Source organism: Notechis scutatus, chromosome 6 (genome assembly GCF_049901735.1).
Source record: "Notechis scutatus isolate UNSWTSFEM ecotype Mainland chromosome 6, rNotScu1.2, whole genome shotgun sequence".
NCBI classification, from domain to species: domain Eukaryota; kingdom Metazoa; phylum Chordata; class Lepidosauria; order Squamata; family Elapidae; genus Notechis; species Notechis scutatus.
Genome location: NC_142014.1, coordinates 50,793,808 through 50,854,755, shown reverse-complemented (window position 1 = coordinate 50,854,755; position 60,948 = coordinate 50,793,808). Strand labels below are relative to the sequence as shown.

Here is a 60,948-nt window from a genome sequence, read left to right as displayed (position 1 = left end):
TTGAAAACTTTAGTCAACCAGCACATTTATCACCCGTTTTTAATTCATCTCATCAAAATATGTAACTTAACATATTTTATCTCAGAGGCTGATAATTTCACAACATTTGTATGGCATTTAACTTTTATTGTTGGATTAGATGCTGCACTCCTCTCATGCAACGGGATGAGCATGTACATAAGCAGCAGCCTGAAATCTTTAAATTTAACTACATGCATTTGATAAGTCTTCTGTCACCATCTTGAGGTAATAGTAGAAATTGCAATTTGTACTGTGTGTATGTGAGAGAGAGACAGAAAGATGGCAATCTACATTTATTTTTTTAAATCACTTTATTTATTCTAGATGTTCAAAATGGCATGTCCTCATCACACATTATATGAATAAATATATGAATAAAGTTGAACCTGGATGATCTTACCCTCCTAATACAATATATGAAGCTTTCGCTACCATGGTGCCAATGGGCATCTTCTGAGCTTTCAGACCCCCCCCCCTTCAATGCCAATTTAGAAAAAACAAACAAAAATCCTTATTATAATCATAGGCCAGAATAGGCCTGAGGAAGGAATATAGTCAATAAAAGAAGACATAGGTGTGTAAAAGGTATTAAGAGGCATAGGAAAGGATAGAGAGACATAAAAAGTTACAAAATATACAATGTTGAGTAGAAATAGGATAAATTAAAGAGAGTGCACTGTGGTAGCAAACTAGGAGTATGTACATCTAAATGAGGCTAAGAAGTCATCAACCAGCAGATTTTGTGTATTGTTGTGTACTACCAACACTGTATGTTGTAGCACAGTTGATGCCCAGAAGTAGCAGAGAAATATACAATTGTCACAGGTACCCTGGATACTTGTTGAGGATGAAGTTGATGTACTTTTTAAATGTGAGCACTGGAGAAAATGCTAGTGTTCCTCTATGCCCAGGATTATCATTCTGACAAGTTTCTGCATTGTGCATGGCTGAGGGAGAACAATGACATCGTGAAAAAAATAAAGGCTTTTCAATTTGTCAAGGGTGAAGGAAAATACCTGAGACCTTCACTGATGAAGTTTGGGGTCCTAGTTAAGTTAAACTGGCATTGTTATGCACTGTTTAATTATAGTTTTAGCCTGCTCATAACCCCTATTAAGTAGAGGCACAATAGGCCACAAAGGGGAATTTAGTCACAATTATTTCTTTTCAGTTGGATTGGAAATTATCACTCATAGTTGGGGATGGAAAGATCAGGAAGAGGGTTAATCTAAGGTGACAGCTTAGTATGGCCAGCCACAATTTATCCTTCACTTTCATGAGGTTCTTCTCCAATTGCAGTGAAGCAACAGACACATGCTTAGAAAAAAAAGAAGAACTTATAGAGATAAGAAAGCTTTGAAGAATTTTTGTGCAAGCTCCAGAGGGACAAAATTGTAAAAAAAAAGAAAAGAAAAAAAGCATAAAGAAGCTGTGCTAGCTGTTCTAGTGGATATAATAGAATTTGAATAGAATAGGCCATCTTTTGTCCTAAATCATTTGAGAGTGGCAGATGAACTCTTCTGTTTACTGCTTTTAAATCTATGAAGGCAGCATAAAAAGATACCACTTTGTGGGAGGAATATAGCTAAATAGCCAATATTGATCCTGGTCACTCCTGAACTATGGATTTTAAAGACTTAAGATTGATAAAAATGATCACTGATGAACTTGACTTTCAAGATTGAGGGAGATTGGGAAATGGATTCACTATATACAACTGGAAAACAAGTGTTATGAGCTGTTCTATTACAACTTACAAGATACTTTTAAAACTACAAATGCTGTGGAGATATTCACAAGTGTCTCATGACTTTGGGAAATAAAATTCCACGGTTAGGAAAGATCTCAATTAATATTTTCAGGGAAAGTCTTATAATTAAGGATCAATCAAGAATATTTTATCCTGGATGGACCAGAGACAATGATCATACTGATCAGAAGTCATCGTGGACATTCTAAGAGGGAAATACATTGACTGTTAACAGAGATCTCTGAAGTTTACTTTGGTTGTTGGTTTTACCTGGTCAGTAGGTCAGGCTAAGTGGATCGGGTAAAGAATGTTGTAGAAATTTATAAATTGTGTGCCTGCTTTGCAAGGGGGAAAGAGTTATTATCTTTGAAATATATTTTTCAGTATTCAACTGGGGGTGGGCAATTTATGTATATGTTTGGATTTGCATGCACTTTTTTGTAGTCTTGTTTAGTTTATTTTGCTTTTGTATTATCTTCTCCCTTTCCCCCTTTTTTTGCAATGTGCATTTTAATGTTTAGTATAATAAAAAAATTATACTAAAAAGAAAGAAAAGCTACTCTTCAGAAAAAATACTTGCTTTCCATACAAAAATGACTTAAAGAAGATGCACTATTTGCAGCCCTTTTCAATGAAACTTCATCTTGATCCTAAACCCTCCAATTTTGGGAGTTGCATTGGATATGTATCTCTAATTATCCAAAAGGCCAGTTGCTCTATAATAATTAATCAAATACCTGCTTTTTTTTTTGCCCAACCTGTCACTGACATTCTGCTCAGGATAATACGTGTTCTGTGTGCTGCAGACAGCAGGGATTCCATTTTGTTTGATATATATATCTGTGAGAAACACTTTTCTTCATGAAGATCCTGAAGACACTGGAGATATTTATCTGTACGTAAATGGCATTAAGAAACTTGTTCTAGCAATTCATTCTGGAAACACCAGTTTTCATGTATTATATCTGTGCTTATATGCCAACAATTTTGATTGCCTGCTATATACTTGAGAACTAGGCTTTGAGAAGGAGGCATCATAATTACTGATAAGTCCAGGCTAATTTGGCTCCTTTAAGACACCATCCCTATCCCATATGAAAAAATAGTAGGTAAGATTTGTTTCTGATAGAGTGGTACTTATGTTCAGACCACTCAGAAACCACAGATAATAAAACTGGAAAATACAATAATGTTTTATGTCAAATAACTTGAGTCCTCACTGGAGCATTTCATTAAAGAACTGAAAGAAAGGGAAGATATCCCCGATACATGACCAGCGCATATTTGTAACATCCGGAGAAGTCTCTGAGCTGTGACAGTTCTGACTTTTTCACACTGAAAAGAGGAAAACAAAAGATCAAACAGCACTTTTAAAATATCTGTAGAATTGTTACCCGATATAACGACAGGGGAGACAGTAAAATATATCCTTGTTCTACAAAAATGGGTAAATCCAAAAGGCCACTTAATTACTATGCCCACTTTCATCATCTGCCAGAGAAAGTATATTGCCAGGTACAGGGAATTACTACCAGGTAGTTCTCAATTTACAACAATTTTTTTTGCATCTGTTGAAGTTGCTAACTTTCCTGATGACTACATTCCATCTCACCATCCTGTCAGAACCTATCCTTCCACCACCACCCCAGCATCACACCTAATGAAGCTTCTTGGATGAGAAGCGAAACTTCTTCCTTAAAGAAAAAAAACAGCCCAGTTGCCTTTGAAAAAGCCCCTTTGAGACAACTATGATCTGGATGACTGAGAGTCTCCATAGACACAGCACTGAAAAAGGTTACTTATAGTCAAGGACTATCTGCATAGAATAAATCTGTACAAAGTTTCAGGCAAGCCAGCCACTTTTCAACCATTCCTCTGTAGCAAATGGAGAGTTCCAAACCCGAATTTAGCTTGACTGAGCTCAGGAAAATATAACATCCAATTGAAAATGTGAAGTGCAAAAATGCTTATTTTTTTTCATTACAGCTGCTCCATTATAGTTAAAAGTAGAATTAAAAAATTTATTTGTGATAGATTTGCTGTCAGTATTTGGTGAGTAACAGGCCTTAGTTATATGAGCAATTGCACTATGATAGCTCTTTCCTCCCAAGCCCAAAATTTTGGAATTACTTCATTGTTACATTAATCATGATTATTTTTTATCACTCTCTTCGGGAAAAGCCACAAGAAAATTTCACCTTGATACTGAGTAGGGCAAAAGCAATTCTTCACAACCACAATATCTTTACTTAATGGGCAAGCACAAGAATTATACTTATTTGATTTATAATTATTTTTATTGATGAAATCAATTCGTTGACCATAAGCTTTCCTCACACTTGACTATTTTTATAACTCAAAAAATAACCTCAAGGGTAGGAAGTTGCAGATCAAGGCACGTGCCCCTTGGCAATATTATGTGGACTAATAGCAATAACACATATACCGCTTCACAGTGCTTTATAACCCTCTCTAAGTGTTTTACAGAGTCAGCATATTGCCCCCCAACAATCTGAGTCCTCATTTTACCCACCTCAGTAGGATGGAAGGCTGAGTCAACCTTAAGACAGCTGCATTTTCTTTTAGAAACTATCAACTTCTCCAAGGAGCCATTGGGCAAGGTGGAAAAAATTAAACCATTAGCATGCAGCTTCTCATAGATTGACAATGGGGGAAAATATGAAATAACTTTGCTCTAATTTTGCCAGATTGGTAAATGAACATTGGAAAGGCTAATAGAGACAGTGATTCAATAACTGGAAACAGAAATAAGAAGGATAGCAATAGCACTTAGACTTATAGTTGATTATTTGGCTGATTATTTAAAAACTGGCATATATTGGTATTAGACTGCAAAATGAATTTGTTACCTAAACAATACAACTGTGTATGTAGTTTAAAAAAAAACCCCAAGAGGTCTTACTTCAAGCTCACAGAACAAGACAGGGCTACAGTAACGGTCTGCTAGCTTCCAGACAGCATCCATGTCCACACTGATTTTATTCATTCTACCTACTATTTTTTTAAAAAGATAAGAAAAGAATACATTTTCAGTCTTTTTTATCAGGTATGATATTATTTTGTTTCTTTTATTTAATATCAATAATATATTATTGGTAAAAACAGAAAGCATTTATATTTAAGCCCTGAACATTAAACATAGCTGATTCTGGTATAACAAATTGCTAAATGGTAATAGATTATTAAGTAAAAGTATACAAGTATGCAAGATGGAGCACTAGTTAGCTGTCAGAATTTAAATATCAACCTGCTACATTTGATGCAAAGTGCTGGTTGTTGAATAGAATAGACTGCCTGCCAAGTAGTTAGATTTGATAGATTGTTTTAAGCAGCAAATGTATCTCATACATACCACCAGTAACCAGAAGGCACACTTTTCCAAGGAAAAAGCTTGCATCTACATGTATAAGGGAAGCTTCTATATCTTCAAAACTGGAAAAAAGCAAATAAAAGGAAACAAAATGCAGGGTTATTTTTTTTACAAATGCAAAAATATCCCTTGCTATATTCATGATCTAGTGATAACAGCTTTTAATAAATCATAAGAAAAAAAAGCCCCCTTAATGAACAAATGCTTATGTTTCAAAGGAATTTTTATTTACATTTCAGTTAGAAAATAATTGATTTCAGTTTCTACATAATCTCTTTTATGTTACTGAATTCCTCAAGGAGCAAATTTCTCTAGATAATATTCAAGTTTAGAAGAAAAAACTCTATTATTTTAATGATATTAGAAATTTATTAAATGGGATTTCATTCTAACATTAGATTTTTATCCCTATTTTTTTATAAATACTGTATATACTTGAGTATAAGCCGAGTTTTTCAGCACATTTTTTGTGCTGAAAAAAAACCCCTCGACTTATACTCGAGTGAGATTCCCCTCTGGAAAAAAAAATGGAGCTCCGGAGCTGGGCATTCGCTTCCCTGCTTCCGTGTTTCCTTTGCAACTTTTAAGCATGTGGGTAATCGGAAGCAGAAAAGTTCTTGCATGAGGATATGTTTTTTCTTTTTTTAACTGTTTTTTTTTTGGGGGGGAAAGACCCACCGCTATGTGAGAATGCTCAGACACGAAATCTATCCGCCCGAAAATAAGTGTGTGTGTGTGGGGGGGATTTTTAACAGAGGGAATATGTAGGGAGAAGGCAAAAGCGACGGAAGATCCTTCAGGGGAAACTGAGGGAGAGACTCACCCTTGGTCCAGATGAGCCCCCTTCCCCGCCCCTAAGGAAGCAGAGACAGCCAGCAAGGGCAGGCAAGCCCCACTTCACGGACTCCGTCCGTCCTGGCTCCACCCACCCAAACCACGAAGTCCCCAATCGCGAGCCCAGAATCGCCCTCCCTCAGGGGCAGCAACGCCCGGTGTTTCCCGAGACAAGAAGCTCCGCCGTGCAGGCGCCCTGGCTCTAGGCTCGGGGCTCAGAAACAGCGAGCCGAGGTCGCCCTGGCTCCGCTCAGCTCTTTCTCAGCCCCAGCTGCTTTCAGTCTGCTCGGGAGGATGGGAGGAGGTGGTGGCTCGCGTTGTTTCTGAGCTCTGGCTGGCTCGCGGGCTCAGAAAACCACGAGCGAGTCACCGGCTCAGCTTGGTTTCCTCCTCCTCCTCCCAAGCGGACTGGCAGCTGGAAAGCTGAGCCAGCCGGCACGCTTGCAGCGAGCTTGACTTAAGCGCTGGCTGCGACCAAGGACGTGTTTAAGCGCTGCCGACCAAGTGTTTCACAAATACCAGTGGGACCTCCATCCACCACCACCCCCCCTCTTTTGCCTCCTTCCTTCTGATCAATCAGGTTTTCCCAGTATTTGCTCACAGCTGCGTTTTCTCTTCTGCCGTGCTAGGCATTGAACGCGGGATTTCTGATTCCCCTTACATGTGCATGGATATGCCGCGGGCGTTTTCTTCCAAACGCCCACAGGCAGAGAACACTGACTTTCATGATAGTGAGATCATTTCCCAAATTAATTGATTCACTAACCCAAAAGAAGATGTTGATGACAGTGGGAGGCAGGAGTCACTCTCTCCCTTGCAAGAAAAAGCAAAGCCGTTCTTATGATCTCTCTCTCTCCCCTTCAGCATACAGTCCTTGCAAATGCAAAACCCCGGAGCATTTGCAAGCGCGATCCGTATTGACTGTGGAGAGAAGAGAGAGAGAGAGAGAGAGAGAGAGAGAGAGAGAGAGATCATAAGAACGGCTCTTGCTTTTTCTTGCAAGGAGAGAGTGACTCCTGCCTCCCACTGTCATCATCATCTTCTTTTGGGTTAGTGAATCAATTAAACCTTTCATGATAGTGAGATCGTTTCCCAAATTTCCCTTAAATCAGGGAAGAAATCACAAAAAAACCTTTGGACTGAGAATAAGCCTGTTCCTACGATGCCATTTTTGTTCACTGCAGTGTGAAAAGTGTGAAAAAACACACTTCTTTTTCTTCATCTTCTTGTTCCCTATTTACTGGTCTCTTTCAAAGAGGAAATTGTGAACATCAAACTTATTCTCAACTGTCCTAGTGAAAGTTTTTATTGGTATCTATTTTTATTTTTGAAATTTACCAGTAGCTGCTGCATTTCCCACCCTAGGCTTATACTCGAGTCAATAAGTTTTCCCAGTTTTTTGTAGTAAAATTAGGTGCCTCGGCTTATATTCGGGTCGACTTATACTCGAGTATATACGGTAACTTAAACCAGAGAACATACCTAATGTACCTAATTTTACATGCTTTAGAACAATATTTAAAAATGAGAGTTTATAGCTTCCAAATCTATTCAAATGCAAATAGGTAAACTTTTGTTCCCCCTTGAGTTTATTACACTTTGCCCAAATTAGCAATTAAACAAGCAAATCCCTTCTCTCCTTCTGTCAAATATATTTCTGTTCATACCTGTATTTGCTTTGAACATTAATCATAAAGACAATCAAATCGATCCTTGGTCGAATGTGGTTTCTCTCCACAGGTAAAGGAAGAGAGGCTGCCAAATGGCTACAAAAAAAAAAAAAATTCAGTCAACAGCCCCAAACCAAGTTTGTTCTAAAGAAGCTTTATCAGAAAAGAAAATATTAACACTGAAGTATTCAACTAAACTACAGCACTTCAGAAAGAAAAAAATAGTTGCAAATGTAACATAGTATGGTTACACTTAAGTACTAGCTATGTGATTTTATCTGAATATTAACTTCTGCTAGTTCCAAGTGTACTGGGCTACAATCCCATTATAACAAGCCAGAAAGTGACATAAAACTGTTATGTGCCAGATATTGGCAAGAAATATTAACACAATTGCTGAACAATGTAACAGTTCCATTAAATAGTCAAGTCTCTACTTTAGTCATCAACCAGTAAACTATTATCTAGTTAGGATTACCCCCATTTTTAATAGAAACCAGAATTAGTGCACAGCCCAGATCATTCCCAGAAATTGACAACATAATTAAAAGCAAGGGCTCTGCAGGTACAGATTGAACATATATTTCCTCATTTTTGAGCATGGTACTTTACCATAATACCATAGACCAGTGGCCGCCAACTGGTGGGCCGTGGCCCACTAGTGGGCTGTGAGAAAATTTTGATGGGCCGCAGAGAAATCTCACCCTCAGAGCACCCCCCCACCAAAGCAATTAATCCAGGCTGCGCAGAAACACAAGGCTGCGCTGCCCACATGGCCTGCGGGAACCCTCCCGGGCCACTCACTCCTTATCTGGCAAATTTGCCTGCTAAATTGCTATTTTTCCAACCATCAGCTGTTCTGCTGTGCTGGGAGATTTAGATTAGCTAGGAAGCAATGGTTCTTCCTAGATTAGCTAGGAAGAAATGGTTGGATTTCTTGCTTTCTAGCTAAGCACAGCCGAACCTCCCTTAGGACTGAAGGTTCTATTATTCAGTGCAGACTCACGGCAAGCAAATTTTATGTGACAGACTCAGCTAGCCAATGGCAGATAGATAGATCACTGAATGATTCTGTGAGCAACTCAATCTGCCTGCCTGCTTTGCCTGATTTTGGGTAAAAATTGCTCTTTTTTAAATAAAAAAATTCAATATTTACATACATGGTGTGTTGTGAGTTAATTTTGTGTTTGCTTGCAAGCAAATTTTATGTGACAGACTGAGCTAGCCGATGACAGATAGATAGATCTCTGAATGAATCTGTGAGCAACTCAATCTGCCTGCCTGCTTTGCCTGATTTTGGGTAAAAGTTGCTCTTTTTTATAAAAAATTCAATATTTATATAAATATTTATAATATTTACATACAAGCCATGCCCAGCCAGTCACATGACCACCAAGCCACACCCACAAATTAGGCCATGCCCACAGAACCAGTTAGTGTTCCCTGGGATTTAAAATTATGAGTTTGGTGGTCCCTGAGGTCCAAAAGGTTGGCGACCCCTGCCATAGACCACAATAGTCATTGTTTTAGATTAACAAGTGCTCTATAGCAGTGGTCCCCAACCTTTTTTGTACCAGGGACCGGTTTCAAGCAGAAAATTTTTGCAAGGACCGGGAGGGGGAGAGAAGAGAAGGAGGCTTCGCTCTCTCGCTGTTCCACCAGCCCAGGGGTGGGGGGCTTTTCCTGTCGCCGCAGCTATTCCGAAGCGCCCGTTTCACCCCACCGCCCGCACGCTGCGCGTGCGCTTCAATCCACAGTGTCCCGTTCTGCCTGCCTGCCTGCCTGCCTTAGTTTCTGGTTGTTTGGGAGCAGCTTCGGCTGAGAATAACTATTCGCCTCTTTTACTCAGCCGAAGCTGTTCCGATTCAACCATTAACGCAGGCAGGCAGGCAGGCAGAACGGAGCACTGGGTAAACCCCGCGCGGGCGGACGGGGTGGGGGAGAAACGGGTGCTTCGGAGGCGCTGCGGCGACAGGAAAAGCCCCCCTTCTTTGAAGCAGTTTCTTCCTGGGCTGGTGGAGGAGCGAGAGAGCGACTGAGAGAGCTGACCCAGAGAGAAGGACAGGCTTCGTTGCTTCCTCCCTCCCCTTCTTTCATTTGTGTCCTTGATCCCGATCCCAGCAGCATTCACCGAAGGTGAAGAAAGCCGCCATTTTTTAAAAAAGAAATTCTTTGCGGCCCGGTAGAGAGTGCTCCACGGCCCGGTACCGGTCCGCGGCCCGGTGGTTGGGGACCCCTGCTCTATAGAATTCCACAAAACGCAGGTGAGAACAAAAATTTGGCAATGTTTTTTAAAGTGGAGTCTTGTTTCCACTACTTACATATTTATTTTAAAATCTTGCTTTTCCTTAAGTATAGTTTCTGCTAGTTGCTGCTGGAAAACATCATTTGTTCCCACCAACTATGGGATTAATGAGGAAAAAGTTAGTTCAAACAGCTGCAAGAAAAACAGTGATCAATTCTAATCTGCTATACTTTTGTTATCCTCATTCTTCTATTATCAAATTCAATTAGACGAATTTTATCAGACTCAATAGAAAATATAGCTATTAACTGGGAGGAATTTAATAGGTGGTCTTTATTTTCAGTATAATGTGTCATTGTCACTTCCTTAGTTTACTTGGCAACATTATAGTAGTGATTTTCTTCCTGTATCCTTTTTCAACTTCCCAATCCAGCCTATGTATCTGGAAATTCCAGATGTCATCTCACCAAAGTATTAGATCCAAACCTCGGGAGCTTTTCTTGAGATAGGCTAAGGAGCTGCCGTCAACTGCTGGGACCTGGGATAATTAATAAGTGCAGAGGCTCATACTCGTAAAGATATTCATCTACTTTGCAGTCCCAAAGATGCTTTATTTCAAGAGGCAACTGGACTTTCTGGAAGTCCAGTTGTCTCTTGAAAAAACCAACTTTGAGACAACCACGACCTGGATGACTGAGAATCTCCATAGCCATCTACTTTGCAGATTTTCCCTTCGGATCGAGAGGCGTGACTATTACATAAGCAAAATCATTCCGCGGGATGTCGCTCCTTGGAAAGTTTCAGCGCAACTCCCGCGTCAAGCTGAAATGACCCAAATCAATTCAGCGGGCTAAAAAGAGACAGACCTCCCGACCACTGGCTGAAGGACGGAGTCACTTTTTTTACCCGTTTTCAGCTCGGGACCTCAGAACCGATAACCGGAGAAGGGACGGCAAGCGCAGACGTTACCCGTTTTCTCGACGGCCCGATACGTACCAAAATGGTCGCGGAATTCAGTGTTGGGAGTTTCCCAAAGGCACTCAACGCCGACATTATCACAACTAAGAAAAACGCATTCTCCTTTTCAAACTACCGCCAACAAGCGTCGCCGTGACGTCATTATATCGTCGCCTGCGGGCGGTCAGAAGACGAAGGTGGAAGACGGATTCCGTAACGAGACCTTTTTTTTACTGCGCATGTGCGCATGTTCCGGGCGTTGCACGGAACGCGATGAAAGAAATTGTGCGCATGCGCGTCACTTCAGAAGATCTGGTTTTGTTGCTGTTGTGTACCACAGCCGGCCCCGGCGTTTTAGGGCATGCGCGCTTTAGTCTCGCTGTTTTCTCTCGGGATAGTGGGGTGTAGTTACGGGGCGTTCTGTGCTCCCCTGAATGAAATGATTGTTTGTAACCACAAATGAAACTCCAAACATGCACTTTGTACAAAAGAGGAAATTTTGTCACAGGTTTAATTTCTCCTCTAAATTTTATTCTAAAATTTTATTCTCCTAAATTTTATTCTCTAAATTTTTATTGGATACCAATAAAGTAAAAACTGATGGCTTGGAATGCCGCATAAATAAAAAAAAAACTATAGCATCACTTCCCGTGCAGGCACATTCCATTTAAACGAAAGAAAGCGAAATACCTATCATTACAGAGATCCCTCCATGTGCAACTATGGCTCTTGGCTATCAATAGCACCATCTAGTTTTCGCTCAGTTATTCTGTTATCAGGACAAGCTAAAATTAGGGCTGCTCGTGAAACTTAGGCTGCAAGGAACATAATGCTGCTGCTTGTTTCATGACCTACTTAATTTTTATTTGGTATCTCAAGGGGAAAACTCAGAATGTGCTCATGTGCCCTGCCTTATTTAGAGGCTTGTAAAATTCCTCTGCTCTTATTTGTCCCGTGTTGTACTTAAAAGAGAAAATTGCTAGCCCTTGTTTAAAATTTCAAATTCAGTTCTTATAAGAATTTGATATTTTGAACACTGAATGGGCTAACAGGCTATTGAAAGAATAATGAGAAAAAATAGTGACTGTAATTCTCATACTGAGTTTTCTCTTATTTTTTTCTCTTTAAGGAAAAGTGTTAGTCCCAATACTGTTTATGTAGCAGTAATATGTGTTTTACTGTAAATTCTTTCAAGTTTTGTTAATGGATCCAAATACACAAATGTTTTAATAAAATAAAGTTTTACTGTAGTTTTTACAAAAATCATTTTGTATATTAATTTGTAAAAATAAATGTACATATTCAGGTATTGATTTTGTTACCTTGCCTGATGAACATGAGTAGAGTAATTTGTGAGTAAAGTTCCTAATTGCCAGGTAGGGCTGACAGTATCAAAGAGAAGATGGTCATGAAATATTTTCCATATGCACAGAAACTAGGACAAGAAATAATGAATATAAGTTGAAGCTATCTAGATTTCATTTGCAATAAGAGCAAACTGCAAGGCAGTAAGATCTATACAGCCACAGAACAGCCTATCTATAGAGACTATGGATTCTCTGTCTCTGGAAGTGTCGGGCTTCAAAGAGCCTACCGGTTTATCTCCTGGAGTGAAGCCCCACACATTATCTTGGTTGGGGAATGAATGTCCGATCCTGCCGTTTCCAATATGTTGACTTGATCGGAAAACGTCTCCTACTTTTGAAGATCCCATCCTGGTTCGACCCATCCATCCCGTATCGGCACGAACATATGACAAGGATGGGGTGGGAGGAGGGTTATCGCTCCGACGAAACACAAAAACTCATTGGGGAAGTTACGGCACGGCTTGAGAATTAAAACCACATTCTGTTTGGTAATTAGTTGCGTTTAGAATTGCGGGGTGGAGGCGTGTAGGACTAATGGGGAGGGCAAATGTTAGTTAGCTGCATGGGGTGGGGCTGCATGATAAATTGCGCTGAGAGACGAATGATCTCAGCGCTGACTTTATCCGGTATATCTGTTGTTGCCGTGTTTGAAGGAAAACGAGCGAAAATAAACATACCTATTCACAACAAATCCTGTGAGTAATATAGTTTATTGCTAGAATTCCTACGTGTTCAAACGGAGGCTAACAGAAAGTCAGTGCTCACCTTTTCAAAAACCTAGTTTACTGTGAGTAATGGCACAGGGCACAGATCCGGAATGGACGGTGGAGGAAGGCATAGAAGTGGTTGGAGCCGATGGTGGAGAGGGCCATGAAAAACGGACTGTGGAAATGGAGAGAGAGGATGTGCCATTGACAGTACCACCTGTAGTAAAGCCTAAAACAACTAAGGTGCGATTAAGTGACCCAGACCCTGGCTTAAAGGAGGAGAAGGGGAAAGAATATAGGCAAAAGGAGTGTATTTAGATTATATTTTAATTTATTCTAATTCTAAGCAAGAACATATTAAATTAGTCAGACAGGTGCTTAAAAAATTATTGGATGCCCAACTTTATGTAAAATTATCAAAATGTGAATTTCACACTAAACAATTAGATTATTTGGGATATCGTATTTCAGAACGAGGAGTGGAAATGGACCCAAAAAAAGTGGAAGCGGTATTAAAATGGCAAGCTCTGAAAACCAGGAAACAACTGCAAAGTTTCTTGGGGTTTGTAAATTTTTATAGACAATTTATTCCATGTTTTGCTGATGTCGCTATACCACTAATGGATTTATTACGAACTAAATCTATTGGTATTGGAAATCCAAAACCAAGTGCTATGTTAAAATGGACTGACCAATGTCAAACAGCATTTGATAACCTAAAAACTCTGTTTGCACAAGAGCCAGTATTGAAACACCCAGATGCAACTCTACCATTTATCATTCAAGCGGATGCCAGCGATGTAGCGGTAGGAGCTGTTTTGTTGCAAAGGAATAAAGAAGGTAATTTACAACCATGTGCGTATATATCTAGGAAATTTAGTCCAGCTGAACGAAATTGGGCAATTTGGGAGAAGGAAGCATTTGCTGTTCACTGGTCATTACTGAACTGGAGACATTTACTAGAAGGAAGTTCACAACCGTTTGAGGTGTGGACCGATCATAAAAATCTAGAAGCACTCCAAAATCCACGACAGTTGTCGCCAAAGCAAGTTCACTGGGCAATATTTTTTAAAAGATTTAACTTCACGTTAAAATATGTCCCATCAGGGAAAAACTTTATGGCGGATGCTTTGTCAAGACTTCCTCAGTATAATAGTGTGCGAGAGAATATAATCCAACCATTGATACCGGCTACTAATAGGATAGAATCTTTATGATCCACAATACTTACAACTGACTTACCTACAATATTAGTGGAAGATGAATGGTTAATAAATAATAAAAATAAAATAGAAATGAAAAATGGGATCGCATGGCAAGGAACTAAAATATATGTGCTGAACACGTTAAGATCAATAGTATTAAAAAAATGTCATGACGTTAAACAGATAAAGTACGTAAGCAATGGAACTCAGTTTGTATCGCTTTGAAAAAAGTGCAGGAAGCATATAAAATCCAAGCAGATAAAAAAAAGATCAGCACAAACACAATATGATGTTGGAGATTGGGTATATCTATCGACTAAATACCTACATCTCGTTTTAACTAGCAAAAAACTAGGTCCAAAATACATTGGACCATTTCACGTTATACAAGTAATAAATCCTGTGACAGTTGGTCTTCGACTTCCCTCTTGGTTCAAAAGAGTTCACCCCGTATTTCATATCAGTCTTCTAAAACCTGCAAATATGACACGACAAGAGCCTAGATTGCATACTCCAGGACCAGTCCGTGATGACCATTACGAAATCGATGAAATACTCGATTCACGTCACAGACATGGAGTATTGCAATATTTAGTCTGGTGGACAGGTTACCCATTAGCTGATGCATCGTAGATACCCCATACAGATGTATCGGCATCTCGTCTGAGACGACAGTTCCATATAAAAAACCCTACCAAGGCGAGTGGGAGGGATGAAGTACGATGTATACATGTAACTAATAATAACCTTTCTGTTACAGAAGGAACAATGGTAGAGGGGGCCACCTGTCAGGCTTCAAAGAGCCTACCGATTTATCTCCTGGAGTGAAGCCCCACACATTATCTTGGTTGGGGAATGAACGTCCGATCTTGCCGTTTCCAATATGTTGAGTTGATCGGAAAACGTGTCCTACTTTTGAAGATCCCATCTTGGTTCGACCCATCCATCCCGTATCGACACGAACATATGACAAGGATGGGGTGGGAGGAGGGTTATCGCTCCGACTCCTCTCATTAGCCGAAACGAAACACAAAAACTCATTGGGGAAGTTACGGCACGACTCGAGAATTAAAACCACATTCTGTTTGGTAATTAGTTGCGTTTAGAATTGCGGGGTGGAGGCATGTAGGACTAATGGGGAGGGCGGATGTTAGTTAGCTGCATGGGGTGGGGCTGCATGATAAATTGCACTGAGAGACGAATGATCTTAGCGCTGACTTTATCCGGTATATCCGTTGTTGCCGTGTTTGAAGGAAAACGAGCGAAAATAAACGTACCTATTCACAAGAAATCCTGTGAGTAATATGGTTTATTGCTATAATTCCTACGTATTCAAACAGAGGCTAACAGGAAGTTTTTAAGAAGACTGGATAGCCATCTCTTGAGATGGTTTAATTGATTTATCTGAACATTGCAGAGCGTTGGACTAAATCAGGGCAGTCAAGCTCTCGGCCCTGGTTTAGCGAAGGGGAAAAAAGTCCCGATACATCATGTGACGCCATGACAGTGTGAGTTTGACACCCCTGGACCAGATGATTCTTGTGATCCCTTTCAACTCCACAGTTCTTTTATTTATTTAAATTGAAATAAATAATTATTTAATTACTGCAATTCTTAGGCTATAGCAATATGCATTTTATCGGTTATTTATCAGTTATACAAAAAAAGCATCTAATTCTAATCAATAGGTAGAATTCAGATTATATGGGCTAAAAAATAGCCATTAACAATAGTTTTAAAAGACACAATTAAAATCAGGAGAAGTTAGATTTACAAACTGAGGAAGAAGATGTTGCTGAAATGCTTCACAAGCAAAAGCTGTCAAACATCTGACAATGATTGTCTTCTGAGTTTTCAATAAAAAATCAGTCTTAAAGTGATCTGGCCAGTGTGCTTTCATTTGAAAACATTATATTTCCTCTATTATCAGCAGAATGAAAGGAGTAGTTGTCCAATAACTATAAAGATTTGATGCCTGAAGGTAACTGTCCACTAGGCATTAGCTCTGAAGATTATTCCAATCTTTTCCCCATTTTGGGGAAATTATTCAAAATATTAAGGCTTTCCCCCGCTTCAGTTCAATTGTATCCAATTCTCAGAGAGTGCCTGGAAAAGTGCCTGCAGTTTTTCCAAAAGTAGCTTGCCATTGTCTCCTTTTTAAGATCAAGAGAAAGTTACTGGCCCAAGTTCACCCAGCTGGCTTCATGCCAAGGTGGGACTAGAATTCAGTCTCCTGGTTTCTAGCCTGATACCTTAACCACTACACCACACTGAATCTCAAGACCTATTGAGCAAACCTCAAGAGCAAAGATAAATCTCAACTATACTTTTGCAATATTACTGTTTCAATATTATTAAGTTGCTTTTTATTGTATACTGTGGAAGTTTGGGGTCAACCAATGGAATATGAAGAAGATAGATTTTAGCTTCTCTAAAACTACTTCCAAAAGAACAACAACACATCCATAATTGCAACAGTGCTACCACTCCAAAATTTGAAGCTGTGATGCCAATCACTGTGATGTTAAATCTCACAAACCATTATAATTAGTGTGCTTGTCTAAAACAAGCAAAAGTGTAGTACAGAAAATTAATGAGAGTTTAGGAGGATAAAAGCAATCTTTTAAAAATGTTTAACTGATTCTGGAGCAAACTTTTACAACCCACATGGAATTGTTTCTAGTTATATAGTCCATGTACTCAAAAATGTTTGGAAAGATTTAACAAAATTCAAGTGCACATTGACAGTATTGCTGCAAGATTGTTTTTCACTAAATGTCAATGTATGCTTAGGAGGCCTGTGTAGGGTGTAAAGTCAATCTCCAAAAAACATTTCCAAATGTGGATGTAGTTTAAGTACTACTCAATAGACAATATTTTAAGTACTTGTCAAATGTACAATATTCCTTGTATTAAAAGGCTGCTTTTCAAAGCTGTAGTGCCATGTTTGTAGTGCCAAGCGCTCCAAAGCACCTTTGGGAGATTGAATCCAAGACTCTGAGCAACCTTAATATTTAAAATAGATACTCAATATGATGTTTGCTTTGAATCCCTTTTCTGTGGACCTGAGTTTCAGTTCACCCTACCAACATGTTCCAACATGCATGTGAAAGGCCATTTTTGCTCTGGGAAAAAGGCTTGGCTGTTGCCTGAATGTGATGCTTGAGAGGGAGTCAGTGAGAAGTGTCATGTTTTAGCAATGCTGCTCCATTTGAAAGTGTCTATCAAATTGAAAATTATCTTCCAAAGCTTAGAGCATCTCTCTTTCTTTTCCCTTATCCTTTGTATCACATGCAGAGAAGAGCTCTCTAGGCTTGTTGCTATGACAACCGCTGATAGTCCTCATTTGCTTCGACATTTTGATTGGATGGGGACAATGTTGCCTCTTTTGTGAGAGCAGGATGGAAAGATGCCAAACTGGTCCAGAGTGTAACGTACATCTACTGGGGGTGGGGTGGGGGAATGGGGGAGTGTCCTTTGGCAACAGCAGATGATCAAGCAGCGAACTTAAGTGTATGATTCACAACTGCATGCACCAGCATGCTGCATGCAGAGCAAGTGCAGCTCCATCTGTCTTCAATCTGGACCAATCTGCTCTGGCACTTTGAGGGCTTTGGCTGCCTTGGGTGAAGAAACCCTTTGCCTTGTCATCTGACTGCACAGCAGAGAGCAACTGGCCTTCAAAAGCTGCCTGGTACTAGAATAGCTTGCTTAGCAGCTGTGATCTCCTGAAGTAAGCATGGATTGAGGTAGGTAAAATGCATCTTTTGTGGCATTTCTGTGGGGATATGTGTACACAGGTTTTACCTGGTGGCCCTTAACAAATCTTTGGTCATCTTTTAAAAAAACCTTTGTGAGTGTGCTATGCTGTGCTAATTTTGAACCTACTTCTGAATGCATAAAGATAGCATAATTAATAAGATGAAATACCTTGTTATTTTGTGGTACATGACTTCAAGTGTTTTAGAACTTCCATTGAGCTTGAATTCTGCAGATGTGACATTCTTTAGATACACCACCAGTTTGAGACATCAAAAATGAATGTAGATCCAGTTATTCATAGTAGAGTAGGGATTAGAATAATTTTATCCAATGTTTTATTTTGTGCCCATATGTTTGTGGAACACAAATATGCAGGTCAGATCTACTTTTAGATTCATAAGAGCCATTTAAATATCACCAGCCATTTCATAAAGCAGCACAAAAAAATCTCACAGTATAGATATGTTGAAATCCAGACATCATATTGGGAAAGGGATAGAAATTAGGAGGATTATGCAAGAGGCTGAAGAGTAAATACTGTAAATTGCTAAATGAATTACTCTCTTTCAGATATATTTAATGTTGATAATCCTCCTAATTTCTATGTGTCTCTGCTTTATTTTGTTTTATTTTGTTTTCTTCTATAGTGAGTATTGAAAAAACCCCTCTGTTCCCAGGTAAGTGTGTACAGAACTGAGGTCTTAATAAGTTGCAATCTCCATATTTTAGGGAATTAATACTATTTATTCAATAATATTTGTGAATACTGTATAGAGATGAGACCTAGAACTGGATATGATTTTTATATTGTAAAATATAGATCTTTAAGATTATTAGACACAATGGACAATACAATATTGTTTTGGTTTCAGGAACTATTGCAAGCAGCAGCTTCTTGTTATTGTTTGATTATTTCCATTCCAAGAATGATTTCAAAATATTTAGGGTCAATTGTGCTTGTTATGTGGAGGACTTCCTTGGGTTAGTTCTATTATTTTTGCTATGAGGTTACCAGGTGTGTTCAAGAACTTGATTTGAACTATAGATTACCTCCTTTAGGATCCATTCACTGAAGGATCTTCTAATTATAATCTATTATCAAATGATAACCTATTATCATGCATGCAGCAATTTCTTTCAATTAAATGTTTTTGTGACACACTGTACATAAAATACACAAAATTAAAGTATGCAAGTGATATTTTTAGGTAATAGTAAAATTAGACTAAATTGTAACTAATTTGGGTTGGGGAAAACAGTAATTCAGTTCAAAATACAAAACAAACTGAAATGCAAAGTCAAAATAAAAAAAGAGCAAGAGCGAACATAATTCAAGGGCATTGGCATGAAAATTTAAAGACATCTTCTCTGAAAGTAAGGTTTAAATGATTATTTTTTCCATAAAGGTCCCACAGGATTGATCTAATAAAAGGACAGAGATAATCTGGATCTAGACCACATAGTAATTTTTAAAAAGGATCAGAATGAGTTACCACAATACTGCAAAGCTTTGGAATTAAGTTCCTTTTTCTGGCATTTCTTTATAGCAATTTTTAAATTGTAGCCCTTTAAAAATTCCCCATATTTTTATCCTATTGGATTATGCAAGAAAACCTTTCAAGACAGGATTTGATTCTATCTGGGAAAAGACAAAACTGCTTTCTAATTTATCTACATTATATCTCTGGCACAACCAATAGTTTCACAAAACCAGTGGTTTGTAGGAATATACGGTAGCTTTGCTATTTTATTTCCCTGAAATCACTACAAGGGGAACACAGGTTTCTGTGAATGGGGCAAGGAACGAAAAAATAATGAAACTTGCATCACCACAAGGCACAGACTACATGATTTTTGTCATTGACACAACACCATAGTTTGTATTTGTTATTTCTGGAAGGGAAACAGAACTTTGGGACTTTGGAACATGGTTAAAAGTATGGATTTTCCCAGAATAGTTGGGCACTTGACCATAGCTGAATCATTCGGTTGGAAAACTATCGCTGACTAGACTTAGCACATAGTAAAATTCATCAGATATGTCTCCTTCAAGATAGTTTTAATATAGCAAGACATTTGTAATATACAGAGATTTAAATGAGGTCCAAGTTCATTTTTTCTTGTTCAATCTGGACATTTCTACATTTCTTTAAAACACAATTAAGATGAAGTGTCTTTACACAAAACACATTTCCTATTCCTAGGAAATTACAGATTTGTAGGATTGTGAATAATATTCCTCTATTATCAAACTTATATATTTTATTGTATTTTTAGCCCAAGATTCAAACTATTATTTTTCTCCCCAAGCCACTTACATTGATTAAAGTATTGGTTTAACCACAACATGAGTCTTGTGCCTAATTCTGAGCACTTTAAAAAAAATTCAGACAAATTGGAACAGGTTCAGAAAAGAGAATGTTCAGGAGCTTAGAAATTGTGAAGAGAAATTAACTGAACTGGAAACATTCAGCCTTGAGAAAAAGCAAACTTGAAAAGATGCTATACAGAAAATCTGTTCTCATTCCAGAATGCAGAACACCAAGTAAAAGATTTAAGAAAGACAGATTCCAGCTGAACATGAAAAACATTAGTAACAAAAACCCTTCCTAATGGTACAAGCAGTTTAACAGCAAAAATTACTCTGAAGTTGTATTTTTCCATTCATTGGCCAGAGGTTAAATATCTATTGGATATGCTTTAATTTAGATTGTTGCACTATGAGCTTTGGATCCAATGACTTTGAGGATCACTACCAGTTCTGCATTTCTATGATTCTAAAAAAAATATGCATAGATTTTGCCCTTGGGTTTACAAATTAAATAACAATGCACAAAGTATATAGAGAGTTTCAATCAATGGAGTATTAGGGTTTAAGTATTGTCTAGTACTGAGAGGCCAAGGTCCAAGTCACCTTTAATAAGGAAATATTATTAGCTGACTGGGACCAGTAGTATCTCTTAGTCCAGCCTTTCTCTCAAGGTTATCGTGGTGAGAAGACACTGGTGGAAGAAGTATCATGTTTCTGAAAAAAAGATGGCACATAAGTAAAATGAATCATCATCATCACGTGTCTGTAATTGGAGCATTAGGAGCTATAACAATGAAATGATCAAAATAGTTGACAAAATTAGAATTATTTTATTTCAAAACGTTTAGTTAAAAATTAAAATAAGCATAGTTAAAAAGTCATATAACATATAAAAAGTCATATAATAAATATTTTGGCGTAGCCAAGAGTCACAGTTGATATCTAATACCAAATAAACCAGGAAAAAATTCAGTTCCAGATGGTGCACAATCACTCTAAAAAGTTTCTCCAGTAAAATATGGCTTTCATTATCTTCCAGGAGCAGCCAGCTTTGCTTTAAGCTAATTTGTCATGACTGAAAAGCAGCACCTTCTGGCTTCAGCTTCCTCACCTCATGGAATTGGGGGCTCACAAGCAGCTTCTCCAGAGATGATTTCATCAAAAGGGTCAACACTTATTAGAAAGGGGTCCTGAAGATACAGAGGTGCCAAGCCATATAGGGTTTTATAAATCAAAATTTTCATATTCTGTGGAGAAATGAGAGAAAATCTCAGTTAGACTAGGAAGTGATTTTGGCCAAGACAGTGAGTTATAAGTAATCCCCTCCATACTCAGTTCATCACACAACTGCTCCAAGATGAACAAAACATGTAATGTATGACTACCTGCAAAAGTTGGGGCCAAAGATTGCTCGGGACAAGAATGTTGTCAGCATGTAGACCTTGAAATTCATGGCCTTGCCAACCCCAGGCACTGAGACTGAAGTGACTTAATGTCCAATACCAAAATACATGAGGATTCCAACATTAAACAAGATCAAGCAAGAGAACAAATTGTAGTTCTATATAACTGGAGCATCAGGCTGTGGAACATTGCTGTTACATTGCTGTTTTTATTTTGAATATCGTAACAAAATTGAAAGGAGGAATCAAAAAGTGCTTTAAATCATCAGTAAATCTATTTTACAATTTGTAAGGGACAAATATACATATTTGTATAATTTATTCTGATATATTATTTTTCTTCTTAGGAATAGAAAAAGTTCTAAAATAAGATCTTAGAGGGAAAAAAGACCAGCTTTTCAAGGTAAGTTGCTTGGGTTTAACAAAGAAAAAATTATTTTATGCCAAATTTAATTTCCTTGCTTCACAGAAGACAAAAAAAAGTGCCCTTTCCTGGACTGGCAGGCCTTGTCATAGTCAATCATACCTTGGTCACCTCCCATCTTCATGGGGCTGCCCTTGAAGACATACAGAAACTTCAACTAGACCAGAATGCGGCAGTGCACGCAGTAATGGGGGCCATGAGGTTTGCCCATGTAACACTCTGTTGTGCAAGCTGTGTTGGCTTCCAGTTTTTTCCAAGTGCAACTCAAGGTCATCATTTTTAAAGCCCTATATGCACTGGGCCATACTATCTGTGGGACAGCTTTCCCCTAAGGATATCTACCCTTCTTATCAGATCAGATTCCTTGTTCCTTCCCCCAAATATTGTCATCTAATGGGAACTAGAAGTGTACCTTTTCCATGATAGCCCATGTCCTGTGAAACATCTTGTCCCCTGAAGTTAATCAAGTCTGGCTTTCCCCCCAAGCATTGGGAGAAAATTGAGCGGAGGCACATTAGCTCAGATTGGGGCAGGTTTTTGTTGTTTTTAATATTCCATGTTTTAACTGGATGTGTTTTATAGTTTTTAAAATTATTTAATATGTCTTGTACTCTTTGATTGGGAGTTGCCCAGAGTTGGTGGAAAGGTGGGTAATTATATAAATGTTTTAGATTTATTTATTTATTTAGCATATGGCAATGTTTTAGATAAATAAATAAGAGTGTATTTTTTCTATTCATCATCACCAGCTCTTTTTGTTTACTTTCCTTTTGTCTAGTGGTTATGCCTCATTTCTTGGATTGGTTTGTGCCAATGTATTTGATGATCTCAATTCTCATATTGGTGGGCTTTGGAGCTTGTATATACTATTTTGAGCCAGGACTTCAGGAAGCACACAAGTGGAGAACACAAAGACCAATCATGGAGCGAGACCTTCGGAAAACATTGATGATACGAGACAATCTAGCATTTGGAGTGCCTGAAGTTTAATATTCTGCTCCCCAAGACATATGAAAATTTGGTTTATTCAGGATAATTTCTTGCTACTCATTATGTGGTCAGTTCATAACTTCATTCTTTGCCATGTGGATCTTTTTTAATGAAGTATTCTTTGCTAGTTTCTCTAAACACACCTTTTAAATAATGTCACCTTGGAGCTTCTGGTTTTAACTTTTAATAATTAAGCTCTGTACATTATACCATCATTTGAAATTTTTGGACCCTCTGTAAATAAGTTAATTTGCTGGAAATTGTTACACTTAAAGAGGAATTAGATGGTTATGTTTTACTCCAGGGGCAACCAGTATGGATTCTGGATGCTCTGAAAACACTCCTGACATAATGCCATTTTTAAAAAAATCACTTGGGTACAGTAAAAAAAGAAAGAAACATCCTAATTGATTATATACTTTTTCACTTCCAGCACTGAGATCAGATATGCTGAAGGACATATTCTGTGCAGGTTAAGGATGGAGAAAAAAATAACCTATGTTCATTATTTAAAACAGGATCTTTCACCCTTCCTTATTCCTTATTCCTAGAATTTTGAAATGCTGCACTTTTCCAGTTCTCTGCTGCTATGTCTGTTGAAGTGGACAAGAATTTTAAAACTCAAATGCCCCATCTAGCACTATTCTTTCTATGTGTATAATTGATCTTAACACTATAAAATGTAGAAGTACTCAGTCTACCTATGTATAAGAGCTACTGAACTACAGACCATGACTGCATAATTCCAATGCAGTTAGTTTTCTAGAGCTGCACTGTCCATGTAGAATGTTTGCACAGTATCCACATTTTCTTTAAAGCTGGTTTATAATTAAATTTCCACATGCAAACATAACTACATGCACACAAAGATGATTAATAATCTCTGTTTCTATGAAAATTACACAATAACAGCCTCTCTAGCCCTATGTCTTGATAAATATCCTGTTTTTGCTGAATTGCATTAAGGCATCACTGATTGCAGTTTTATTCCCTTGGTGACATAATATCTCAAACTGTGCTAACTTAATACACTGGTTCCATGTATTATATCTTAGGGGTAGGAGCGGGATATTATGCTGTAACCACCAGCTCTTCTTGTACACATTCCATGCTAGGAACACGTGCCTTTCTTTCTTCAATGTGCTTGCAGGTACACATTCCAAGTTAAGAATGTGCAAACATTGTTATTATAATATCTGTACACAGTGATACCTTGGTACTCAACACTTTGAAACTCATCAAATTTGGTACTCAATGCATTTTGATGTAAAAATTTTGTCCCAGTACTTATCATTTGTTGGTACTTAGCACACAAGCTAGAACTTGTCAGTGTCAGCTACTTCACGACTCATTACATTATTCCTTATGAGAAAAATTGTTTGGTGCTCATCATTTTTGGTACTCATCGCATCTCCTGAAACCAATTAAGGATGAGTACCAAGGTACCACTGTACTCTACTTCATAATTCCCTGGATTTGACATCTTTCTACACATTACATGCTTCATTGGAATTAGTGGTGTAGCATATAGATCTTTTTCTATATCTGTAATTTCCTCTCACATCTACCTCACCTACACTTCATTACATTTGACAGCTTCCATTGTCTAATGCAGTGCCATAGACCCTGACAACAGTATAGCACAGAAGGACTTTGTTCAATTTCTTCTCTTCTTCTTTTGACCAGTTCACCAGGAGTTGTCATGGATTCATAGCCAGTCATTCCTCTCACTTGAAAACAGCTGACCTATTTTTCAGTAGTGACTGAATTTAAGTATAGTACATTGCAATTTGTGATGCTATATGTGAGTTATGTAGATGTCTGAGGATAGCATCAATATTATTAAAGAGCAGTGTTGCTTTTGTACAGAAGGGAACTTGTCTCAAAGCCCTTTTGCTGTGTCAATGTGAATATCATTCCAGGCATCATTCCTGAAAGTAACATTTGCATGGGACTTCTTTAGTTCCAAATGTACATAACAAGTAAGAAATTGTTTACTTCTAAAAACAGCAAAATGGATTCCTGGCTTGGAATCATGTGCCGTGTGTCATTTTAAGTATTTGAAGTGTCATACATTTTCCAAAATGTTAAGTGTTCCCAGTTCAGAAATTCTTGCACATGCGACAAAAGGGCCAAATTTTATGTTACAATTGCAACTTTTTGATGCTATCAGTGGGTGGCAAATTATCATCTATTTTTACAATAGGGAAGAGGCAAGGAAGCATGCATTTTTACAAGATCAGTAAGTGCAGCATCCTTTGTCTGAGTCAGAAAGGGTATAAGTAAACAAACTTACTTCTGCATTTATATCACCTGATCTATTTTTATAAATAGACAATGAAAAAGCAACACCATAAAGTTCCTAAAATAATGTTCTGTATATAAATAGCCATTTTTCTCTGTATGTGACTTATCCATTAGCACTGCTACTAGCTACAGCCATAGTCTCTGAGTGATACTTAGAGACCTCTTTTCTGAGCCTTGATTCTCTTTTGTGGCAACTAGACTACCAATGCAAATGAACAACCCCCAAGCAGAGCAATGGGGTAGCAATAAGTCATTTATTAACAAATGTAAGACTTTGAAACAGCTGTCAGTATTTTTTCATAGCTAATGTACAATTGCAATATATGGGCATAGGGGCATTATGGCACTGATCTGCACTAAACCTTTCTCCTGTACCAGATTTTTTTTCCTCAGGACTGTATCACTTGTTATAAAAAATAGAATGCAATTGTAGCATGTCCAATATCCATTCTGAATCAATGTTGTGAGCATGCTTTCACATTGCATTTGAGTGTAACGTTACCCAGAGGGTCAAAACAGCCATCAAGTAGTCATCATCAACAGCCATTAAGCAATTATGTTAGCTTTCTGTAGGTGTTTTGATTTCAGTCCAAATAATTAGTATGGATATGTGCTGTGAATAAGTAATGCTATTTATCCTACTTTCCAACTAAAATGGGGGATGAACCCAGCCATTCAGTATGTCTAGTAATCTTAATTTTGACCTTGACAGCTATAGAGGCTCATCAATTCTCTTGTAATATTTCCACCCGTTAATGGCCCTTTATTATCCAATAATGAATGAGAGATTTGTTAACATTTGAGAGATCTCTGTTCTCTTTCTATACTTTCTATGGTAAGAGAAAAACTTTGTTTTCAAATAGGCAACAAGTATGAAATTCACAACATGTTTTCAATTTATCTTCTTTTAACTATCAGGAAAAAAAAACAGACAAAAATCCAATGTAATTAAGCTATGTCTTATAATGGCATTTTTAATTACCTATAAAAATAGTTCATTAATCCTGTTTTCAAAGTTATTGAAAATTATTTTAGACAAAGCAGATTAGAACATAGCTGACCTTTCAGATACTACTGAATTCTCACAGTGCCTGCTCACAGCCATTTGACTGGGCCTAGTGGACATTCAATTCCAACAACACCTTGAGGGCCAGTGGCAGCACTGTCTCGGGTCTTGGCTGTTTCTCCTGTTTTGTGCACCAGTTCTTAACTGTTTAACTGTTGCCAAGTTTTATATTGTCCATAAGTGCCAGCTTCCTTGTGAACATTTTATGTGTACATATGAAATATTCCTATCTTACACAACAACTTCTTCTGCAAACATAACACCAGTGTTAGCTCTGAACTCATTTTATGCAGCCATATGGTGCATTTTTTTCTGAGAAAAAAATACATATTTTATGATTAAAGTAATACTTAGGTAGATCTCTGGATCTGGCTGATTTTTTTAAAAAGTCATATTTAAAACATTCATTAGTAAAAAAAATTAAAAAACCTGTAACAATCCTAACTGCATTTTACTAGGAACCAAACTAATTAATTAATTAAGCATTAATTCTGAGTAAATAGGAGCAGAAGTACATGAATCTTTTTACAAAATTAGGTTAATTTGAATTATGTGGTACTTATTTTTAGATGCCAGATCTGTCCTGATTCTATTTTTTTGTTAGCACAAAAAAATTTGCAAAGAAAAACATAAATGCATAAATCCCAGAAACTATGTATTTACTTGAAAAACAGGGTATTGGGAAGATCAGGAGTTGAGGTTCTTTAGATCACTAGGAGTTTTTCAAATATTCAGCCTAAAACTGAAGTCTACTCAGAAAGCAGAGGTGGTATTCAGCAGGTTCTGACCAGTTCTGGAGAACCGGTAGTGGAAATTTTGAATAGTTCGGAGAACCGGCAAATACCACCCCTGACTGGAGATTTTACAGTATCCTCCTCCTGCCACACTCACCAAGCCATGCCCACAGAACCGGTAGTAAAAAAAATTGAATCCCACCACTGTCAGAAAGTAATATGTGCATTGTTTTTCCCTCAATGAAATTAAATCTGCTAATTGACAGTGTAACTTAAACAGTTCTGAAGTATCATATTTTTGTGTCCCCTAAGTTGATTAATACTGAACAATGCTGATCTACTGTGGGGAGTGTGGAATTGGAGGGATCCTGGGCTGAATCCAATTGTCGTAACTTCTCAGAATTGTTATGAAGGTGTTTCATTCTCTGGACTGGATAATTTATTAGTGAACTGCATTGTGCTGATGACTCTCTGCCTTAGAGTTGTTAAAATTATGTTCATGTTGTTAAGACTGATGTTAAATGAATATATCCGGAGAAAGCTCTGTGCCTGGCATGTGATGTTCGCAGGGTGGTTGGAGTTTTTCATCAAATAAGCTTTGTACAGTTTAAACTTATACAGGGGTCCAGAAGGGTAAAGCACAAGATGAGTGCACACAATGCTCCTTTCTCCATCGTCATTATTTGCCTATTTGGAAGAGTACAGATACATAGTACCATACCCTTCCCTGCCAAGGAGAAAGTGCTGAGGGCTGTAGATTGTGCTGGTCAGAATGAGTATAGAACTGTGGACCTTAGAATTTTGTCTGTGGATCTATGTGCTCATCAAATTTCTAAACTACCACAATCATACAAAATAGCCAATGATGCTAACTCCTAACACTGTTAGACTATTAAACTCTCTAATATTGGTCCAGATATAGAAATAGTACAAATAGCTGTCTCAAAACAAAGCTTCAAACTTTGATTCAGGTTTTCCCCATATCCTTGTCACTTTAATAACAGATAAATATTACCAGATCTATGAAATATTCTTACAGAATATCATATAATAAGGGACTTCTGAAACTTCACAATTGAGAGAGTGTTAGATTGAATGAAGCTTTTGAGAATACTTTGCAGAGGGAACAGAAAACAGAAAGACTAATAAATTGTGACCATCACTTCTATCATCGTAATTTGTGTACCATTTTCTCCTTCTGTCGGTTGATGTAGTACAGAACTGTAAATGTAAATCATTTGCTTCAGAAACTGAAATAAAATCTACAATAGCACTTTCTATATTTTGCAAAGTAGATAATCAGTTTGACTTGTTGGCTGGTATAAACTGTTTTAATGAAATGGTTTGTAATATTAATAGTTGTTCTTCATAATTGTAATGCTTATTTTGAATATAATTCTAATAAATAAGCCAGAGTCAATCAATACAGTGTCTTAGTATTTTGTTCTTTTCACAGTATACAAGTTTACATAAGCATAATGTAGAGTACTGTTCTCTTTCGGACAAAGAATTTCCTTTTTTTCTGCATATGAACAACCATATGAATTGCAGGACCAAAATATCCATTAAACACAAGAGGTATAGTGCTTTGGGCCCATGAAAATGTGTTAATTTCTTTTTAAATTAGAAAGAATAAAAATGAATAGATTATTAAATTTTATGCCTTGCCTTTTGGCTCTGAAAATATATACCATAAATACAGTAAAATACTAATACAAAAGACAAAATATGCATACAATTAAAATTAAAAGTTAAATCAAATATTAAATGCCACCAAGATGATTTAATAATCTTCATAGGAACTTGTTATATTAAATTATAAGAACGGAGAAAGGTAAATATCATTATAGTCAGACAGCAACTTTTCCATATATGTGTTTTAATGTATTATCTATATTTTAATTTTACATCATTTTCTATATGCAAATTCTTGGATTATTTCTTCAATGGGCATTTCTTTTAATAATCACTTTCAACAGAGGTAGGCGAATTAATTCTATTTATGACAACATGGAGCATAGGTAAATAAATATATTCTGATGTAATTTAATTGGGAAAATGACCATTCCTTTTCTATAGTAGTACCAAAAATTATAAGTAAATCTAAATGCAATATTTAATTTGGTAAACTTGTAAATAGATTTAGGTAATTATGTAAACCTTAATGTAATGTAGGCTAACTAACTGATGAAATTATTTATGATACATAACTTTTTAAGTAATCAGAAAACTGATATGTACTATTATTTACTAAAAGTGATCAGGAATGTACATACAAATATCAAAAAACCAGAACTGTGCAGCAGTATGCCTAATGAAGACTCAACCAAAAAAAACCTATCAAATTCTGTACCTGTCAATAGTGGTGTCCCCCAAGGCAGTGTTCTAGGACCAACTCTCTTCATACTCTACATAAATGACCTCTGTGATCATATTAAGAGCAATTGCGTTCTTTTCGCTGATGATGTAAAGCTGTTCAATACCACAGACAATACTGCTACCCTACAAAAAGATCTTGACTATGTATCAGAATGGTCAAACAAATGGCAACTTCAAATCTCAACAAATAAATGCTCTGTCTTACATATTGGCAAAAAAAAAAACAGAAAATAAAATATAAGCTGAATAGTCAAGACCTTGTTGATGATCCAAGCTCTGTAAAGGACCTTGGAATACTCGCCTCTAATGATCTAAGTGCTAGAGCCCACTGCAACTACATAGCCAAAAAGGCATTAAGAGTTGTTAACCTAATCCTACGTAGCTTTTTCTCTGGTAATATCACACTACTAACCAGAGCATACAAAACATTTGCTAGACCAATACTCGAATACAGTTCATCAGTCTGGAACCCACATTACGTATCTGATATTAGCACAATTGAGAAAGTCCAGAAATATTTCACAAGAAGAGTTCTCCACTCCTCTACTCGTTGTAGAATACCTTATGCCACCAGACTTGAAATTCTAGAACTAGAAAACCTTGAATTACGCCGTCTTCGGTCTGATTTAAGCATAGTATATAAAATCATACATTGCAATGTCCTACCTGTCAATGAATACTTCAGCTTCAACCATAACAACACAAGAGCACACAATAGATACAAACTCAAAGTTAACCGCACCAAACTTGATTGCAGGAAATACGACTTCAGCAATAGAGTGGTCAATGTCTGGAATACTCTACCCGACTCTGTAGTTTCTTCCCCAAACCCCAAAAACTTTAACCTTAGACTGTCTACTATTGACCTCACCCCTTTCCTAAGAGGTCTGTAGGGGGCGTGCATAAGCGCACCAACGTGCCTACCGTCCCTGTCCTATTGTTTCTCTTATTCTTCTTTTATTTTTCTTATATGTACCCATTTCATGTATTCACAACTATGTATACACTTATACTTATTATCTTGTAAACAATTGGCAAATCAAATAAATAAAAATAAAATAAAATAAATAAAACCACAGAGGTGAAATGAATGAAGCTTTTTGTTATAAAACTGGTGCATGCTTTAATCCTTATGAGGAACACATTAAAAAAAAACAAGATATCTGCCTGTTTTTTCTTTTATTTACAGTAAATTGCATGATTGTAGTTTGGCCCCATGTACTTTTTCAAATATATTTTATTTTTTATTTATTTATTTTGATTTGCCAATTGTTAATCAAGTTTGGTGCGGTTTACTTTGAGTTTATATCTATTGTGTGCTCTTGTGTTGTTATGGTTATATGGTTATAGCTAGCATTTTCATGAATTCATAGCCATCTCTGATGGGACTTCTTGGAAAATTTAACATCCAAATTCACAATCGAGGAGAATGAATATATGTAGCTCAGAATGTATCTGACTTGCCTCAGTCAAGGTTGGTAGGACAAACCCGGGAGGGACTAGAACTAATATCTCCTGGTTCCTGGCTTGTCTTAAACTATTACCCCAAACTGTCTCTCTCATAGGTGAGAGAATCATGCTATGTTTGTTTATCATGTTAATGCCATATATAAACACTAGCAAACTTCATTCTCCCTCCACTGATAATGTTACACGGCCTGATGGTGAAACGCCTGCAAGATGAAAAACAAGGTCAGAGAATCTCAACAACCTAATATCAGAAATATCTTTATGAGTTGAAATACTAGCAACCAATAATCAGTCGTGTATTCTAAGCTCCCATGCAAATTACACATACTTAACATGAATGTACATGTAGGTAAACTGTGATATAATATTATTAAAAGGAACTGAAATGCCCACCATCTTGTCTCATTTTTCAAATGGAGAACTTATTGCCTCTTTTTAAAAATGGATTTATAACTTCATCTTCCATTGTTAAATAAAAGACAGAATGCACGATACATACCAGTTCTGGAGAACTGGTAGCAGAAATTTTGAGTAGTTGGGAGAACTGGAAAATACCACCTCTGACTTTCCCCTCCCCCATCTATTCTCTGCCTCCTGAGTCCCAGTTGATTGACTGGGTCTTCCTTTGTTGCCCTGCACAGGAGAACGGACCTGGAAAGCAGGTTAGTGGGGTGGGGAGGGAATGGGATTTTGCAGTATCCTTCTCTTGCTACGCCTCCAAGCCAGGCCCACCAAGCCAGGCCCACAGAACCGGTAGTAACATTTTTGAACCCCACTAGAATGATGCGATAGATATAAACTAGAGCTAGCCAACATGGGTTACAAAACATGAACATAATTATATGGTAACCAAAAAAAAATTGTATCTTTCTGCTATCAGCCAGTATTATCCAGATTTTGCAGCCGAGATGTGGTATGGTATGCCAAATAAACATATTCCAGTGTTACCATTTAAGTACACTTATATTTTGGCATTAATATTATAAAGGCTGCCCAGATAAACATGATAAACAAATATAGTATGATTCTCTCACCTAAAAGAGAGCCAGCCTGGTGTAGTATTTAAGACATCTAGCTAGGAACCAGGAGAACATGAGTTCTGGTCGCTTCCTGGGCACAAGCCAGATGGGTGATCTTAAGCCAATCAGTCTCTCTCAGCCCTAGGAAGGAGGCAATGGCAAACTACTTATGAAGAAGCTTACCAAGTAAACTGCAGGGACTTGCCTAGGCAGTCTCCAAGAATCAGACACAATTGAATGTAAGAAAAATAAACCACCTAAAACTAAGGAAACCATCTTCATTGGCTTAGATATTTATTTAGACTTTTCCAGCGGTTGAAGAGTTAGGTTAGCAAGAGTGTGGGAGATTCAAAGCCTGGAATGGAAGTAATGCTTGGATTTTTGGCCCTTCAAAAGTTACACAAAAAGCATATTGTTCTGCCCGTTCCTGCTGTTGTCCCTTGCAAATAAATCATTGAAACATTATTTCCATATGAAACTGGAGAGGGCTACTGTGAAAGTCAAAGAGTCTAGGCACTTTCTCCCCAAATTTCTGCCCAGGTACTTTGCATTTCAGTTCTCATAACGCTTAGCCACGTCACATGATATAGATAAATCAAGACACTGAAATAAGGCCTTAAAATTAAACCTAAAATAGACAGAAACCAAAGTCTGAGTCAAATAGGTGAAGACATGTAGTGTTGAACTAAAGACAAGTTTAATAGGATTGCATGCACTTGCTACCCCTTTTCAAGTGCAACTTAAAAACTCTGCATATTATTTCTCTTTTTCGTCCTCTTGGGCTAGGAATAACTGACCAGTAAAGCATTTATTGAACATTTACAGATGTTTTCTTTAAAACATGCCAATATATTTTTAAAAACTAAACGGCTGCTTTTGACGTGAAGACAGATTTTCTCTCAGGCCTCTGCTGAAAAAGCAGGCATATTATAAAAAATGTTAGAGCTATGATACTGTATCAAAACATGATATGGTGTTTTCTAAGTTGCAGAGAAATATGTGTATTTTCCAAGTTCCGTCAATTTCAACTCTTCTTCATAGTGACGTGTTTCCCTTATACAGAGATTACAGTATGTCCAATATATCAAATAGTAATTTTCACAAAAGAATTATACTTTTGCATTATGAAATCCCAATCCATTTACTTAGCAATAAAAAATTGTCCAACTTATGTCTGCTTTGCTGCATGGGAATTGATAATAACTGAGGTGATTATTCCTTCATCCTTCAGCACGTATCCCCTTGTTGCACAAGCAGCCAGTACACATGAGTTTAGCACTCTTCTAGAAGACAACCAGATGCAAACTAAACAGGTCCAGTACCTTTTCATAAGAGCAGTAGATTTGCGTTCATAAAAAGACCAAGTTAACAGGTCAGTACCACAGCTTACTTCTTTGTTAGCTACGTAATGAAACATTCCAGGCATCTACTCACAACTGCTCAGACCTGGCCTTCCATGTTAAGGACAGCAATTGCTGGTTGATTTTCCTACCTGTCATGTAACACCGATTAAAGGGGAAATGCAGCCAGGGGACTCCCAACAATTGCTGCCTTTTAAAGTGTCTCATGTTGAAATCATAAGGACAGCAACAGTCATTGTCACTGAAGCTGTTGGTGCAGGACTATTTAGCAGGCAGACTTTTTTTTGTCAACTTGGTGACTAGAGGAATGCTTTTTAATGCAGCAATGGGAAAAATTCCTATAATATGGTGCCTTTTCCTATATTTATTGTCTATACAGTGCTTCAGAAGAATAATGTTATATGCTGTTCCTAGATGTTTACAATCACTGAGATCTCCAGAATGTACTTCTTTCCTTTTTACAATTTCCAATTCAAAACTGTTTATGAGTGCTTTCATTCAAAGCCTGTGCCCACTCCTTTGCATCTAGCAAAGTGCTGCTCCTAGCATCCAAAATGCTCTTTCTCCCACTCCAAGAGAATGAGAAAACACTCCACAATTAAAAAGAGGATACAGTAGACAGAGAAAGAGAAGAGCAAAACATTTGAAAGAGAGACAAACATATTCTTCACGTCATACAGAAAGTTTGGACGTCTTAGGGTTAATATGTCTTGTTAAAGCTCATGTAAATATCTTTATGGGATCCTTTGCAATCAATGAAAGACTGTTCTGGGATGTTCCTGATGAGCATTCATCTGCTTTTTGCCTTTACATTACCAGGTAAGCAGTTATCATTCTCTTTCAGTATAAGAATTTGAAAAAATAAGAAATGTTTGGTCAGAGTAGCCAGGTTATATCTTAGAGCTTTTAAGAGGACTGAGAGAGTATCTCTTTCAATGGCTTACAGCAGCCATTCCCAATCAGGTGTTCTTCAAAAGCCCAGGGACTAAAACTTAACAGAATTTTGGAAGACATGGTAAAAGTCTTCGCACTGCACCCCAATCAAATAAAAGTTATGAAAAGTCTATCAAAAGACCACGAAGCCTGTAGACCAGAATCACAATTAGCATGAGAGACAACCAGGAACTGTATTTTTTGTTTTTTTTAATAGTAATTTTATTAAAGAACAGAATTGACAACATTAAAAAAATTAATACAAATTAAAAAAGAAAAAGAAAAAAAATACAGAAAAGACACAGAGAGATAGAAAATAAAACTGGAAAAAAATAAGAATAAAGTGAAACAAAACAAATATATAAAGAAGCTGGTCATCACAAGTACAAACTATTTTAATAACTTAGCACTTTCTCTTAAAATTCAGCAAAACAATCTCTTTTCTGCATTAAAAAAATAAAGGAATCCCTATGGATTTTACTGCACTAATCATATATATATATATATATATATATATATATATATATGTATGTATGTATGTATGTATGTATGTATGTAGATGTGGATCTTTGGTTATTGGGTTTCTCCCGTAAGATTGGAAGTATCTGCACGTTTCGATGAAGTCTCATTCATCATCTTCAGGCTTCTGTCTTCAGCTCTGTGCTTCTCTGAGAAGCACAGAGCTGAGACGAAGCTGAATGATGAATGAGACTTCATCGATGCTCGATAATCTTATGCGGGAGAAACCAATAACCAAAGATCCACATACAAATACCGGAGAACCTCAGAAAACATATATATATATAATAACCTTGATCAATAAACCAACTTTATAGTCCTTCTTTTTACTTCTAACAATGTTGATCTATAGTCCTTTCAAATAATGTTCTAGAATCTAGAACTTGATTTCTTTTCATTTTTTCTTTTGTCTCAGAATTTTAACATCTCTTTTATAAGTTCAATATGAGGAAGTTATCCATATCACTCTTTATTTGTTTATCCCTTTTAATTGTTAAGACATCAACTGGTTTCATTTGTATATCCAATGTAGCATTTCCCCCCAATATTTTTGCAGTCTGTCTCTTTTAAACCCACTTTCAGAACAGTCTATCTTGTCTGGTAAACTTGTTCTTCCATAACATTTTAAAAATGCAGCTATCTTATCTGTAATGGCATACCCTCTTAAAAATAATTGCATTTATTTACTTATTTATTTGTTAAATTGTTATGCTCTCTGTCTCCCCTGTAAAATGACTCTGGCAGCTTCTGACTAAACTTTAAAAAAAAAACTTCTAGGTCCAGTGTTCAAAAATATATTTCAACATGTACAATAATAAAATATTTTGCTTCATTCTGTATGACTAAATTGAGTGAATGTATTCCTTTAATTGTAATCTTCTAATTCCTTCTAATATCCAGTTTTTAAAACCTCATCTTTTTTTTAAGATTTCAAAGAATTGCCCATAGAAAGATTCTTAAAATCCAAAATTTTATTTCAAATTTATCTGGACCGTTAGTCCATTTGTAACTTTATAAAATCAAAGCTTTAATTTGCTGTTTATTCCAGAAAAAAACTTGCTTTTAACACTTGCGTTCAAAACTTCTTTCACTAGGGATTGAAGGAAACTCTCCCAGTGCTGTAAAACACTTGTTGGTCTAAAGGTTCCTAATAGCTGAAAAGCAGTTAAAAGGCAATTTTAACTTCTTTAAGTTCTTAATATTTCATGTGCTTTTATTTCATTAGGAAAAACAAAGGCACCCACTAGTCATGATGGATAAAGGTTGTACTCCCTCCCCACACAGGATCCAAAGGTGTATCCCAGTCTTAGGTGCCTCCTCTCGTTGCAACAGCATTCCAGGATGTTCAGCTCGCTCACCTGGGACTGGTGGTTTAGGATCTGTTAATCCTAGCTTGAAAAAGAACTCCTTATTCGTGCAAGGTTCTCCCAAACAGACTCTTCTGGCTAAAGGCAAAGGGATTCCCAGACCTGCTTCTAGGCTTCTTTCTCCCAAATCACCAGGGAGCCACGATGTTCAGGTTTCATGTCCTCCTCCCACTAGATACCAGCCACTTCAGCAGACAGCAACTAATGGTTTGGAACAACAGAAACTCAGCTCCATATCTTTTACTTTTCGTCAAAGCAACAGCATTTCTCCAACCAGCCGGCAACTCATTTGGCATCCCATGGCAAGAAAAGAATTCCAGAAGGTATCTTCAAAGGAGGAAACACCAGGAAGCTTCAAAAAACAGCCTTTGCCACCTCCTCAGCTGCTATCTGGACCACAGATCTTACCAGAGAGTACAGTTGAGTTCATTCCTGATCCACAAACGAACTCGTCTCTTGAAAATGCAATCCAGATTTCAGAGACAGAAACACAAGATTCAGTGAAAAAAATAGGCTTTGATAGCTTTCCATCATGTCAGGCACCTACCCGAACCATGGGAAAGGATCTCATGAATTCTATCCTGGTCAAAGCTGTACATGAAGCCCAGGTTTCCATGGCCAGAAATGGCATTCCAAGAGTTAAACTCCGGGGCTTATCGGGGCCTCTTAAGATACTCCCTCCCTTTCCTCAGGAGTGTCCTGAAGAGCAAGCTGATGTGGACCACTATTTTATGAAAAATCCTACAACCGTTTCTGTGGTAAATGCAACTGAGACAGAATGTAAATCCCAAAATGGTAAGTGCTGCTACATATTGTTGTACATACAGTACATGAAATCAGTGGTCGTAGTCTCTCAGTTAATAATGGCATACTATGGAATGCATGTTCCATGAAACTGTATTCTGCCTGAATATTGTTTTATTGTCTCAGAGCAATGGCTCTGCAGAAATGTAAAATCAGATCCAATTCACACACAAGAGTTATCTGTGTCATTGTTTTCTTTTGTTTTTCATATTACACGTAGTCCTCAACTTACGACTACAATTGAGCCCAAAATTGTGATCATGTCGAGGACTACCTATATGGAAAAGGACAGACAATATAAGAAAATAGCATTTTAAAGTGGTTTAAAAATATAAGCTTTAAATATGTAGCATGTGTAAACTAGCATTCTCCAACTTTCTGCCCTCCAGATAAGTTGAACTCCCACTCTAGAATTTAAGTAAATGTAGAAAGTCTGTTGAAATCCATATGCAGTTAATCACAGAACAGTTAATCACATTGCAGCAAATCAATGATTTCATCACTACACTCACATCAGACCAGTTCTTTATCTCATCTGATACTTTTACGCTACTAAATATCATTTCAATTGAAGTGACTATGGCTTTAGTGACTGTACTGTCATATCGCGCTGTACTGTTAAGTGACAATGGCCATTTCTAAGAGACCTCTGATTAGGAGCAGAATAGATATTTCTCCAATTGTCTGTGAACACACTAAGTGACTGGTTCATCTATGAGAGCCTGAGCTTGGTGAAGGAAGGGTCGTAATACAACTGTGAACATTTGTTCATGTTCCAGATTAGACCGTGTAGCACAGATAGTAGAATCTGCCTGATATAAAACAATTGGTCCATCTAATCCAGTCTTGTCTATGGCAGCTTTCTTCTACTTGTTCTTTTCCTCATTTATTTCAGGTTTTTCAAATAATATGGTGAACCTTAGCTGGGAATGTCAGAAGTGATATTTGATGGAACCTAGTTGAAGAAAATTGTGCTGACTAGTAATTTTTTAAGAGAGATCTCTTTTCTATTCCAGATAGGAATTCCAACAGCTGGATCTGAGAACTGTTGCACCCTGACACGCATGCTACTTAACAATCAGATGCACTTTCTCTGTAGCCTAGTTGTCCTGTTCAATGCACATAATATCCACAATACCTGACTCCAAATTAGATTCATCTCCATTCTGAACTCTTGTTCTCCAAATATTAAATGAGAAAATAATGAATTCAGTGAATATGGTTCATTCCAGCTGATTGGGGAATTATTGTGCAGACTTCTTGTCCAGTTATACAGATTCCTCGTCTTTCCTTTAGTACCCAGAATGTTTTGTGCATTAAGAAATCTTGCCTATGGGCATCAGATATCATATGTGAGATTTGCAAACACATATGTTAACATATTTACCATAAAGTCATTCCTGCTCAGCCTGGTACCTGCGATGAAATTCACACATATATAAACTTCACATGAAGCTATATATATATTGTATGTGTTTTGTTGAGTTTACCTTGGATCACAGTGTTTCCCATTGCAAATAGGTCTCTGCATATTGTCAAAATAAGTACAGACGCCAGATATGGAAATGTTTTTGTCCTAAGGGATTTATGCTTACCATGACAACTGTGCAAATTCACATACATGATGTAGATGTCTATAAACACATGGAGACACACCAGTGTGCGTTACTCAGATTGACACAAAGGCAGATTTCTCCCTGCCCGCATCATTGTTGACATGTAAATCATTGCTGACATATACCATGCCTTGCCATATGGTAACTTGTTACCTCTTGTGGTTGCCAGCATCTTGTGATGATGAGCGGTTGCAAAATGTCACAAGATTTATCATAACCTCCTTAAAAGCAAGTGCCAAGATGAAAATCCCTGAATACTTAGATGTGAAATCTATTTCCTCTTTCCTTATGTGTGAATGCTATAATTGATGAAGGGGTTAATGATCCTCTTACATTAACTAGTGTCTGCCTCTAGAGATGCTCAGCAAACAAAGCCATATGAATGCTGCCTGGGAACAGAGAGAAGGAAGGAGGGTGCTGAGACCAGGCAGAGAAGGAAACATTTATATATGTGATGGGGAGGGGACTTGTTCCAGGCTACTGCTAACCCTCATATCCCAGTAGCACCTCCCTTCAGAAGCCAGTGCACAATTTAATGCACATCAATCCAATCAAGGTCTCCCAGATGCTTGAATGATAATGCTCTGGATCCTGGGAAGAGAGGGAGGCAGAGTGTGGGGGAGATTTTGCAGCGATGCTTAATATTCAGATCACGTGATCGTGGTAACAGCAGTAGCAGCAGCATCTTATGTGAAATATCCATTGGAGAAGAAAAGAAAGAGGGGTACGGAAAAAAACAAAGACAACTAGAATCTCATAGGCGCCTGTGGGGCAGGAAAAAAGTCAGGAGAAACCCCACCCGAAGGTTCACAGCCAGAGACAAAGAAAGATTCATGTTCAAAGGTAGGTGGTTCCTGCAGGGGTTTGCATGCTCTTTCTGGATCTGGCTGAGCTCAGAGATGCAGGAAGGGATGCTGTGCTCTTGCATGCACCCTCAGCTCAACCATGCATTTGGGTTTGGGAATGGAGACTGGCCACTGCTTTAATTCAAAGCTGTCCGGAGAAGCCTGCCAAAAGGAGACGCTCCAGTTCTTGTTCATCTTTTCCATCTGGTATCAAGAGGGAAGCGGGAGCAGCCGCCTGCTGCTGCTGCTGAGCATCAGACACTGAGGCTTTTGTGAAGGAGGGCATTCATCCCAGCTGGCCTGGCCAGGGGTGTGAGTACCAGCTTGCAGCTGCAGCTAACATTTGAACCCACATAAGAATCCTCAGGGACTGAGCCTGGAACAGGGATGGAGGGATGGTAACGGGGAACCTTTAGCATGGCAAAATGTTTTGGTCTATGGCTGTTCCGTGGGTAATTGTAGATGACAGACTGGTGTGACTTTAAATGCTGGGCAGTGGAAACAACTCTGATCAGAGGAAAGGAAAAAAAACGGGGTGTGATGGGATTGGGGTTGGGTAACAGGAATGGAACGTCCATACATTGGCAGAGGGGAAAGAATGGGAGGGATAATAGATGGGCAAATAGAAAGAACTAAGGCAGTTTTTCCAAAACTAAAGCCACCCAAGTCAGTTGAACTAACACTTTCTACCCTCCCCATTCATTGTGGTTCTTCTGGCTAGGAATGATGGAAGTTGTAGCACTGTATATCTGGAGAAGAGACCAGGTTAGGGAAGCTGGAGAAAGAAATATGACTGGTATTAATAAGCAGTTGCAGATATTTTATGGTAATTTGAAATATGTTGGGGAGAAACGTGCTTTTAATTTACACCATCATAGGCAGTCCAAAGAAATGTATCTTACTGTCTTTCACAGAAACACAGTAAACCATCTCACACTAATCAGCAAGTTGATCCTAGTCAGTGTACTGACCTCATTTGGTATCTCGCATGGATGGGTTTTTTCTCCATTTACGTGGAAATAAAAAAAATCCTGAACCATGCAAATTGCACCATATAAAAATGTATTCACATTTAAACATAGCTTCAATATAGTGTGAAAAAAGATAGGAGACTAACTGTTGGCAGAATCAGCTCCAGTTTCAAAAGCTCAATCAGGATAAAGCAGAGACAGCGTGGGAGTGAAGCCCACTGTGTTTCAGAGGACTTACTTTTGCAATGGCACGAATAAGACTCTACAGTGATTTCTTTAATAATTTAAAAATAGAAGTCAATATTCAGATCTCCCAAGAAGCCACGTGAAGGGATTACTCGCAACATAAAAAATTCTGCAAAGCTCAGGATCTCTTTTTTAGAATTACAATAGCTTTGAAACCCTAATCCTGAGCATTTGGGATTTAACGGAGTCTTGAATTTATCAGTTTCTCTTATGAAAATGAGTTTGTGACCTACTTGAGAAGAGTTTCTTCTAAAACTTACATGTTTTTTTTTTTTTTTGCATTGCATAGAAATTTAAAAAACAGTTTCCCAGTTCTGGATTGTTTTAGATTAGACTTTCTGTTAATAAAAGTGGCTTACCTGATGTGAGTACTTTCTTTCCCAACACATGAAGTATCCATTTACAAGACAAAGAAGAGATGGGATGGTGGTAGTAGGAAAGAGGAGAAAGAGAAAGCAACTTCATGATATGCTTTGATTGGTAGCAGTGGGAGCAGTTGGGAGCAGTTTTGGGAACCTCTGTTATCTTGTAACTCTTTAATTGCCTATAATAGTTTTTAAAGACTGACAATTAGGGAATTATTATTCTTTAAATTATTATTTAATCTAAGTATCAAAAGCTTGGTTTCTGGATATGTTCAATTTCCTTTTGAGTTCCTATACATGAAGATTTCCACATACTTCAAGAAAAATGGCATATTGTCTATGCTCTGTCTTCTGGAGCTACTCAGGCAAAAGCCAAGGGGAGAGAATAATGCTTTTCATGTATGAGTGAGACAGGTAGATGATATAAGTAGATGATAGTTAGGAAGGGAGGGAGGGAAGAAGGGGAAAGGGAGAAAGATGATGATGATGAAAATAGATGATAGATAGATAACAGACACACAGACAAATTTAAGTTTGGCAACAATTCCAATGCACCCTATTACTGTGTGGCATCCAAGGATTTGGAAAAACTGAACTGAATATACTCCCATCATTTTTTGATCCTAGCCCGCCATTCCCAACCCTACGGGTGCTTTTCATGTTCTCATTTGAAAAACAATGAAGAAAAAGTTCTCTGGTAACACACACATTATATCACAAACTGAGATGATTAAAAAAAAATGCCAGTTCTGTTTGGCTAGCTCATTTTGGCTCCCACATCTGCAGATTCTTTTCTATAGAAAAGCAAAGTCAGACTTAACTCTTAAACATCAGTACACATTTATTGAAGCAGTGCTGGAGATTCAGTGGAAATAACAGGAAAAAGAATTATTCAGAAGAGGAATGTTCCTCTCAATGAATGAGAAAACAAGCTTAGTTCCTGTTCTGGATCTTTTTCAGGCCCTCAGATACATTGGCCTGAAAGTCCCATAACTACCAGCAAGGAATAATAAATTGGAAAATAGCATGGCCGTTTTAATCCAAACAATCCAAGGGAATCAAGTAGAGATAGCTGATCAATCCAAAGAACTATTTTTAGTGTTGTAATAGTATAGTAGTAGTAGTACCCTGTTTCTCCAACAATACGGCCTCCCCAATAGGAAGTCCCAGCATGTTTTATAGGCATGAAATGAAATTAAGCCCCTCCCCAAATTAAGGCCTATATTAAAACATGCGAAATGGGGGAATGGTGAGGGGCTTGCCATTAGGAAGTACTTTTGTTGCACACCCGGATCTGGTGCTGCTTGCGTTGACCCTGATACGAAGTGCTCCACCAACGCCGAGGTCAACATCCAAGCCATCGCCGCCCGCCCGCCCGAAGATGCAAGGGGGGAATTAAGTCACCCCGAAAAGACGGCCTAGCCATTTTTGGGGGGCTCAAAAAAAATAAGACCCGGCCTTATTATATGAGAAACACGGTAGTAGTAGTAGTGGAGCACTGTGGCTCATGTGGTTAGGACACTGGTCTGATGATTCACAAGTTCATGTTTGAGACCCAGTTGCTGATGTATGCTAGTGTGACCTCCCATCATTCATTCCAGCTCCTGCTGACCCAGCAGTTCAAAAGTGGGCAACTGCAAGTAGATAAAGGAATACCATCTCAGTGGGCAACTTAACAGGGATATGAAAGGAGCCCCCACAGTGAAGTCAAATTCAATAGGAGAACTGAACAGCACCATTTGAATTGGCAGTTAATGTACAGCAGAAAAAAAGACAGGTGGAAGTTGCCTTCCTGATGACCTGGGTCAGGCAGAGGGCAATGTCATGTGTTCCTGCAAAATATGTCAGTGGGCTATACTCAAGACAGGGCAAACTGGTCAGGAATATCAACCCCAGGAACCAGTGTTTATTATATTCAACTTGCTTCTGGCACATAATTTGTTTTTTATTTTCCTTCCATTTGCAGGCTCAGCAGATACCAAGTCTGAAGCAGTTATGTCTGAACTGGTACCAGAGCCACGGCAAAAGCCAGTAGTACCAATGAAACCTGTCAGTATTAATTCCAACCTATTGGGTTACATTGGGATTGATACCATCATAGAGCAAATGCGGAAGAAGACCATGAAAACTGGATTTGACTTCAACATCATGGTTGTAGGTAGGAAAGATTGGTATACAGGCTTGGGGTAGGAACAACTTCATCTGGGTACTCTCTTTGAGCTTGCCTTGCAGCATTTTCTACAAGCACAGCTATTTCCTTTGAGGCTCTACTTCTGCTCTCGATTGCTGCCCTAGCAAACAGGTATCTCATCCTAAATAGTTCTTTCTTTTGACCTAGCATTGCCTCTTATGGCAATAAGTAACCAAGCTTAAACCAGCCTCTGCCTGGATGAATAAACAAGTTGACTCTATGACTGCTTCCACATGACAGTTTTAAACTGCTTGTCTCTCTGCTTAAACCAGTTGGAAATGACATCATTGACAAGAATGTTGACTGGGCAATAATCACAGACCCTGATTGATAGATTCCCTTGCTTCCCCCACCCCCCACCCCGGTTACCCATGCCAGGAAAGCAAACATCTTTATTTTGAGGGGACCAGTTTTGAAGACAATGTGGCTTTTATCTGAGCTGAGTCCTTCTCGTGCTTGACGTTTTCTCATCCAGCACAAGAAGATTTCAGTTTTACTGTTCTTCCTGACACTTATGCCAGAAGAACTTGGCAGAACATTTGTCAACTTCACCTGATTAAAGAAAAAAAAACCTGTAAGAAACAAAAACACAGTATCAGACCACTCCAGCCTTTGGGGCTATTCGTTAAATAGTCCAGCATTTTACCAGTCTATCAGTGAAAATCCTTTCAGAATAGGGGGCAGCCTTACAGGCAAGCTAAGATGGACATGAATATCAGTGAGCAGGAAAGATCTTCCCACCAAAATGCAGGGTAGCCAACTGGAGCAGGAGTATGTGAAATACAGTGAAATGTGAAATGTGCTGCAGACAGACAGATCAAATCCACTTGTAGAGGCATAAGGAAAACTTTTGAGGTATACTTGCCTTCACAGTGGACTTGGGCTGCTTGGACAAAGTTACTACCTGCTTCTGTCATCAAGAAAAAACAGCAGGGGCTGCGGGAGGCATTCTCACATCAGGCAAGGAGGTTGTGCGAATGAGCTTTCAGCTCCCAAACTCCATAGCCAGCATAGGGAACAGCAGTTGTGATTCCAGCATATCAGGAAGGTACGAAGTTGAGAAAAGCTGCCAGTATATGTTTATTATGTTTTAAATCTACCCAATGGTCCTTTTTTCACTAGCAGTTTACCATTCAATATTTACTGCGACAGTTGAAAAAAAAATGCTGCCATACAACGAGTTGTCTGGATTATGCACCCTTTTGCATTCTTAGTTCCTTGATAACCAAGTTATTGTTTCCATACATTTCAGACAGATAGTTGGTCAAAATTTGATTAATGGTTAATATATCCAGTTGGCCAGTAACTTAAGTGAGGAGTGTAACTACGTTTTCCCACATGCCCAGGATATACCCCAAATCACACATTGCAATAATGGTCATTTCTATGAGATAGGCAGCTATATAAATCATGTGTGTGTGTGTGTATGTGTGTATATCCTTAGGCTCACTGACATGACCTAACTGGCCTAAACAAGATAAATCTGTTCTTATGGGAAGAATTGGTGTAAGATTATTACTATTTTAACTCAGGGCTGAGATAAGATACAGCCTATGTTGTGCGATCAATGAGGAACAATGGGATTGATAGGGATATACTCTGCAAGTGAAGAAAGAGCCATTAAAAGGAACTCCCTGAGCAGATTTGATTGTCAAAACAGTAATAATAAACAAAACAAAAAGTACAGTAGCAATTTATACTAGCCAAACACCAATTTTGTATTGTTTGTATGTTGTTTCCCCTAGGCCAAAGTGGACTTGGAAAATCAACACTTGTAAACACTCTGTTCAAATCCCAAGTAAGCAGGAAGTCTTCAGGCTGGAACCGTGAGGAGAAGATTCCCAAGACTGTGGAGATCAAGGCTATTGGGCATGGTAAAAGCCAGTTCTTCTTAGTATGCAGATACATTGTGGCTTATTGTGCTAGGCTTTTAAGCTGTTTCTTTATTATCTACAAAAGGAATGAGGGTCAGAGCAGCACGCCTTTCAAAAGAAGGGACTGAAATAGAACTCTTTGCCTTTTCTTCATCCAGTAATTTGGGCTCTGTCTCCCAGGAGAATGACAAGAATCTGAAAGAATTTGCTGTGCTATTCAGTTCTAGGGAGTGGGGTGTTCAGCTAATGTTTTAAAATTATTATTTCTCTACTTTAAAATATATATATATAATAGTTGTAACAATAGATGAAGGGCCAGTTCCGGAGGAAATGCCAGGATAAATAGAGTCAAAATTGGCTGATAGTCTGACAGACAAAACATTAGTCTTCCTGGGTTAGATATGCAGAGGCAGAATTTGAAACTGTGAAAAGGAATCCACCTACTTGCCAAAAGTAGACCTCATTGCACTCACTTCCCTTGCTCAATTACCTGTAACATGAAACTCTAAGTAAAACAATCATACTTCCTGTGCTATTGACTAAAGGAAATATAATAATGGAAGCAACAGTGATGCTGTGATACTGGCCTCACCTCTTTGCTCCCATTTCTTAAGTAACACAGAAGGGACTAGTATATTACATTTGGTTCCATTCTGTAGGCACAGGTTTGAATATGTATGGCTGCTTCTGGAAAAAGTACATACAGTACATACAGTAAAAACTTTACCATCTTAAGATACATTCCATATCTCCCTCTTTTATGCTCTATTATCATCACTAAACTTTCTGTTATTCTATGCAAAATGTTGTATGTCAGCTGTTACTCCACAGTGTTACAGTGTTACATTGTTTCATTTGTGAAAGTGCTTACACTATACATTAATCACAATGGTGTGATTTATATACTAGGAAACGGGTGGGATTCTACTGGTTCGGACCGGTTCTATAGAACCGGTTGTTATGATTCTGCGCAGTTTGGAGAACCAGCAAATTGTGCCCCTGGCTGGCCCCTCCCCTCTCCGCCCGCCTCTCCTCTCCCCTCCCAGTCAGTCCTTATCACGCATACATGACATCGTGCGCATGCCTGACATCTCTGACTGTGTTCTCCCCCTCTCAGTCACTCCTTAATGTATTTCTTTTCCCCCCTCTCCTGACAATCAGTTGTTCCAATGTTCACCTGTGCCGGGATGTTTGCTGTCTTACTGCTTTGCACAGGGGGTTTCCCTGAGGCCCAGGAAGCAAAGGGGGGCTGGAGGGGAGAGCTGCCCCCACGCTCTGGTTTTTGCCTTCCTGGGCCCCAGGGAAGCTTCCTGGGAGCCAAAATGCCCCCCAGGAGGCTCCCCTGAGGCCCAGGAGGCAAAAATGGGGAGGGGGGGGTGTGCTGCAAAAAAGAAGAAGTTACGCTCACCCAGTCACATGCCCATGGCCACCTAGCCATGCCTACCTAGCCATGCCCACAGAACCGGTTGTTAAAAATTTTGAATCCCACCCCTGCTAGGAAATCTCCAGGGTAAAAAAAAATGATCTAGAGCATAATGGAAAATCAGCCCAGGTTTGTAGAAACTTTGGAAGCACTGATATATCTGAAAGACCTCATTTATACGTCTCTGAAAAGTTGGTCCAGTCTAGTATACCATCCCTATTACTTTTTCCACTTTGCAGAACATATTCAGTATTATTCAGGTATAAACCTACATAAATATATCAAAATACTGAAATTTGTTCCTTGATCTTGAAATCAACTGTGTGATTGTTATTGGAGGGGGTGTGTTGCCTAGCTGCATACAATTTTATACATAGTTTAGCTGTGAAGAGATGGACTGTTCCTATATGGATAAATGTGTGTGTGTGTGTACGTGTGTGTGTGTACGTGTGTGTGTGTGAGAGAGAGGGGGGGGGGAGGGAGAGAGAGAGACTACTTTTGAAGATAAGTAAGTTATTTATGGAAGCTCCAGTTGGTGCAAAATGTAGCGGCCTGCATGGTTTTGTGCAGACCCCAGTGTGCACATGTATCACCTCTCCTGCAGGAGTTGCATTGGTTGCTGCTTTGCTTCCGGGTGCAATTCAAGGTGCTGGTTGTCACCTTTAAAGCCCTTCATGGCTTGGGTCTGGGTTATCTGAGGGAACGTCTATTGCCAGTCACATCTACCGGACCCATTAGAGCGAGGAGGCAGGGAATGTTGCGGGTCCCACCCCTGAGGGAAATAACACCTGGTGAGACCCAGAAGAAGGGCCTTCTCCATGGTGGCTCCCTCTCTCTGGAATATCATTCCCCCAGAGATTAGAATGGCCCCCACTCTAGCAGTCTTCTGAAAGGCACTGAAGACCTTGTTTTGCCAGCGGGCCTGGGGAATCCAGAGAGGGTTGGAGCCCATCAAATGGCTAGTGTGATCTGCTGTTGTCAGGGTGGGGGGTGGGAGTTGGTGGGGTGTTTTTTTGTTCTTTTTGTTTTGTTTTTTGTTTTCCCAAATTTTGTTCTATTGTACTTTACTAATTTATGGATTCTTTTTGTTACTTTTTGTTGTTTTCATTTTTGCTTTAAATATGGTTTTACATTGTGTAAGCTGCCTTGAGTCACCATAGGTGAATAGGCGGCAATATAAATAAAATAAAGTAAATAAATAAATAAACAGTAACATTTCCCCCCCAGTTATTGAAGAATGTGGTGTCAAAATGAAGCTGACAGTTATTGACACCCCTGGATTTGGTGACCAGATCAACAATGAAAATTGGTAAGCATTTTCATTTTTAAATGATTTTCTGTTTCAATCCAACTTCTTTTGCTCCTGGTGTAAGTAGAGAAGTGGATAGGCTTTAAATATAGTAGAATTCTTGCAAATTCTGATTAGTAGACACACAGAGACACAAATATTTTCAGAAGTAGCATACAGAAATATAGTATCTGCCTTGTACTCCAAGTTACTCCAAACTATAGTTTTGATGATATGATGACATTTACTAAACAAATGCCAACAGGAATGTTTTAATACAGGTAGTCCTTGATCTATGAGTGTTCATTTAACAATGATTCAAAGTTATGACGCCTTCAGAAAAAGTGATTTACAACCTATCCTCAAAGTTACAACTGTTGACTTCCCCTGCAGTCACATGATTACAATTCAGGCACTTGGCAACCAGCTGGCTTTTACAATGGTTGTGGCATCCTGTGGTGATTTGCATGATTTGCAACCTTCCCAGCTGACTAAATGGAGAAACCAGATTTGCTTAATGACCATGTTTCATTTAATAACCACAATAAAATCAAGTCCAGTCCCAATTGTGGTTGTAAGTCACGGACTATCTGTAATCTCATATTGGGTAAGTTATTTTTAACAATTGATTTACTGATCACAGTAGGTTAATTTCCCCCTAAGTGGAATTACAAAATCCTTCAGTGTGGATTACTATGCTGCCAATATGAACAGCAGTTGGGAAAATGCTTATATTTCAAAGTTGTAGTGGCTTAGAGACTATTGGGATTTTTGAGGAAAAGTTCTACCACCATAACCATTATTATGGTTATTATACCGCTAAATGACAAATTGGACATGCTGCACAAAGGACCCTACCTCAATATGAAAAACATGTGTTACTCCAGAGCCCCAAGCTATCAAAGCAAGTTTGAATTTCCACCTCAACATACATGAAAATATCACAAATAATTTCAGAGAACATACAGAGAACAAATTTAGCATTAGTACACTTTAGCTGTTTTAGCAATTTCATATACATATTTTTCCATGACCTATAAAAATATCCAGCTACTTTTCATGCTACATGATTTGTTTTGTTGTTCACAAAGCATGATCTACTATATTTTGTTCCATACATGATATATAAAGTACCTCAGTAATTTGTTATAATTGGGCAAATCTGGTGACACCATTACAAAATACAGAGATTCTAAAATCTAAATCTGAAATCATATTAGCAGCATCCCAATTTCATTTTGTAATATCAGTTAAATCAGAATGTCAGATTATTAGGCTACAGAATGGACTCTGCCAAAAATCGTTTTGTTCTTGTAAAATTGCCCATGGTTTGCTTCCTTCCAAAACCTATTAGCCCATGTCAGAATATGAAATGAAGGATTGTCTGTCTGCTTCTCTTCTGCTTGCTTAGCTGGGAGCCCATTGAAAAATACATCAATGAGCAATATGAAAAATTCCTGAAGGAAGAGGTGAATATTGCCAGAAAGAAACGAATCCCAGATACAAGAGTCCACTGTTGCCTCTACTTTATCTCTCCCACAGGGCACTCGTATGTATTTCTCCTAGTTCTGGGGCTGGTCCATAAGATGAGGAGGGGGAATGAGAACTGTTTTATTAATGAAGGAAAAAATACTCTCTTGGGACTGATAGGATACTAGAATAAATTACCCCGGTAACTTGCAACCAGCTAAAGTAATCAAGGTCAGCACAGATTTTGTGGTAATATTTCTTCCAAAGGTCAAAAGAAGAGAGCGGTAAGCTTCAGTCAAGCTAAATCCACACTTGAGATATGTTGCATCTCTATTCCTAATTATGCATATGAAGACCTAGAAGAGCTATTCGTATTCATTATAATTATTGTGTGCAAGTTTCTAGGACAGAATATTTTTAAGGCTGGTTCATGCATGAAATTTTCAAAATACAAGTATACTGTCGGCAAACACAATGTTTCTAGATATTTAATATGTATAAATGTATTAATATGTGTGATCACACAGATGTAATTATTTTACCAGCTTTATCTGTAATCTTTAGTAACTGCTATCAGTTATGATTGCCAACAAGAGTTGTACTTGGCAAAAGAGGCACTTATGTAATCTTCATATCTAGCACTTTACCTCAAGGTGCCTGAGGTTTTCTTTTGCTTATTTTCTGATCCTTGAAGTTTTTGTGCTTAGAATTTATTTATTTTCTTTCTCTGCCAGTCAAAGTGTGTTCCTGATGGCCATAAATTAATAGGAAAGGGTCTGCTGTCACAGATAAGCTAGTTTCCTGTATCTTATCCCCCACCTTCCAAACTGGAGCTGAATACATTAGAGCAGGGGTGTCAAACTCGTGGCCTACAGCCAGATGTGTCACGCACTGGCCATGCCCAGGCCCTATTTAGCGAAGGAGAAAAAAGTCATGATACGTCACATGATGACGCCATGACATTTGACTCCCCTGCATTAGAGGAATTAATTTTATTAATTATTATTACATTATTAAGATGCTTTTCCACAGTAAAGGTAGTTATAATTGTCTAATCATCTTCCTGCAGTTTGCGACCTTTGGATATGGAATTTATGAAACATTTGAGCAAAATGGTCAATATTATTCCAGTTATTGCCAAGGCAGACACCATGACCCTGGAAGAAAAGATTGAGTTCAAACAGAGGGTGAGTCCCCTTGGGAAAGCATCCAGCAAACCACACAATCCAGATATTTTTCTGGATTGGGTCAGAAATACTATCTGCTTGCATAGACTTTCAGCCTGAAATATTTTTTTCTAACCAGGTCCGTAAGGAACTAGAAGTCAATGGAATTGAATTTTATCCCCAGAAAGAGTTTGATGAAGACCTTGAAGACAAAGCAGAGAATGACAAAATCAGGGTATGATGTTTATAATTCCAATTGACTTTTTAAAAATAGGCTCTGGGGTAGTTTAACCTTACATGTAGGGGTTTGGGTGTAATTATTGAGAAGACACAAACGTTAGTTTTTTTTATAAACCATTATTTCTACTAGAGATTAAAATTAGATCATATGTAGCTTTTAGAGACTGAATCCAAAATTTGAATGTAAGGAATTTTTATACTTACATACATTTGGAATTTATGCATTTAGTGAGGGAATCTAATTTTTAAAATACATTTTTACAAACTTATTTAATTATTGTTACTTTAGACATATTTATGTGCTGCCTTTTTACTTCTTGAGATGCTTAAAGGAGTCATTAGTATTCAAATGTATTTTCCATTATACATTGCATATACTATGTATAGACATATTGTACAGAGAAACTAGTAATGACAGCTCCTATACACATATTATTTTATAAAGGTACATGTGATACAAGGGAGGTCTGGTGAAATGGAAAGAACCAAATCTTGACTCAGTCATGAAAACTAGCTGGGTGATTTTGGGCCAGTCACTCTCTCTTGGCCCAACACACCTCACAGGGTTGTTTTTGTGGGATACAGACAAATAAATAAAGAATAAAATAATCCTTACTTTTACTAGAAAGAAGCAAATTAATTTATATGTGTATTTTCAGCAGGAAAGTATGCCATTTGCTGTGGTGGGCAGTGACAAAGAATATCAAGTGAATGGAAAAAGAGTCTTAGGGAGAAAAACACCTTGGGGAGTCATTGAAGGTAAATAAATGATTATTTTGTAATTTCTTATTCAGATAATGCAAATGCTAATGGTAGCAGGCAGTCTGCAAATGGTTGCATTTTTTGTGAAGATTCTTCACAAAAAGTCAATGATCTACAAACATGTACACTATCTTTCCCAACTTATTAAATTGGATTCATTAGTTACTCATGATTTGGATGAATAAATTGAGGAGTGCTTACCCGAAATACTGAATCATAAAATAGGAAAATATAGCAGTTATTTTCAAGGGTGAATTTTCTGTAAATAACTGGGGTGGAGGGATGAGCAGGAAAAAGAGAAATCCCATTAGATCAGTTTTTAATTTTAAATACACAAGGAAAATCTCAATGAATAACAGCTTGATATTAACTTCTAAATGTTTTAAGCACTAGGAAGGATAATACCGGTATATGATAAATTATAACACTTAGGAAACTTTTAAAAATGTGACTCTTTTAGCCTGCATTAGGACACAAAATGAGGACTGATACCTGAATAATTACTTTTTTGTTTTGATGGTATATGACACCATGATTTTATTAGAGTATTAATGTTGATTGTAATTTCCGATATGTTAACTTTTTATGCTTAGTGAACTTTTGCTTTGTGTTCATATGCTATTGTTTATAAATCTCTTAAAACCATGTCACTGAATTGACATAAAAGAATTTATAACAAATAAGAGTTGTTAAAAGAATGAGAAAAGAATGTGGAAAGAGGCAAGTGAAGGTAAATTTTTCCTCACAAATCTTTGTTCCACTTGCTTTGTGGATATTTTTTGACCTTTTGCACAGCGTGTTTTTTTATTCGTGTGGTTTCCCCAATCATCAGAAAGTTTTTGATAAACCTGAATGCATATGCCTCTACACACATAAGTTGGTGGGGAAAGCATTTTTTTTCTAGTCTTCTAGGGAGGGGTATTTTTGTTTTAGATCCAATTCTGACAGGCATGAAATACCAGGTCACTTAAGAAGGTTCAATTATGCTGATTTTCTTGCTAAAAACCTATGCATAAGAATCTTATCAACTAACAGTCAGTACCTGGTTAGTTAGGTAAAAGTCATAGCACTTAAGGTGGGCCTGAATTTAGATCACTTGTGGCTATGTGGTAATTCTAGTTTGAAAAGATTCCTTAACTTTGCCCCCAGGTTCTGCCATTCCTTTTCCTAAGGAGTTCTTGTGAATTTTTTTTATCAAATCCACTACCATTCAGATAATATGAGAGACCTAAGAATGACAAGATATCGTCTTACATTAGTGCTGCTTCAGGCAAGGACTGGACTTCCAGATTTCCATTCAGTTTTGTGATTCTATTACTGTATTCTTATCTAAGATATCATTATTGTAATTTCCTTTATTTACAGTGGAAAATCTCAACCATTGTGAATTTGCTCTACTACGAGATTTTGTCATTAGGTGAGAATGACTTTTAAAAGTATTGGAATAATTTACTGAAATAAACTGAAAAAATTAAATAAACTATTGCCATGCTATAGCATTAAAATGATCTTTGGGTAGGTCTACTGTATCTTTGAATAGTTGTTAAATGACCTAACATATCCCAAAGACCAGCAGCTGTATTTCCAATAAAGAACTCGCTAATCCCCTCCCACCCTGCATAGAATGGGAACAAATGAAATAATATAAAGGAGAGATGCAATTTTTTTCCCATCAGTTTCTCCCTGTTTTGTATAGTTCACTAGACTGGCTAGATTTTTCATGAGTATAGGACAAATTTAGAACAAACAAAATACTTCTTCAAATTAATAAACACGAAGAAATGTTCTGCCACAAGATGTGATCATGTCTACAAGGTTACAGTTCTAAAAAAGGGTTAGAGAAATTTATCAATCATATATGACAATTCTGAGAGATGAAGAGGCAGGAGAACAGGGGTGGGTTTCTACCGGTTCTGTCCACTTCTGTAGAACCGGTAGCTCTGAAGAGCAGAAGACATAGAACCGGTTTTTTGCCCACCTGCCCACCCAGGCTCTTACCTGACCTTTATTTCCTGCTTTTTCAACTTCAGATGCCGTGGGAGGCACAGCTGCAGTTTAAAAAGCAGGAAAAAAGTACTTTTTCAAAGGCTGCTTCTCAGCACGCAGTGCTACTCAGCTGTCCAGGCACCAGGCTGATGACGATTTACAGGCGCGCGCAGCAAATCACTGAACCTTGTAAATCACTGAACCAGTAGTTAACCCTATCGGATCCCACCCCTGCAGGAGAATAAGGGAAAACTCAGTCTTTAAACAATTTAAATATAAAAGCTAACATTGTTGGATAATTTTGACCATTTGCCATATTAAATAACTGAATAGGAACACAGGTGCTCTTGTATTTCTGTGTTGTAACAGGATACACTTTTTGTCTCCTTTCACCTTTTTTTCACTTGTCCTTCAGGACCCACCTTCAAGACCTAAAAGAAGTCACTCACAACATCCACTATGAAACTTACAGGGCGAAACGATTGAATGACAATGGGGGACTCCCTCCAGTGACCGTAGAGACAGAAGAAAATCATGAAAGCAATTTGTGAATGATCAATATTGTTATCTGTTGTTTCAGAAGCATATTAACTATTTCTTTCATTCTATCTTTTTATTTGAATTCAGGCCTCTCTTAGAAGCATATGGAATATCCTTTATGAGTGCATGGGGGAAAAAACATGGATATGGATTTCCCATTTTCCCTTTATGTCCTCATCTTGTTATGGTTGGTTGCACAATCAGATGTTTAGACCGGATTTGGCATTTTTGTCCATCGTTATTATTTTTATTAATTTTGTACACAAAATTCTAGTCTTCCATTGTTTTCCAGTACTCAGTTGTGCATCCTGGTTGAGGGAAATGTTAAAAAATCCTGGACATGACGCAAACTGTGAGAGCATGTGAAGCACCTCCAAGGGTTGGTAGGAAATGAGATCAATTTGCTGTAAGCAGTGTGGTGAAAACAGAGACATATTTTGGATGCAAGCTTTCCAGGTTGGATACTTTGCATTGTGGTCGATGGTTTGTGTTATAAATTCACTTCTCAATGTAGAAATGTTAAAAGTTAGACTGAGGTTGGGATCTTACAGGCACTTCTGTAATAGTAAGTGTAATGAAATCAATGAGAGGAATTTGTTGCCAAGTAAATGTGTTTAGTTAGAATTAATTAGCAGGTGTAGATAACAATGTCAGATTTTTTACCCATTTCTTTCTCATTATTATAGGAGGTAAACTATTATAGAGAGATAAAAGCTAACCTGGAAACAACATTTTTAACAGTACCACAATATTTCTTAAATCACCATTATGTATCTCATATTAGTAAATGCATACTGTCCATTCCCCAAAATCTGGCACAAGGTACTGGCAGACCTATCCTAATGTTTTGACATTAGAGTAATGGAATAATCCCTCTGGGTGTCTGAGGCAGCTAGAAAGCAAAGAATGCAACATTTCCAACTGTGCCTTTTTGCCCTCTAACCCACAGATTATGGGAAAGATGCTGTAGCTGTTCCATACTAAGACCCTGTTCAGGCGGATATTTAAGGCATGCCCTCCTTTTCATCCTACAATGTGGCATTTTAATTCTGACTCAGATCCTTGTAAGTTTGCCTAGGCAGCCAGCTTTCATTCAACTTCAAATTGTACTGCTGATTTCCAAATATGGAAGTTGGCCAAAGTCATCTAATCCTTAGAACTTCTGCTTTGTTCTCTTTTTTAGTCAAAAGCAGACGACTAGTTTATATTCTCAAACACTGTGGACTGCCTAGAAAAAAGAAGTAACTTGTGAGGATCAAAATTTCACTGCCACATACAGAGCCACCATGTTTGCTGTTTCATGCTGTCTCTCAAAATATTATTAGCCATTGTAACCCTACTTTTTTGGGCGAAAATAGCCCTTTTTAATTTTAAAATGTGCACATCAAGGTCAAATGTTCCTTCTCCATGGTGGAAATTAGCTAACAAAAACATTAAACAATACAGAGAACAGAAGAAGCTGTTTTCAGCTGAATCTGATGACTGTCCCATCCAGTTTTGTACTGTTTGTCTTATTTGGCAATGGCTTTCTAGGTGCTGAAATAGAAATTCTTCCTATCCAACCCTGAAGAAGACGAGGATTGAACCCAGAATTCTTTACATGAAGAGTGTCTGCTCTGTTATGGAGCTATGGCCTTTCCCTATCATAAAATAGATCACAGAAATATTAAAAATGGAATAAAATTTGTAGCTGGTGTTATATAATTTATTGTTTAATTCAAACAATTCTAAGTCAACAAACACTAAATTAAAAATCAAAGTTTAATCAGAAAAACTAAAGTTCCATGCATTAAGAATCTCCTTAAGGAGGATATGTTATTGAATTGGAGCCACAATAACAGAAATCCAACGAAAACTCTTCTTGAGTTTACAAATGATTAAAATCTGATCAGGAATGGGGCAGAAGTCATCACAATATAGAAAAGGTGTCCGTAAATTAATCCATACAATGTTTTCAGTTTTTCCAAATAGATTTTTTGTTACAGCAACCTGGAAAAATTAACTGCCATGTATTGAATTCTACAAAATACAATATACATGACTTTTTGCAGTATGCATAACTATTTTTATCTAACTACTTAAATTAACAAACTTAATCAAATAATGTTTTGATTTTTTGTTCCTAGCTTAGATAAATGTCAAATCTCCTCTGAGTTAATAGTAATGTACTTTTCTAAAAAAGAAATAGTATAGAAGTGGTTTATCAATGCCTTCTTTTCAGATATTTTTTGATTTCTTAATCTGATTTAGTTCCATTAACTCAAAAAAGAAAACAAAAAGGTTTATTTGGAATCTTTCAAAACAGTCTTAGAAGAAGTACTTGTTTGGATTCTTCATAAAACCTCATGATACCATACTATCAGTAGTAGTTAATATTCTGTCTCTCTCTTTCTTTCTCTCTCTCTCTCTCTCTCACACACACACACACACACACACGTTCCTCATTCTTATGTTTGAGTGATTGCTTCAGTCAAATATTATTTGGGTTAATATTTCATATTAAACCATAGTTGATTAACTGTAATGAATAAGCTATAATAGATTAGGATCCCACATACTGCAACATCACAAACTATGTTACAGTCTAGAATGGCTAACTTCATATAGTAAATCAAAATTAAATCACATTATAACTTGCAGTAATATATGTGTGAATCAGACTGTATATTAAGGTCTATTGAAATAAATCCAAAATTATAGCAAACATTTTCTTATATATGAAGTTATATGTTATATATAGTTAGATATATGAAGTTAGCCATTCTAGACTGTAACATAGTTTGTGATATTGTAGTATGTGGGATCCTAACCTATTATTGCTTATTCATTACAGTTAATCAACTGTGGTTTAATATGAAATATTAACCCAAATAATATTTGACTGAAGTAATCACTCAAACATAATGAAGAACAAGTGTATGTGGGGGGGGGGAGGGAGGGAGGGAGAGAAAGGGAGAGAAAGGGAGAGAGACAGAAAGAGAAAGGGAGAGAGAAAGGGAGAGAAAGAGAAAGGGAGAGAAAGGGAGGGAGAGAGAGAGAAAGGGGGAGAGAGAAGGGGGGAAGAGGGATATCATTGAATTATCTCTTCATTTTTGGGTGCTTTGCATTGAGTGCTGCTTCATACAACAATGTATTTCACATAGGAAACTTGGCTAGTCCCAAAACGCTAAGCAGACTATGACCCTGTTGATATTTAATATATAATTACATAAATTAATATTTGGATGGGAAACTTACAGAAATTCCCAAGAATGTCCATTTTTTCTGAATACCCTGGAAGAAGGCAAAGGCAAACGACTTCTGAATTATTGCCTAGAAAATAACTTGGATATGTCCATGTAATCATCAGCAATCAAGTCTAAAATATTCAATTAATTCTTTTATTATATGCTAGGAAGATTCCTAACTCCCACTTCTAGTTCTGACAAATAGCTAAAGTAGATAATTTCTCTATTTCACATTGCCATAGCACTATGAATTTATATGAATTTGCATAAATGATACTCTTTGTAAGATTTGTTTATATCAAAGGCCTAGTCAGTGAAACACATTTGCATGATAAGGAGGTAGGCCTTTCATTCATTTCTGTGCAGAATTACTTGCTTCTCTAGCTTAGTTTAACCATTGAGAGGCTAGTTTGCTTGTAGCTTATGAATATTATGAATTAAATGTAGCTTAAGTCTTAGCTGAAATGAATATGACTGTCTGGTCCTGAGCAGGTTTTGTGAAAGTGTGATTTTCAGCCTTTCCATAACACTGCAAGATACAATTGCATGATGTTTCTGAAACTATGGTCAAAGCCCATGACCATGAATTAATGACTGCAACAGAAGAAATGTTTCACTATAGTTATTCAGAAAATAATTTTATGAGAAGGATTGTCTTAGTATAGTATCCTTTGTCAAATATAAAAAAGATAATAGAGCAATTGCATAGATCTTTATTCAGAAGTAAGTCCCACTTTAGTTCAATATATTTAAGTGTGAACACTAATATATTCTAATATAATTGTGGAAATATAAAGCTATGTTATTGGAATGATACAGACTCAGAAACTTGATGTTCAATGGAAGAAGTTATCAGAGAATTCTATAGTATTGTGCTGATTCTCCTAGGCATAAAATCAGAATGACCACACATCCCTGAGCATATTGCTTATTTATCTGCTCTTTTTTAGAACTCTTGGGCGTAAGAAATCTAATTGTAGAAGTTCTGCTGCCCTTTAACATGCATTAGCATTATTGTGCCCATTATGGGAGAAACCTCAACAATGGTGCTTTAATTCATCCATATCGGCTATTTTTCTATTCACACAAATTCACCTGTGTGCCCTTTTCTCCTATTAATATTCAAATTGCCGCTGTCAAATACACATATTTTTAAATATATTAAAATGTTTTGGTGGCCAGTGTTTCTAAGCAACCCTTATCTGTCTTTTCTAAAGAGCTCATGTTAATACAGTACAAGCAGTTACAACTCATTATATACACACAGCAAATTTGTTAGGCTCTCGGTGCTGAGGAAAAGTGGCAAGTATAAAATTGCACTGTTACTGTCTTATTCAGGAGATAACTTGAATTCTGGGTTTTCCAAATCCCAGTCCCACATTCTAACCACTGCACTGCCTTGCACTGCAGGTTATAATCATAAACGCATTCTTCACACAGTTTAGCCCTTGGCAATGAATGCAGAAAAATATACAAAGCTCTGACATTACTGTCCTATGTAGGTATGGTATATTCCAGATGAGTTGTACAAAGAGAAATACTTCAATTTTTCACTCTACCTTAAGCCATTTCATATTTTATCTTCTTAGACTGTATATAGGAGCAATGAAATTGAGGTATGATGTTATTGATAACTTGTCTTGGGGATCTCAAACTGAGTTTTAACAAGATCTGTTTTTGCAGGCTAATTCAGGTTTCCTTTTCTACCAAGAGTAGTAGAATATTCTTGCTTATTGGTTTTACTTTTTAACAATAAAACTAGTTCTAAAATTCCATCTTGATGTTAAATTGTGTAGAATGTAAGACCCATTTATTTTTAAAGTATTTCTCATCTGCATCATAGCTAAACTAACTCTGCTGAGAAAAGCCAAAGATTTGCTTGCTCCCAATGCAGATCTTTGTATTTTAGAGCCAGTTGTGGGAGCATCAGGTATTCATGGCCATCTGCTGTAGCCAATGTATGCGCTATTACAAAATTGTCTTTTTTCAGTTTCATTTCCCCAATTCAAATACCTACTAAGACATCAAAACTACAGAAATAGTTCTTACTTGAGTATCACCATACCACTGTCAAAATATATTAGGAAAGAAAATGCCTCATAGCAATATAGTGGTTTCCCCCCTTTTTATGTTACATATGGGTCTGCATTGTATAAATCAAGCCATAAAGAGAATACAGGTATAGTGAAAGAAAATATCCTATTATAATCTCTGAAAACCATCCATTGTCATTGTGGATACCAAAAGCTAATTAAAACATTTTGATAATGTAGATTGTCTTAGAAGCTAACTTGTGGAGAATTAGTATATTATGCTATGATGGAGGGGGGGTTGTTTGTATTTAAAAAACCAATTATGGGACTCAATAATGCCTAGAGTCTTTTGATATATTTAACTCATTAAAGTATCACAACAAAGTTTTCTTGTTACTGATACAACCTTGTTGAAAAAAAGTACATGTCACAATGATGTAAATATTGCTAGACTTAATTTTTGTGTTCCATTGTCTGATTAAAATATGTAATTTGAGTGATTTATTAGTAGCTTGCTCTACCGGTTTGAGGTCCATCCCTTAGAATCAGTAACAGTTCCATCTTGATTCAGTTTCAGCTTATTATCTCACATCCTGTCCTTTATAAGCTGGAGACACACAGAAGCCTGGAAGCATCCAATGCTGACTTTGCAGAAAAGGGAATTATCATTAGGTATTGTCAACATATCAGTATTTAGTTCTTGATCTGCCCAAAATCATCACAAGCAGTTTCATATAAATGTTGAATACTGCCTAAACACTCTTATATTTAGTTATGTATGTTAGTATACCAATATTAACATTTACATTATATAAGTTTTCAAGAATAATTTGAAATGCTGTTTTATTGAATAAGTCCTATGTGGTTTGACTTCTAGATATCTTCAGGAACACAATTGAATCTTACCCCCCTGTATATTTGATCCAGGGTAATGCTTTGAGTTACCTCACCAGAAATGTGTGATCTGAAAATGTTTGGATGACTGGTCCATCTCTAGGGAATGGACATTCCAGACATTCTTAATCTTGCTATGATTGAGAAAAGAGTGACAACTGTTTTATTTTGTGGGGATTGGAATATTAAGGGTTGTTTGTATTAATATTAGTTTGGTAGGGGAAGAGAGAATAAGTGTGTAAAATGATGTGTAAATAAATATTACAGGTAATCCTCTGCTTACAATCATTCATTTTGTTCCAATGGCACTAAAAATTATTAATTTTTCACACTTACGACTGTTGCAGCAACCCCATGGTCATGCGATAAAAAAATTAGATGCTTGGCAACTGGTTCAGTGGTGGTATTCTACCGGTTCGGATGGTTCTGCTCAGCCAGTAGTGGTGATGAGCAGTGGAGACCGAACCCACCTACCCACCCAGGCTCCCATACTCACCTTTATCCTCTGCTTTTGAAGCGCAGCTGCTTTGCGCGGCACAGAAGAGTGTTGCACGGCAACTGCTGAAGCGACCGGGAGAGTGCAGGCTTGCAGGAGGTGAGTTGGAACGCCTCTGCAAACACCTCTGCACCTGCGCAAAGTGCACATTTGGCACATCCGTGCACGCAAAGTATGTGCACCTGCGCAAAGCACACCCACCAAGCCACGCCCACCAAACTGGTGGCAAAACATTTTGAATCCCACCACTGATCTGGTTCATATTTATGATAGTTGCAGTGTCCTAGGATCATATGCTCACTCTTTGTGACCTTCTGAC

At 37.6% G+C, this 60,948-nt stretch overlaps 3 protein-coding genes across 8 annotated transcripts; 2 read left to right on the top strand and 1 right to left on the bottom strand.

Annotated features, from left to right (window-relative positions):
* Positions 1–313: 313 nt before the first annotated feature.
* Positions 314–11,122, bottom strand: CENPM (centromere protein M). Its single transcript, XM_026694784.2, has 6 exons — positions 10,908–11,122; positions 9,988–10,067; positions 7,664–7,762; positions 5,145–5,224; positions 4,695–4,786; positions 314–3,106 (listed from the first exon to the last, which is right to left on the bottom strand). The coding sequence occupies exons 1-6, from the start codon at positions 10,962–10,964 to the stop codon at positions 2,966–2,968; spliced, it is 549 nt and encodes a 182-aa protein (XP_026550569.1). The 5' UTR covers positions 10,965–11,122; the 3' UTR covers positions 314–2,965.
* A 6,500-nt stretch (positions 11,123–17,622) lies between these two features.
* SMIM45 (small integral membrane protein 45) lies at positions 17,623–26,826 on the top strand. 4 transcript variants are annotated; one of them, XM_087968234.1, is made up of 5 exons: positions 17,623–17,896; positions 18,557–18,586; positions 21,260–21,424; positions 21,971–22,026; positions 22,826–26,826. In XM_087968234.1, the coding sequence occupies exon 5, from the start codon at positions 22,831–22,833 to the stop codon at positions 23,035–23,037; it is 207 nt and encodes a 68-aa protein (XP_087824360.1). In that variant the 5' UTR covers positions 17,623–17,896; positions 18,557–18,586; positions 21,260–21,424; positions 21,971–22,026; positions 22,826–22,830; the 3' UTR covers positions 23,038–26,826. The 4 variants fall into 4 exon arrangements, with proteins under 4 accessions (XP_087824360.1, XP_087824362.1, XP_087824361.1 ...); XM_087968236.1 differs by lacking the exon at positions 18,557–18,586; XM_087968235.1 differs by lacking the exon at positions 21,260–21,424.
* A 7,103-nt stretch (positions 26,827–33,929) lies between these two features.
* SEPTIN3 (septin 3) lies at positions 33,930–56,241 on the top strand. 3 transcript variants are annotated; one of them, XM_026692745.2, is made up of 11 exons: positions 33,930–34,192; positions 36,051–36,987; positions 43,006–43,197; positions 44,976–45,104; positions 47,755–47,836; positions 49,227–49,364; positions 50,355–50,472; positions 50,591–50,686; positions 51,351–51,450; positions 52,819–52,870; positions 53,855–56,241. In XM_026692745.2, exons 2-11 carry the CDS (start codon positions 36,075–36,077, stop codon positions 53,988–53,990), a joined length of 1,956 nt encoding a protein of 651 aa, XP_026548530.2. In that variant the 5' UTR covers positions 33,930–34,192; positions 36,051–36,074; the 3' UTR covers positions 53,991–56,241. The 3 variants fall into 3 exon arrangements, with proteins under 3 accessions (XP_026548530.2, XP_087824356.1, XP_087824357.1); XM_087968230.1 differs by having other exon boundaries at positions 34,065–34,192; positions 51,354–51,450; positions 53,855–54,104; XM_087968231.1 differs by lacking the exons at positions 33,930–34,192; positions 36,051–36,987 and adding an exon at positions 39,164–39,455 and having other exon boundaries at positions 53,855–54,104.
* Positions 56,242–60,948: the final 4,707 nt, after the last annotated feature.

Coding starts and splice junctions, on each gene's coding strand:
- SMIM45 (XM_087968233.1), top strand. CDS start 22,831: ATGCCTCATTTCTTGGATTGGTTTGTGCCAATGTATTTGATGATCTCA.
- CENPM (XM_026694784.2), bottom strand. CDS start 10,964: ATGTCGGCGTTGAGTGCCTTTGGGAAACTCCCAACACTGAATTCCGCG. Junction 5,225..7,663: donor AATGTTCAAAGCAAATACAG/GTATGAACAGAA, acceptor GCTTTTTTCCAG/TTTTGAAGATATAGAAGCTT. Junction 3,107..4,694: donor TCTTGTTCTGTGAGCTTGAA/GTAAGACCTCTT, acceptor TCCTCTTTTCAG/TGTGAAAAAGTCAGAACTGT.
- SEPTIN3 (XM_026692745.2), top strand. CDS start 36,075: ATGATGGATAAAGGTTGTACTCCCTCCCCACACAGGATCCAAAGGTGT. Junction 50,687..51,350: donor CAGAGAATGACAAAATCAGG/GTATGATGTTTA, acceptor GTGTATTTTCAG/CAGGAAAGTATGCCATTTGC. Junction 51,451..52,818: donor ACCTTGGGGAGTCATTGAAG/GTAAATAAATGA, acceptor CTTTATTTACAG/TGGAAAATCTCAACCATTGT.